The sequence below is a fragment of the Maylandia zebra genome, linkage group LG22 (assembly GCF_041146795.1).
Source record: "Maylandia zebra isolate NMK-2024a linkage group LG22, Mzebra_GT3a, whole genome shotgun sequence".
NCBI lineage: Eukaryota > Metazoa > Chordata > Actinopteri > Cichliformes > Cichlidae > Maylandia > Maylandia zebra.
The window spans coordinates 35,032,980-35,105,068 of record NC_135187.1 but is presented as its reverse complement, the minus strand read 5'-3'; the positions used below and the strand labels follow the sequence as shown (position 1 = coordinate 35,105,068).

The 72,089-nt window shown below is 40.4% G+C and overlaps 2 protein-coding genes and 3 long non-coding RNA genes across 7 annotated transcripts; 1 reads left to right on the top strand and 4 right to left on the bottom strand.

The window, feature by feature from the left end:
• Positions 1-9,211: 9,211 nt before the first annotated feature.
• Positions 9,212-12,323, bottom strand: LOC112432122 (uncharacterized). 3 transcript variants are annotated; one of them, XR_013095336.1, is made up of 5 exons: positions 12,287-12,323; positions 11,556-12,165; positions 11,029-11,181; positions 10,571-10,658; positions 9,212-9,991 (listed from the first exon to the last, which is right to left on the bottom strand). It is a non-coding gene; the product is annotated as an uncharacterized LOC112432122 (long non-coding RNA). The 3 variants fall into 3 exon arrangements; XR_013095337.1 differs by lacking the exon at positions 12,287-12,323 and having other exon boundaries at positions 11,556-11,619; positions 12,034-12,272; XR_003022827.2 differs by lacking the exon at positions 12,287-12,323 and having other exon boundaries at positions 11,556-12,272.
• An 18,068-nt stretch (positions 12,324-30,391) lies between these two features.
• Positions 30,392-31,007, bottom strand: LOC112430182 (uncharacterized). Its single transcript, XR_003021969.2, has 3 exons — positions 30,852-31,007; positions 30,608-30,778; positions 30,392-30,528 (listed from the first exon to the last, which is right to left on the bottom strand). It is a non-coding gene; the product is annotated as an uncharacterized LOC112430182 (long non-coding RNA).
• Positions 31,008-37,808: 6,801 nt separating this feature from the next.
• LOC112430181 (uncharacterized) lies at positions 37,809-39,161 on the bottom strand. Its single transcript, XR_003021968.2, has 4 exons — positions 38,955-39,161; positions 38,622-38,787; positions 38,405-38,500; positions 37,809-37,953 (listed from the first exon to the last, which is right to left on the bottom strand). It is a non-coding gene; the product is annotated as an uncharacterized LOC112430181 (long non-coding RNA).
• A 6,137-nt stretch (positions 39,162-45,298) lies between these two features.
• Positions 45,299-48,920, bottom strand: LOC143414515 (uncharacterized). The gene is made up of 8 exons (XM_076879057.1): positions 48,755-48,920; positions 48,439-48,518; positions 48,264-48,319; positions 48,125-48,152; positions 48,023-48,042; positions 47,820-47,909; positions 47,405-47,723; positions 45,299-45,475 (listed from the first exon to the last, which is right to left on the bottom strand). The coding sequence occupies exons 1-8, from the start codon at positions 48,918-48,920 to the stop codon at positions 45,299-45,301; spliced, it is 936 nt and encodes a 311-aa protein (XP_076735172.1).
• A 7,536-nt stretch (positions 48,921-56,456) lies between these two features.
• LOC143414754 (uncharacterized) lies at positions 56,457-62,883 on the top strand. Its single transcript, XM_076879591.1, has 5 exons — positions 56,457-56,605; positions 56,746-56,849; positions 56,944-57,088; positions 57,554-57,677; positions 62,792-62,883. The coding sequence occupies exons 2-5, from the start codon at positions 56,770-56,772 to the stop codon at positions 62,881-62,883; spliced, it is 441 nt and encodes a 146-aa protein (XP_076735706.1). The 5' UTR covers positions 56,457-56,605; positions 56,746-56,769.
• Positions 62,884-72,089: the final 9,206 nt, after the last annotated feature.

Sequence of the window (72,089 nt, the reverse complement as noted above, 5' to 3'; positions counted from 1 at the left end):
TGTTTGGCCAGGGATGTATGTCCAGGTTTCTGAGTTTTGCCGTTCCTGTGAAAATTGTCAGTTGACCTCAGGCAAAGGAGTAGCGCGAGCCCAGTTGCAACCACTGCCAATTATTGAAACGCCATTTGAGAGGCTAGGCATGGATATTGTGGGCACTTTAGAGAGGAGCTCCACAGGTCATCGCTACATATTAGTCATATGTGACTATGCAACACGGTTTCCTGAGGCCTTCCCACTCAGATCAATTAAAGCTCATCACATTGCTAATTGTCTTCTGCAGCTTTTCTCTAGGGTAGGCATACCAAGAGAAATTCTGACGGACTGTGGAACGAACTTTCTATCCAAGTTGTTGCAGCAGGTTTATAAGTTGTTAGGGATAAAGGGACTTAAGACCACCCCGTATCACCCCCAAACGGACGGGCTAGTGGAGAGATACAACCAGACTCTCAAAAGTATGCTGCGCAAGTTTGTCTCTGACACAGGTGCTGACTGGGATCAATGGCTGCCATACCTTCTGTTCGCCTACCGGGAGGTCCCGCAGGTTTCCACTGGCTTCTCGCCTTTTGAACTTTTATACGGTCGCCAAGTGAGAGGCCCCCTGGATCTGCTTAAGGACTGCTGGGAGGAATCCAAAGCAGAGGGTGAAAACATCGCAGCCTACGTCATCACCATGAGAGAGAGGTTGGAGAAAATGGCATCGTTGATGCAAGACAACATGAAAGCTGCACAAAAACATCAAAAGACATGGTATGATCAGAAGGCCAGGGATAGGGTCTTCCTTCCAGGTCAGAAAGTACTGTTATTGCTTCCCACCAGCGATAACAAGTTGCTGACAAAATGGCATGGACCATACGAGATCGTCAGACAAGTGAGTAAAGTCACTTATGAGCTGAATATGCCAGAAAGAGTTAAAAAAATATCAGACATTTCACGTGAACTTGTTGAAGGAATTCCACAGCCGACAAGAGCCGGTCTATCAGTTACTGGTGTGTTCAGTTAAGGATGAGGAGGTGACTGAGAAGTTCTTTCCAACTAACATTCAAGTTTGTGCTTCATTTGTCTCCAACTGAGCAGGCTAATATAAAACCACTCGTGGACTCACAGCTCTTTCGAGAAACACCAGGCTTCACATCACTGGTTCAGCACAAGATACGGGTGAAGGAGGATGCACCTGTTCGACAATAGAGCCACAGAATTCCAGAACAGTTGGTGCCAGTGCTGCAGAAAGAAATAAAACTGATGTTGGACCTGGGAATCATTGAGGTGTCAAGTAGTGAGTGGTGCAGCCCGATTGTTTTGGTACCAAAGAAAGATGACACCCTGAGATTCTGTATTGATTTCAGATATTTGAATGCAGTATCCAAGTTTGATCCCTACCCAATGCCCAGGGTGAATGACCTGCTGGAGAGAGTTGGATCAGCAAGGTACATTACAACACTCGATCTGTGTAAAGGATACTGGCAAGTGGCTTTGGCACCAGAAGCGAGAGAGCTGACAGCCTTCAAAACTCCTTTTGGTATGTACCAATTTAAAGTCATGCCATTTGGGCTTCAATGTGCACCAGCGACATTCCAACGATTAATGGACCATGTACTGAGAGATGTGTCAGCATTCTCTGCAGCATATCTGGATGACGTGGTGGTGTACAGCCAGTCCTGGGAAGAGCATGTCATTCACCTACAGAAGGTGCTACACTCCATTAGAATGGCTGGACTGACAATCAATCCCAAGAAATGCTCCATAGCCAAGAGAGAAGTGGAGTACTTGGGCTTTGTGGTTGGCTCTGGGAAGATAAAGCCGCAGGTTGGAAAGATTGCACAGAAGAAGTTTAAATATTTATTGACTATTTATTGGGAATTTTAAAATCAGTTGGTAGCCTTATTTCAGATCCTGCACAGCTGCTCCTCGTCAAGGAATGTGGTGGTTGTCTGTCAGGAGAGAAGAATGGTGATTGAGATTGTGATTAAGGCTGACCAGTAAGGAAAACTAATGCAAATTTGTGTGTGAAATCTAGGGATAAAAGTGGTGCAAATAAGTGTTTGTAAGTTAATGATTACTCACCTTTCTTGCCTGTGTCCTCTTCAAGGTGTTTGGGCAAATGTTTCCCCGGGGGTACAGACACCATTTAAAGGTTCCGGGAGAGACCATTGGTAAAGAGAGTGTGGTGAATCTTTTTGTGCTTGGGTTTCTGGGTTTTTATAATATTGGGTTTGGTGTAACATTAAGTGTGAAATATTTATTAATATGTAAATGTGAAGATGTATTTATGTATTTATTTATTCTAATTGATATATTGTATACTGTGGTGGAAGGTTGGGATTTAAGAATTTACCTGAGAGTAGAATAATGGTTAAGTCTGTGACAGCTGAACATATTTAAGGCTGCCGGTTGTCATTAGAGGATAGATTTTTGTGCTGTGAAGAAACTCGACAAACTAATTGTTGTAAAGAGGGCTGTATAGCAAATAAATACTTTGTTCCACTACACTTGCCTTGGTCTATCTCACTGTGTTTCCAGCCGCTAAGGGCCGCACTGTTACACACCCCCTGCAACCACAGTAGATCCGCCCCAGAACAATGTAGGGCAGTTTGCAGCCTGGATATTACTTTTATTTTTATTGCACAAAAGGACAAGAGTGTAATGGTAAAGCGCAAACTGCATCCAGAACAGCAACAACTGCATAATACTGCTAACACAACTTCAGCTCTTTGCAGGCACCTGCACAGACAGCATGCTAACACCAACCTAGCCAAAAACCCATAGTGACGCTAAAGCTGATTGAATGCCGATCCCAACCCAGCAGCGTGGTCAAGTTAGCCATCATTTGTGAACTGCAGTGAAGCAAGCCACTGTTGAACTTCATCAGGTAACAAACAGGTGAGCAGTCAGGCTGCAGCCTTTGTTTCTGCCTGCTCATCTTTCTACAGTAAAATCAATGTGATGATCACTTTGGCTTTGTGCTGGTTTTCATCTTTGTTTTGTACTGTTGGCTTTGTGCTCATACCTGAATAGTAAGAGAAAGATTATATGCGTGTCCTCATCAGGATAGGGATTTGTGTTGGTGTGTACGATTGTAGCCTAAGGTTTATATTGTTAAATGGTAATTATGAGACAATGTGTTTCAGGTCATTTTACAGACTGAGATGAAAGGTGTTATGAGCAGTGTTGGGACTAACGCGTTATTAAGTAACGCGTTACAGTAACTACGTTATTATTGTGGTAACGAGCACGGTAACTAGTTATTATGCCAAAATCAGGAACGCGTTAGTCGTTACTGGGATTTAGATAGGGTCGTTACTCGTTACTTCGTGTGGTGGCTATCGTGGAGCTTCCACAGATTCAAGACAAGGCAAGGCAAGTTTATTTGTATAGCACAATTTAACAACAAGGTGATTCAAAGTGCTTTACAGAGACATTAGAAACAAAAACAAATAAAAAGCATGATTTAAAATTGATTAAAACAAGCAAACAAACAAACTAATTAACAAACAAACAAAACTGTATATAAAATCAAAACAGATAAAATCAGAACAGTAGATAAAATCAGTAGTTAAATTCAGTAACATTAGCAAGTGGTGGAGGCCAGCAGGTGGATGAAGGAAAAGGGACGCAGAAGGAAAAGAGACCCGAGGCGGCCGCCGGTCCAAGTGTGAACTGAACTTCAGGTAAGAAGTTATGACCTGCAGTCTCTCTGGGTCAGATATAAACCAAGTTTAGGTGGAGTTTATTTTCGTTATTCTGACTTTTTCCGTACTGCGTGCTAGCTAGCATGACGGAGTTTCTATATAGCTGGGTGGGTGCTATGAAGTTAATGATGTTGAACTTTATTTTGTTCATAAGTTATTAGAGTTGCCAACCGTCCCGTCTGGTATTCAGAGAAAATATTACGCGTTTCTTATTGAGGTGAAAAGGAACAGTTTGTCCCGTAATTCAGCTACAATGAAAAAGGCACAAAGCTGGAGTTATTCTGTGTCTTTGCTGCACAGCTGCCTCTTCTTCTCTCATTCTCCCCCCCTCCCTCTCCCGTTTCTACTTCAGTCATGAAAACTGATCAATGATCAGCTGATCGGCTCTCTTGTTTATTTATCGCCCACTTTGCGCCAGAAAGAGGAAACCAGCGGATGTCGCGCTAGACAACAGCAGCATGTTTAAGCTTGATCAGCTGTTGTTAGAATTTATTTAATATTAATTTCTAGTATCAGCTGATGTTTGCTGGAGCCACAGCTGCAAAAAAGCTGCTGGTCATGATATGGTTTGGTTATCTGGTGAGAGGGAAACATGAAGATGAAACCAGGAGATGTCCTTACTGGATCATCAGAGCTGAACAGGTGATGGAGGAACAGGTTTACCTTTTAGGTGACATGAATGAGTTGAAGGGAAGTTATGAACTGCTTCTGAGAGACAAATAACCCCAGGATCCTTTTTTAGGTAGCTGACAGCTGATAGCTGTGCAGGGGTGGATCTAGCAAAGTGTTGCCAGGGGGGCATGTAGGGCATTAAAAGGGAAAGGGGGGCACAAAGAAATACTTTTCTTTCTTATTCTCATTTAAAATATCTAGCTTTTAAAAAATAATTATCTGAATCTTACAACAAACGATTGATAGATTGATGCATATATATGATCAAAACAGTGTACATCACTGTCACAACAGTGTTTATTTTCATTCAAAGGCTTTATGATTTTTCCTATAATGGTGGGCCAGTCTCTAGTCAAAATGCCCGGGCCAATTTTCTGTCCCAGTCCAGCCCTGTATGCAGCTCATCTGCAGTCTGGTGTTGCCTACATCTTCCTATTCAGAAGGCAGAATTTCCGAGTTCTGAGTACAGTCGAAAGCACCACGACTGCAGTTTTTGTGTTGGATGTAAAAGGCATGCATGACGCTGTGACGTAGGCTAGAATCATGGCAGCAGTCAATGACGGTCCAGGCGTGGGATTTCTCTCGTGGAAATATGCACATTATCTTTTCCTTTCTTTTGGTAGGTGGCACAGTGCACTTGTGGCAAGTAAGCAAGCTAGAAGACTGGCAAAGTTATGGAAGCAACACATTAACAAGAGAATTCTGTGTAAAACCAAAGTTACTTTTCTTAGTAACTAGTTACTTTGAAAGTAACGAGTAACTTGAAGTAACTGAGTTACTTTTGAGAGAAGTAACTAGTAATGTAACTAAGTTACTATTTTAAAGTAACTTACCCAACACTGGTTATGAGTAGTATGAGTTATTTTTTCCTTGGAGTAATAAAGTAATGTACTGCATTACTTTTAATAAAAGTGTTCTTTGTGATATGTGTAATACCTTTCTTTTTGAGTAATGACCCAACACTGATCACAACAAAGATAAAATACATCCAACATCCACAAACATTTGACCACAAATCATGCAATTAATTTGCAGAAATGTAATGTCTTCGATATGCTGCTTAGTGATGGTGGTAACTAGTGAGAACCCAATGAAAATCAATTAGAGATCTGATGATGAATCTAATTGATAAGTAATATCGATAATGGAATTGGAATTGATAAATTCTTATCAATTTCCATCCCTAATGTTCCCTTTAATCCATTTATTTACAGGGTTTATTTTAAGGCAGTCATAGAATACCACAGAGGACAACATGACATGCAGTATTTTTTGATACAGCCAATTAAAAATAATGATCTTGGAATAATATTTCAAGCCACTCTGGAAACACCCACGATGGTGAAAATGGAAAACCTTGATTAGGATTCACCCGTAGCCGTCACCTCATCTGGTCGGCAACATAACAAAAGTGTCACAGCAGGTTTCATTATGTGATTATTTCTGGGAGTACAGCAATTTTTTTCCATAGCTAAAGTTTTAGATTTTCCTGCTTATGGAGCTCAACCAACCTACTTCTTCAGCTCTGAATAACAGGAGCAAATAACAGGGAAACCGCCATGAACAGATACTAATAGAATTTTCACAGTGAGGTAAGAAAGATCTTACAAGAAATATTTACAGCAGTGTCTAAGTGAAAACTCATATCCTTATTCCAGGTCCTATCTGTGCTACAGACTTTCATGGCATGTTCTCATAGAATAAAATAGCTGAGATTTCATTGGCTGACTGACTGACTGACGTCAGGAACTCACTGGCTGGTGCCCAGCTCTGTCTGTTGATGGTGCTCAGCTAAAAGCTTTTCTTCAACCTAAGTTTAATGTACTGCAGTCATAACACACTCCACAGCTTGTAATTTGCTGTAAGTGGAGTCTATGGAGCCTCTGTATCGTGTATAAATAATGAAACTGTATCTTTAATTTGTAACTAACTGAAGGATTTATAGACCCTCTTGATAAAATTATAACAAATTATTTTTAAAGAAATCAATAAAATACATAAAAGATGGTATTTAAATTAATACACACCAATCAGGCAGAACATTATTCTAGCTATGACCCATCAAGGCATGGACTCCACTAGACCCCTGAAGGTGTGGTATCTGGCAACAAGATGTTGGCACCAGATCCCATAAGTTGTGCCATCCCACAGATGTTCGATTGGAGTGACATCTAGGGAATTTGGAGGCCAAGTCAACACTTCAATCTCATTATTAACTCCTCATTTAACTCCTTTTCCGCTGTAGTCAGAAGCTGTTCTAGGTTTTTACCTGAGCAGTACAGAGTGGTATCATCAGCAAACAATACACATTTTAACAGTTTGGAAATGCTACATATGTCATTTATATATAATATAAATAATTTAGGGCCCAGCACAGAGCCCTGAGGAACACCACAAGTTACCTTCAACTGCTTAGATTTTACATTATTGAATTCGACATATTGATATCTGTCATCCAGGTAACTTTTCATCCACTTGTATGCTATCCCTCTTATGCCATATCTCTCTAGTTTATTCATTAATATAGAATGATCAATTGTATCAAACGCCTTTTTTAAGTCTATAAAAACACCAACAGTATATTCCTTATTATCTATAGCATTAGATATCCCTTCAACAAGTTCCATCACTGCCATCGAAGTGGACCTTTTCACTCTAAAGCCATATTGGTTATCACTTAGGAGATTATGCGTCTCAATGTATTTATCAAGTCTATTAACAAATAACTTTTCTAAAATTTTTGAGAACTGTGGGAGTAGTGATATTGGCCTATAATTGGTAAACTGACATCTCTCTCCGTTTTTATGGATTGGAATAACTTTTGCTATTTTCATTTGTGAGGGAAACACACCAGTTTGAAAGGACAGATTACAAATGTGTGCGAAAGGTTGCACTATATATTCTATAATACTTTTAACTAACATCATGTCAATACCAAAACAGTCAGTGGACTTTTTATTTTTAAATGTCTTCACAATGTTAATTATTTCTCCATGAGTTGCAGCACCAATAAACATGGAGGACACATTCTGAGTAATATGTTTATTTAGATCGTTATTATTTCTTGACTCTGGAATTTCTTTTGCTAAATTAAAGCCAACATTTACAAAGAAATCATTAAATTCATTTGCAATGTCTTTAGTTTTATCAAGCACAATATCTTCATCTTTTTTAAAATAATCTGGATAATTCTTATTTTTTGAGCCCTTTTTGATTATACTGTTTAATATCCTCCATCTTTCTTGTGTGTTACTTCTACTTTGCTCCAATAATTTGTGCCAATATTCTTTCTTACTTGTTCTTATAATATTTACTAATCTATTTTTATATAACTTGTACTTTATTTCAGCATCTTTTGTCCTCTGTTTGATGAATCTCTTATATAGATTATTTTTCTTTTTACATGCATCTTCTATCCCCTTTGTGATCCATGGCTTATTTGATCTGTGATGCTTTCTAGTGATCTTCATTAAAGGACAATGTTTTTCATATAGTGAAATTACTGTTGATAAGAATGCATCATATGCACTATTTGAATCTTCATTTGCAAAAACCTCATTCCAATTGTGTTCCTTTAAGTCCACCTGGAGGGCAGCAATGGCTCTTGTTGTTCTATGTCGTATCTTTCCATATATACATATATTATATGTATATGTATATGTATATTACATATAATATAATATTCTAAGTATTATATTAAGTATTATAAATCTACTTTATGGATCTATTATAGTGTTTCTAATGGTAAAGTTTCTTTCTGTTAATCAGTATGGCTGCGATTCTTTTGAGTGTGGTCATGTTTAAACTAACTGGTACAGTTTTGGGTGTTCACTAAAGGTGTGCATGTGTGTGTCTGACATTTCTAGCTGTACTGTTTCTACAATTGTGGTCAAAAGTGTACATACACTCATCTTAGGCATGAATTTATTTCCATGATGGAATTAACATGAGCATGAATCTTTAATGACTCAAAAGAATTGGGTGCATAATTTACTTTATTTTGGATATTCTCTGATCCACACAGGGTTTACTGTAGCCCTACTGATTTCTCATTAGTGATCATGGTTTACTACAACTATCTTTGCCAGCACTACTCACTGAAAAAAATATGTTGTTGGATTTACTTAATTCAATGGTGGACATTTGTTGCACACAGATGTTTTGCTTTGGCAGCAACTTAAACAATTGAGTTAAATTAACACAATTTATTCATGTTCAATAAACCTGTGCAATTTGTGTTGATAAAATGTGACTTAAACATGTTTTGATGAAGTAATTTGAGCTCTTGGAATATTTTAATCCTTCACAATTTTTTCACTTTATCCCAACACCATTCAATAACTTTTACCCAATACTACTTGGTCACTTAAATACTACATGTTATCTTCAAATTACATTTTGCTATTATATTCTAGTATCAAATACACAATTTTCAAATGGAGGCCTTATAACAGATTGTATTGTTCTCTTCCAAGATGGTTGCTGGCATCCACCAGTAACCTTTAAAAACAAAATGTCTAATTTCACTGCATTGACAGTAGGTAAAGAATTAAACTGACATTACTCCTCCACTGAATCTATATAAATCAACAGTTAAATAATGTCAGTTCTTCCGTGTTCTCTGGAATCAATCACAGCAAAGAAATTAGACTGTTTCTTTTGAAAAATGTTACAGGACAATACAAAACATTCTATTTAAGGCCTCTGACATCAAGATTCAGTTAAACAACAATTATAACTAAACAATTTGAGGAAATGTTAGTTTCCATTAACATTAAATTAGGTTACTGAATTGGCAAACACCTTCCTATTAACATTACCCATTTTACCCCAATAACTAAAGAAATTAGCACTTGCAGGTCAAAAACTTTATTCAAGAGACGCAAAAATAACATTGATACAGTGACTGTCAAAAATTACAGCACTGATCATACTGTGACATCTTGGTTCAAAACAGCACACTTAGAAATATTCAACGTTCTTTACTTCAACTGAATGAAACTGAAAATACCATTTCACACGACCCATATGGGATATTTAGACTGTATAACTGTTCATGCTACATCTCTTCACTAGTAAAAGAAAGAAAAAATACAAACAGAAATTGAAAAATGCTGCCAAACAGACAAACAGAGAACTTGTACAGAGCAAAAGGAAAAACAAACAACAACAACAAAAACAGCTTGTCCTCATGGCAGTTGCAGAGTATATAAAAATGAACCCTGCGATCTGCTCCTGGAATTGAGCTTCAAAAATGCAGCAGAACAAGTGTGAGATTTAAATGTCCTCTCACCTAGAGCTGATCACCTTGCATGCATAACAGTGAGCTTTCCTTGCAGGAGCAGTTTTGTCTTAGTTGTGAGCTTTTCTTGAGAGCTGAGTTGCATCCAACTCCATTACCACCCATTGAATCACCTCAAAAGTGTAGCAGAGCTGTGATGGGTAACTCATGTTGAAGGAATAAAAAAGGTCCAAACAGCATGGCTACTGCAAAGGTCACATTATCCAGATCTTGAAGAACTACTATACCCTCGATGATGATGCCAACATCAGAAAAGTCATTGCCTGGCGCATCTCTGGAGACAGATGTTCATTGTGGTTTTCTCAATCTGTGCAGTGGCCTCAGTCAAGTCCTGGTTAAACACAAAACATTTTTTTAAGATTCCCTTTTAAACTCATCTCTTTTGAATCTACCAGTTCTAATGTTAGAGTAATTTAAACCATAGTAAATAGCTATAGCCAAAGAGTGGCCTGCCATGCTGCCATTCATGGTCTAACAGAGTTTCTAAGAGAGAGTGAAAAACATAATAATTTCAAATGCTTTACATTAGTTTTTGTTAGAAAGACACCGGCCCATCAGAAATCCAGGTTATGTCACTCAGAAGATGTTAGAATTTAGACTTTCAGCCCCACAATTTGGTTAGCTGTTGGTCTTTTTTTTTTTTCAAACAAAAGCTAATGTAAATATTGGGGGGATTTTTCTTTGTTCACTAGAATGACAAATTTAAAGTTTTTTCACACTGATGTGACCCCTAATACAGGGGTAGGGGTGGGGCCTCAAGGGCCGGCGGCCGAGTTCACTACTAGGCCTCATGTGAACTTCAAATTATTAAAGAGGACTACTGGTCCTAACCAGTCCAATGAGGATCAAGTGGATAACTAAATGCATTTTTAAATGTTGCAAAGCCACAATCTACTCATAAAACACTCACCATGAACTCCTGCACCAAGATGTTGCAATTGTCTTTCACACAGATGCGGAGCACTTTGATGAGACTCCCTTTGAGCATTAATGTCATCCTAAAGTATTATAACAAAGAAAACAGAGATTTGTGAACTTTTCAGTAGCACAGAAGAAAATGATCCCAGACAAAAACTTGACTTTTTAAACCAGTCAACATGCAACACCAGCATCTACAAAGCAATATCAAAAATTCCTGTTTGACATCAACTTTATGGATATATAGTTTCCAGAACATATATTTTTAAAAAAAGATGATTTTTTCTCAGTGGGCCAGTAAATGCATGACAAAAAAGAATGGCATCCTTTCAGTGGAATCAGTACTCACAGGTAATAGTTGACTGTTTCAATGGATGCAGCATAAAAATCTTTTACTGACCTAATGCAATACATATACACTTTGTAGTTAAAGAATTTTAAAGTTCTTACTGTCATCATGGCAGCTACATCCTTTAGCTTTGTGCACTGTTCCCCCGATCACTTTGCAAACACTTTCAGCAGACTGTCAGAGAGAAACTCAGCTCCGTCAGAAACCTTGACTGTAAAGGCATGGTTGGGATGCACTGGAATGCTGCATTTTATCTGAAATAACATTTTGAAATTTTGAAATAACAGCAGGCACTGTGCTTGGTTAATCAGTAATGTTTTGTTGAATAAAAACTGTGTTTCCAGATCTTATGGGATTAAAAAAAATCCAAAGATGTTTGTTTCTGATTTGCAACCCAAGAACCCACAAGTTACAACCTCATTTTAGTTCAAGTGTGCATTAATGTGAGTCCAGTAATCACCTTTCTGACAATACATACAGGTATAAGTTAAACCTATGGCAGATTTTGGATTTCTCAGTTGTTTTAATAGGGTGGTCTATTTGTGTATGCATGCACCTAATAATTATACAAAACCTATTATAATTAAGTTACAGAAACCTTAAGCGAAAATAGAATATACTTTCTTACCATAACACCTTGAACCCACAATCCATCAGCTGACTCCTGGTGAAATGCAGAATAGATGTGGTCTCTCAATGTGCAGCAAAAAAAACAAAAAGAAAAGGACAGCAGGTGAGGGCAGGAGGGGTAGGGATGTAAGCTAGCATAATGCCGCTAATGATATTAGCTAAAGCTGTTCAATGTCCAAAATCTCACTAACACCACGGTGCAGTAAATACACAATGTAACTGAAGAGTCAGTTGGCAAATCTATTCACACAGAAAACCAAATTATGTTATGAGTGCCTCATAATTAGGTTTAATGTGATATTACGGCTCTTGTGCCAAAGACAAATTCAAATGAAAAAGCGCCAATTCTTTGACAACAGATAAAACAGCAAATAAGCTAATGGCTCTTTTTTAGCATGTTACATGGCGACACTCTAGACGTTTAACTACATTTGGCTGAAATATGGTAAATATTAATTCAAAAAATCAAGACATACCAAAAACGTAGAGTTGGCTGCTCGACTTGACTGAGATGGATGCCTTTTTTGAACCACGATCCAAAGCCCGCGAGATGAAATCACGCGTGGTTTCACGAGATTTAACGTTGCTATCTTATTGACTTACTTCACCTGAACATGATATGAACAATTTAATACACCCTTTCTGCATATCATGTAGTTTTTACACTATATAGTTACATTTATCTTTAAAACATGAGGTAATTGTGTTAAATACATGCAAGATGCTTACATAAATCCAAGAGATGGCCAGTCCCTTTTTTTCAGTGCTGGCAGAAGGATGATGCACCATATCACGAAACTGTGATCATGTTAAACTGGGTTCTTAAACATCACAATGACTTTACTGAACTCCACCAACCTCCACATTCACCAGATCCTAAATCAAGGGCACCTTTGGGATGTGGTGGAACAGGAGATTTTAAATCATGGATTTACCACTGTTCAATCTGTTTGAGTGTGATACCACCTGCAAATCAGTGTGGAGCAGAATGCACCATAGAGATGTACAACTCTCCTGTTGAACACTTCAAGGCTGAAGGTACACCAGATATAGAAGGAGTAAAGTTTGAGTCAATTTTCAACTGTTTCAAATATTTTCACATCTGTCAGCCAGGTTTGCCATTTTGTTTAGGACACAACATTTTTAGGGCATTATGTCATATGATGTTGCTGTTTCTTAAATTTTTTGTGAAAAAAAAAGAATGGTTCACCTACTCCATTCTAATAATGGATTGTATTTATATAGTGCTTATCAAGACCCTCAAAGCGCTTTACAATTCCACTATTCATTCACTGGTGGAGGCAAGCTACAGTCATAGCCACAGCAGAAGCGAGGATGCCATATCGTGCCATCGGCCCCTCTGGCCATCACCAGTAGGTGAAGTGTCTTGCCCAAGAACACAACGACCGAGACGGTATGGCATGTGATGCACAGCAACAGAAGAAAAGGACCTTCTGCACATTTGAAAAATGGTCATCCAGCTGTGTGTTCTGTTTGTGTAAGTTTACCTTGGAGTCTTAGTTTTGTTACTTTTTTGGAGTTCGGCATTAAAGTTGTTTTTTGTCTGTTTCCGGAGTCTGCACTTTGGGTCCTTTTCCTGCCTCCACACAGCCGTTTCATAACACAGCTCTATTAAATGTAAGATCGTATATTTGCTTGATGCATGTTTATTTTTTTTTTGAAATGGGCAGTTTGCTTTATTGTGCTTTGTATTTGCTTTCAGACTGCAAGGAAAGAACACTAATCTACACCGAGCATCTGAACAACAACATGCAAGTCCTCAAACACATTGGATCCAAAACCTGCTTCAGTTCCTCAGACACCATCAGAGACTGTTTTGAAAGCTCTCTACTATCAAGTCTGGATAAAAAGAAACTTTGTCATCCACTGCAAGTATCAAGTGTTTTCAATTTTATTTGACTGTTTATTTTGTACTTATTTGTTTTTGGTTGTATTAAGTTTGATATTAATTAGATCAGTGCCTTTTTAGTCATTAATTTGATTATTTAATATTAACTATTTAATTTAATCGTTTGTCTCTACTGGTTTTTCATTAATGTTTCTAGCAAATTATAACAAAGTCATAGAGCTTAATTTTTTTAGATGACATTCTGGCTACAACAGCTGCCAGTAATTTACTGTAAATATGAACTATGAAATTAAAAAACATGTTTTGTATTATACAGCTCTTCTGTGCTTTGTCAATAGGAGACGGTAATCAAGCTTATTAAAATTGTATTTTAACAGGTTTACATTATATTAGTTTTTTATTTCAATGTAATTATTGTGCAAAAACCAAAATTCACTGTGATTTTTACATTTCTCAACAAAGTATACCATTATGTATTCTGCATTATCACTATATTTTCCACGGTAAAATTCTGGCAACTACAGCTGCCAGTATTTTACCGTAATATTCAACTTTTTAATATTTAATTTATACAGTTTCACTGTATTTAACAATCCAAAACTGTAATCAGGTTAATGGAATGTTTGTTCCATTAACCTGCCAGTAATTGCCAGTAATTTAACGTAATATTCAACTTTTTACTATGATACCGTATTATATAAACAGAAATAAAGCATTTAAGATGAGCTCATTCTTAAACACATATTAAGACTGTTAGAGGACATTTTTCTGCAGAATAATAATTTTCACACATTTTTTATGTACAATTGTCCAGTAATGCATGTGTACTGACTGTTTTCATTGTGTTTTATTGCTTCTTTTCCTAAAGGAATGATTTGAAAACTTCCTCCACTAGCTGTTATTTTCTTCTCACAATAAATAATTCTCTGTAATATGGTAGATATTTATTTAACTACAATGTAAACCCAAAGAAGTTAGCCGAGCTTAAAAAATATAAGGCAAACTATTGTCTTAATTTTTTAAGCTGATGAACTTAAACGTTGAAACTTATCAAAACTCCAGCTCAGCGGGGGAGCTGGCCCAAGGGAGGGGTCACTTGCCCCTCCCTTCCTTCCCTCCCCATCTCCAGCTGCCTCCCTCTTCCCGCTCCACCACAACCACCCACACATGCAGGACCTTGGAGTAGGGGTATGTCACCAGGGTGCAGAGGAGGCTACCCCCCCCCCCCCCTCTGTCCCCTTCTGGCTGCCTCTGCCTCAATTGTATCTCACAACTTAGACATTCACATTACTCACACTCTCATTACACATACATATAGGATCTTGGGGGTGGGCACGATACACGGAATCCAAAGTACCATCAGGGTGTACACCTCACCCCTGGCGTCGTTGCCCACCTCTCAATTTTAAATACACGTAGACATTGAGGGCTAGCAGGAGGGACCATGCGCTTACCTGCTGCTCTCTGGCAGGTAGCTCCATGCCCTCCTGGGTTTTAAATGCACCTTAGAACACATGCATCAACACTACAATGAGCGGGTGGAGGGAGGTTTGAAGTCTTCTCTCACCCCCATTCTCTGCGGCCTGCTAGAGCGGGGGGGGCTAGGAGGAGGAGTTGGCCGTCCGACTGCGGGCTGGAATGTGGGGCCTCCCTGCTGCTGCGGAGTCGGGGCGGTCTGCCTCCCCCCACCGCAGGGAAAAGGGTAACACCACCTGGGTCTGGGTGCAGTTCCCCCCTCCAGGGGCAAGGGTACCTAGACCCGGTTTGTAGAGTACGCTTGGGGAGTGTGATCGTGTGTACAACGTCTCTTTATGTCTGTCTCCACGTTGGTTGAGTGTGGAGTAAGTGCATATGAGAGCATGAGGGTGGGAATGGATGTTTGTATCTGTGTGTGCCTGTATGTCTGTGTCTATATGTCAGGTTGGGTGTCAGGGGCCACCTCTCTGGGGACATCTCAGGCCCTCCAAGGTTTGGAGGTCTATCTCCCCCTACCACCACTTCCCCTGCCAGTGGCGGACTCCCTCAGACATCGGTGCGTTGGTGGTTCTTTGTGTCCGGGGATGGGCGTCCAGGTACACACCGGCTCACTCCTTATCGGGGCCTGGAGCCTGGGGCTCGCTCGGGCCACTTCGGAGGTGGGGTGCCCCCGGCCTCTCGGCCTGGGGCTCGGTCACTCAGGCACGGCTGGCTGCCGGCGGAGCTCACGGGCGTGTCACTGCAACTCCCCCGGGCTTCTGCTCCGCGGCTGCTGAGTGTGTCCTCATCTGGGACTCTCCTCAGCTCTTTCTGGGACAGTGGTGCGGCTGCCCCTCTGTTGGTCTTCCTTGGTCTCTTGTTTTCTGGGGGCCTCTGGATGTCTGGAGTTTTGATCTCCTCCATACCTGCTTCTTGCCCTGGAGGACGGGGCTGTGCCCCCCCCCCACACCCTCTAGCGGATCATTACATGAAGGGACCTTTTAAAAAAAAACAAGCGCGTCCATGCTCACAGGTGTACACACGGGTGATCACACCCACAAACTACACCCTTTTTGGCTCCTACCTCAAAGCACACTGTGTTCTGTTGATCTTATGTGCTGCACAATAATGTTTAATATTTAGTATTTACTGTCATATTCCCATATATCATTGTGATGTTGTTTACTCTATTACTGTTGTTCTCTTCTGCTTGTTTTCTTTTTTCTTTCTCAGCAGGTGATCCAGGTGATTGATATATGCATTTTTTTGTCCTTTTTTTTTTTCTGCCCGTTCTGTTAGTTTTTGTCTTTTGCCCTTCTCCCCCGTCCCTCTTCTCAGCTGTTTCTCTTTCCCTCTTTCTTTCTCCCCTTCCTTCCCCCAGTCAAGTCTGTCCCGTATTCAGTAAGTGAAAATAAAATAAAGAATAAAAGGTGAATCAAATGGACCATTACGGCAAGGCTGGGATGGTCAATTTGGTAAAGTAAATCCGTTGGGCATCTTTCTTTACCTTTAGACAACAATTCTGATGGCAAAAGAGCCAAACGGGACAGGCCAAAAAAAAAAAAAAAAAAAAAAAAAAATATATATATATATATATATATAGTAACTTGAGGTTTTCATTTATGTCTCCTATGGGAATAAACTGACATAAAAGAAATGTCATTTATGTCTCCTATGGGAATAAACTGACATAAAAGAAATGAGTTCAACAGAGTCAGTTTTTCCATTTAGCAAAACTCAGTATCTATGATTCACTTTTGCCATCTATTCTAATTAAAAGTCAAACATCAACTCAAGAACATATTACACAATTGCACTGAGTAATTTAACAGCTTAAGTACATATCTTCAGTTTAACAGTCTTGACCTCCTCCAGTTATACACTGCACTGTCAATATTCAAGAAATACTTAAATGAATAATTGTAGGAATTTTAAATGCTAACGGAATCATGTACCTCTGAATATATCAGTAGCAGATTTGATTAATTATAGTGTAAACTGTCGAAACTAAAATTTTAAAATGTACATATACCACAGTCCTGGCTATGTTTTGTTTTTTGTTTTTTTTTAAATTGCAATTTATTGCAACAAAAAATGAAACTAGAAACTTTGCTCAGAGACTCAAGAGTCTGGATTACTGTATGAAAGTTGCGCTACAGTTTACCAGCTTCCAGACTACTGTACTCACTGAATAAATACAGTGTTGTTCAGTCCCATGGGATAATTGTAGTGGTCTAGAGAGTAGTGCATAGATCAATTCAAACATTACCAAGAAGTTAATCAGCAGTTCTTGGAAGACCTCTACAGACTCACTTTGAATGACCTTCAAAGACTTTAAAGGTTTAAACCACGCGGATTGGAGGCTTATTTGCCTGAAGAAGGCCAGCAGAAAGATGATTGGACTAGATCAGTGATGTCACAGTGAGCTTTACTGTGTGGGAAGGTGGAAGTGATGTAAAGCTTAGAATAGCCACCAAACACCTGGGAAGCAAGTTGATGTGTGACTACAAATCTTCCTTATTAAACTTACACATAAACTTAATCACAAATGATATGTGTTAATCTGATCTCTTCTGGAAAGAGATCTCAGATGTTCCTGGGATCACTGGAGCCACTTGCCTAGCTTGGGAGGTCACTGCACCTAGTGCTCTGATTACCACTGGAACCACTGTTGTCTTCACCCTCCACATCTTCTCAAGTTGTTTTCTCAGCCCTTTGTATTTCTTCTTCCTTCTCCAGCATGTCATCCACTTCCTCTGTCTGCTGGTGGTACATACCATACCGGAGCCTATCCTTCCACAGTGGTCCACACGGTTAGTTATGACCATCTTCCTGATGTACTCATGGATGTTTGTTGTCTGATCACGGACAGGGGCTCTGACAATCACCAGTCCTCAGCCTCTTTCCTTCCGCTTAGCGTACAGTCTCAGCGTGCTGAATTTAGGGTGAAACTCTTCATTTATGGTCAGGAACTTTTTTTTACTTGATGTCAGTGGCTTCTATCTCCTCCGTTGGCCAGCGTATTATCCCAGCAAGGTATCTGATAGGTAGCAGGGTGTAGGTGTTGTTAAGAAATCAGTTTTACCCCGGTTCTTTTTTATTCCTCGGGCATCCAGAGATGGCACCGGACTCAGTAGTCATTTTCACAAAAACCTTTATTCATCTTTATTTACGCATGCATCTTCTAGAAGGGAAGACCTGCAAAGGCCGGTGTCCCTCTGCAAAATCTTCACTCCTTTGTCTGTCAGCTTTATAGAACTGACCCCATCATAAAACCCCCATGGTGTGCTGCAAACTCTGTGTCTGTGTGTATGGACGAGCATGTGAGTGCCTGTGTGTGCGTGTACCCGTATGTCTATATGAGTGCACGTGAGTGAATGTATGCGCGTACCAACGATTATGTTGTCACGGTGAAGCTCAGATATCCGAGTGTAAGTGAATACAGCATCGGCTTCTGCGCTATCACGTTAGCAAAGGTAGGAGAGCCAAGCACGAAAGACGGCACTGCAGGAAACAATTTTTCGGTAAAAGAAAATGAGGACAGAATAAATGTCCCGGTAAGTAATATTAAGTTTGTTGAGTTTAGTAAACTTCGGTGAAATTAGAATACCAAGGAAAAAATAACACTTAAAGAATTATTGCAGCCGTGGAATATATCAGACAGTATGCTACTGAGGGCAGCTAACATAAGAGTTATGAGTTATAAGATATAATCTAAGTCGTAACATTGCTGTATGGAGCTGCAGATTTGGTTGCAGGTTAACATAGCTGGACTGGCCATCGGGCATACCGGGCATATGCCCGGTGACTTATTTTTAATTTTTTTTGTAATGGCATGAACAATGAGAGGTGGTGGATTGGCCAGATGCAGGTCGATGTGTAAAAATAACTCAGTTGTTTGGTGGTGGCTATGGCGGGGCTTCCACAGAGGCCAGCAGGTGGATGAGGGAAGGGGAGGCAGGAGGAGAGACCCGAGGCAGCCACCAGTCCGAGTGTCAGGTGAACTGAACTTCAGGTAAGAAGTTATGACCTGCAGTCTATCTGGGTCAGATTTAAACCAAGTTTAGGTGGAGTTTATTTTCGTTGTGCTGACTTTTTACCGTCAGTTACAATAACTCATACTGCGTTCTAGCCAGCTTGACGGAGTTTTTATACAGTACAGCTGGGTGGGTGCTATGATGTTACTGATAGTGAACTTTATTTTATTCATAAGGTTAGTTAGTAGAGTTGCCAATGGCTCCTTAAAAAATGGAATGGTCCCTCATTCAGAGAAAATATTACGCGTTTCGTATTGAGCTGAGAAGAGATGCAGTTTGTCCCGGACTTTAGCTATAATGAAAAAAAGACACAAAGCTGGATTTATTCTGTCGTTACGCTGCACAGCTGCCTCTTCTTCTCTCATTCTCTCCCCCTCCCTCTCCTGTTGCTACTTCAATCATGAAACTGATCAATGATCAGCTGATCGGCTCTCTTGTTTATTTATCGCCCACTTTGCGCCAGAAAGAGGAAACCAGCGGATGTCTATGGAACGCCAGGACTGCCATAATGAATTAATTAAATACACCATTAAATAATTAAATGTGTCAATAATTAATTAAAATTGGAATTAATTAATTAAATAAATAGTTATGACACATGTAATTAATTAATTATTGACACATTTAATTAATTATTTATGTATTTCACATTTTAATTAATTATTGACACATTTAATTAATTAATTATTGACACATTTAATTAATTATTGACACATTTAATTAATTATTTATGTATTTCACACTTTAATTAATTATTGACACATTTAATTAATTAATTATTGACACATTTAATTAATTATTGACACATTTAATTAATTATTTAATGATATATTTATTTATTTCATTTTGGCAGTCCTGGCGCCTGGCTCTCATCATGAAATAATTTTATCTGTCAGCCTCACCCATCAAACTCAGGGGGCGGGGTTAACGCTGCCCATGCAGCTTCTCTAACATTTGATTGGTTGCCGTGCAAAGTAAGTCAAAACAGGTCGATCCTAGATAATCGATTGCTTGTGTAGACTTGGGGCAGCCAGGTATCCCAGAATGCAGATCAAATCACAGGCAGCAATGGTGGTGGTGTAGTTTTAAAATACCCCGTTTTTCTGTCACCAGCTACACTTTTAACAGTGTTTTAGCCGCGAATGTCGCGCCGTATGTCTGGTCAGGTTGTCAACATAGAACATGTTTGCAAAAGTGCTCAGATGTTTTCAGAGATTTCACTAGCTCTGCTAACAATTAGCATGCAGAGTGCACCCAGGGGGTTACGTTAACCAGTTTGTTTACATATTCCACTCTCCGTGTTCCACATGTTGCATTCGCAGATTCTCATTTTCACCGAACGATCGTCTCTTTCCGCCTGGTCTTGTGTCTCTGTGCTTCTGTAACATAAAGAACGAGCTGACATTTTTCTCACGAAACCAGCGATCAGCTCAACAGACCCTCAGTTTACCTGCATGCATCCTCCTCCTCATCTGTCAGCTGTTTAACACCTGCTGCTAATTCAAGAAACACGCCTACGTTACCTGGTGATAGTCACAGTTTAACTGGGCAGCCGGTGCTCAATATAACGCAATGTCAGCGCATTTTTCTGCACAAGATAAGTAAATATAGTGTTTTCCCCGAGCGCAGAGCTGCTGGAGCTTGTTTCCTTACAGAGCACTTTATAGGCGAACAGCTTCATCAGCGGCTGATGTCCAATCACCGGCACACAGCTTTGAAACCTCAGCTGAGTTTTAGCTCTCAGTGGTTAAACGCTGGACTTCATTCACTCAGGTTCTGTCTGTCGGGTCACGTTTACTTCGCTGTTTTATTTACAACTGAGCAAATCGGTTTGGCTGAGGTTAAAGTTATGTTTCATAACTGCATAGTTTCACAGACGTTTAATGGTTCACTGGCACATGTGTTAGACTGAACTATCATCTAAATATCATCTGTTTTTTAATAGTTATTCAACTGTATTCTAAGCACCAGCTGTCTGTTAGAATGTGATTTTTTTCTCTCTCTGTTGGCAGAGGTATAAAAATGCGCAGGAAAATCTGACGTGCATGGCAAACTTCACCGACGATATTTAGGGAGGAATAAACACACATCAAACATAAATGAACCATTTGCCTGTCTCCATAATTGAGAGCATTTTCTCTTCTTATGTCAACACTCTTTCTCTCTTTTTTTTTTTTTTTTTGGCTTTTTCGGTCATGTTATGTTTACCTGTCAAAGGCTTGTTACAAACTGTGAAACACATCGTGCAGACTTCTGGATGTTAGAAGAAAACTAATACTGCTCATGAAGGAGACTAAAGGCAGGAAGGTGTCCTTTAAAACTAAACATGTTAATAGGACCTCCCTATTTATATCATAGTTTATGATATAGCACGTGTGTCACGGTTTGCAAGCCGTGTGGAGTAGTAGAAAGGACCCAAAAGGCGGCAGCTCTGGTGCAGGTGAATATTTATTTACAAGGGTGGGTACAAACAGCAATGGTGGGAAAACATGAAACCGGAAACCTAAACTGGGTAAACTAACAACACAAACCAGAAATGAAGATGCAGGGAGGTCCGGGGAAATACATACGGAGAGACGCAGGGAGACCGAGGGGAAACAACACAGACGAACCAGCCACTACCATGACAGAAGATACAACTAAAATACACTCAGAGAACACAGGGAGATTACACACAGGTGGGGAACACAGCTGGGAGTGATTACGTGACGAGACTAGGGAGGCAAACTGAAAACACTCACATAAGACGCAGACCTTCACAATAAAACAGGAAACACATACACACAATGACATAACACACCAACTTAACACAGACTGGGGGACACAGAACATAGGAACATGAACCATGAAACAGAAGAGTACAAACACCCAAGGTAACCAAAACCACAGAATACTAATAAACTAAACATAAACACGGAGTCGCAGACTCCAGACCATGACAACGTGTATTTCAGTAATAGCCTACTGATTTCAGTGTAGTGGTGAACAGTCACACAGCTCACGTAGGCGTTATCTGTGATACTCCTTAACTATAATTTATCCAAGTTAACTTCAGTTAACCATTCAGACGGTTCTTTTGCAATGAAAAACATAAACACCCATGCTGCTGGTAGGTTTTCTCAGTGCCAGCTGTTAACATTATAGCTGCTTATGCAGTAACCATGGTAACCACGGACTCTGAGCGGCTGGATCGACGGAGGTCAGACAACAATTTTACATGTATGATCTTAAAACAGGACACAGCCACTATACGTGCTGGCCTCATATCAAATGTGAAGGCAGACTGAGTCTATGTTTGACGTTTGTTTATATCTAATCTTCCTTTTCAAACATTTAAACAGCAGCGAGTCTGCAGCTGAGGGAACACAAACTCAAACTGTTCGAACAGGTTTGTTAATTTGGTGATTTATTAAATGTATAACTGTTATTCTAATCTGCTGCTGAGTCTCTTACACTTTTCTTTATGCTGTATATTTTCATGTCTCTGGAATAGTTGGCAGTTAGTCAGCTGGGAAACTCTGTGTTAACTCATGGAGCTGAGGATATCGTGGATATGCTGACCTCGCTCCGTGGTGTACAGGGCCGTTTACCCTCATGATTAATATTCACAATAAAAATATTAGCCGAACATCATGAAGTCTATATGTGTTTCATAGTGTCGAACAACCTTTGTACAGTTAAAGCCAGCAGTTACTACATGACAGAAACACCAACGTTATCTCTTTTATGCGTTTATACACAGGTCACGCTGATTACTGAACAAAAACCCAAAGATCAGATGTTAAACAGATTTATTTGCTCTCTCTCCTCCTTAAACATGTTTTAATGTTAGTTATAATTCAGAATTGGCGACTGAAACACGTAGGACACATAAGAACATCAGGAAATAAAACACCGATAAATATAACCTCAGTAAAAGAAGTCAGCGGGGGTTACTACAGCTGTGTACCAGGGCCTGCGCTTTGTCGGTGGGATTGCTTGCGAGGCGAGCGGGTCTATCCCACGCTTTGCCGTGAGACTGGGCAGACATCTCCGAAATCATCGAAGCACTTTTGCAAAGAGGCTGTATCTTGACAAACCGACCAGACACATGAAGATTAAACCACTACATTCTCGGCTAAAAAAATATTAAAACGGTATTTGGTGACACACAAACAGGGTTTTTCAAAGCTCAGTTCTGTTAGCTTCCACATGCCGGTTGTTGTGTGCTAGAAACAATGGCCACCAGGCCAAAGCAATGGTTTTGACTCGATCAGCGTTAACCCCGCCCCCTGAGTTTGATGGGTGAGGCTGACAGATAAAATTATTTCATGATGAGAGCCAGGCGCCAGGACTGCCAAAATGAAATAAATAAATATATCATTAAATAATTAATTAAATGTGTCAATAATTAATTAAATGTGTCAATAATTAATTAAAATGTGGAATACATAAATAATTAATTAAATGTGTCAATAATTAATTAATTACATGTGTCATAACTATTTATTTAATTAATTAATTCCAATTTTAATTAATTATTGACACATTTAATTAATTATTTAATGGTGTATTTAATTAATTCATTATGGCAGTCCTGGCGTTCCATAGATGTCGCGCTAAACAACAGCTGCACGTTTAAGCTTGATCAGCTGTTGTTAGAATTTATTTAATATTACTTTCTAGTATCAGCTGATGTTGGCTGGATCCACAGCTGTAAAGCTGCTGGTCATGATGTCGGTTTGGATATGTGGTGAGAGGGAAACATGAGGATGAAACCAGGAGATGTCCTTACTGAATCATCAGAGCTGAACAGGTGATGGAGAAACAGGTTTACCTTTTAGTTCACATGAATGAGTTGAAGGGAAGTTATGAACTGTTTCTGAGAGACTAATAACACCAGGATCCTTTTCTAAGCAGCCTACAGCTGGTAACTGTGCAGGGGCGGGTCTAGCAAAGTTTTGCCAGGGGAGCAGGTAGGGCATTAACAGGGAGAGGGGGACACAAAGAAATACTTTTCTTTCTTATTCTCATTTAAAAAATCTCGCTTTTATTAAATAATTATCTAAATTTTACAACCAAAGTTTTTATCTGACGTAAAATGTATAGAAATCATACATATACCAACGAGACTGTACATCACTGTCAAAACAGGGTTTGTTTTCAGTCAAAGTCTTTATGGCTTTAATACCTGGTGGGCCGGTCTCTAGTCAAACTGCCCGATTTTCTGTCCCAGTCCAGCCCTGCAGGTTAATACTGGCAGTGTCACCATGCCAGCTGACTGTATTTCATCATCAGCCAGTGTTGTTCTTTATACATCAATATTACCAAAGTTTACCATAAGGCAGCATAGAAAGTATTTACTTGCTTTCAGGTTTTATTCAAATGTTAGTCTTTTCAGTTGTTTCCCCACTTTTTTCCTGTTTCGAAATCAAACACCAGTTTGTGAGAAGATTATCTTCTTTTTTTAATAGGCAGATAAAGTTTTACATTGGCATTGGATAATTTGTCAATTGTTTGTTACAAATGTTCGTATTTTAATATTCAAAAATGTTTTTGCCCAAAACATATGTGCACTACATGTCAATAAAAATACTATGCAAATATTGATGTCCTTGACTGCTGAATAAACACTGACTGATTGTATCTCTTGTACTTTATCAGCGCAGTATCTAAAAACTTTGCACCGTAGTGGTTAAAATCTCATTCTAATAAGAGTTAAAAGTGCATTCGGTTGTTAGGTTTATAGGGTTATTGAATTATGGTTAACGGTTAGTAGAATTTTTTTAAAACATTATCTGCCAATTACATCTGCCACCCTTCTCCAAATCTGTGCCCCTACCTGGCCCCCCAACAAAAATTTTCTAGACACGCCACTGAGCACTGTATGTGTGTGTGTCTCTGAGTACGTGACTTCCTGCCGATCATAAAAGTAATCTCCTCACCCAAGCTACACCAAATTCCTCTACACAACAGAGAAAACAGAGTTAACATATTACAAACACTGAGACCCCCACCCAGGTCTCCCCTGGGGAATTTCCACTCAACATTAACTTCTCTTTGTCTTACTTTCACAGTTCAAAGTGGGGGAGGGCCTCCTAGAAATCTACTCCTAAATTCATGACACACTCAGGCCTTTATTGCATCCAGGGCAGTGTCAGTGTCTCTACAATAATTCTACATTCTACCTAACACATTTTAACCCTTTAAGACCTACCATAGAACAAGTCCGCCAGACCTTATGTTTACATTTTTACATACTGTTGTCACGGCTCAACGGCACGAGGGAACAGGGATGGACACAGGCGCAGAAACCAACCCGGAAGCGAGGTGACAGAAAACAAATGATTTATTTCCGCCCACAGGTAAACAAAGGTGAAACACAAAGCGACGCCACCACACTAGTGGCGCGTAGGATTCGTCGGTGATAATGAGGGCGACCTAGACACCTCTAGGAGACGGCTGAACAGCGGGGACAGCGGGGAGGTAGAAACAGGACTAGGTAGGGGCCGGGGGCACTGGAACAAGAGGAGATCACGATCAGAGGGATCCAGCAGACAACCAATAATCCTCCGCAGTTGAATTGAATTGCCTTACTTGGTTTCAGATGGAGGGGACAGGTGGAGCGGAAAACCCGGAAGCGGTCGAGGCGTGGGGAGGCAGGCAGGTGAGCGGTGGGCCGGCAGGCCACGTTGTGTAAGCAGCTGGCGGCCCAGGTCCAGGAGGACGGGAGCGAGGGGAACAAGATCTCCACTCCGGGTGCTATCGCTGAGGACAAGAAAAGACAGGTCAGTCATCACACGGCATTAAGACAAGGTTTAGGATGCTCCACTGAACTAACATGGGAATAGCAGATACTCAGGCAATGAGTGGTTGAGAGCGCAGGTCTGATATACCGCTGGCACGATTGCTCACAGGTGGTCAGCCAGGGAGGGGCAACCGGACTCCGCCTAAAGGAGGAGGAGCCGCTGTCTGAGACCTGCAGGTGCCCAACCAGACCATGACACCACCCCCCCCTCAAGGGTCGCCTCTCGGCGACCGGCCTCTGTAGAATGCCGAAAGCAAGGCGGGGTCGAGAATCCGGGACCGGGGAACCCAGGACCTCTCCTCCGGCCCGTACCCCTCCCAGTCGACCAGGAACTGCCTGCCCCTCCCCCGGCGGCGTACATCCAGGATGCGGCGGACCGTGAAGGCAGGATGCCCACCGATGAGCCGGGCGGGCGGCGGGGCAGCAGGAGGTGGGCACAACGGACTCACCACAACCGGCTTGACTTGGGAGACGTGGAAGGTCGGGTGGACCCGTAACGAGGAGGGCAACTTTAGCCTGGCCGCGGAGCGGCCAACCACCCGCTCCACCTCAAAAGGACCGATGAAGCGTGGGGCCAACTTGCGGGAGTCCGTCCTGAGGGGAATGTCTCTGGCGGATAGCCACACCTTCTGTCCCCGGGCGTAGGCAGGTGCCGCCTTGCGGCGGCGATCCGCGTAGTGGCGCTGGCGGGCGACGGACAGGCCCAAGGCCCGGCGGGTGCGCAACCACACCCGTCGGCAGCGTTGCAGATGGTGCTGGACGGAGGGGACCTCAAGGTCGGTCTCGCGCTCCGGAAAAAGGGGTGGCTGGTAGCCGAGAGAGGCCTCAAAAGGCGAGAGACCCGTCGCTGACGAGGTGAGGGAGTTGTGTGCGTACTCCGCCCACGGCAATAACGATGACCAGGAAGCCGGGTTGGAGGCAGCGACGCAGCGGAGAGTGGCCTCCAATTCCTGGTTGAGGCGTTCAGTCTGACCATTAGTCTGAGGGTGGTGTCCAGAGCTCAAACATGGCTTCGCTCCCAGGGATGTACAGAACGCCCTCCAGACCTGCGATGTAAATTGCGGTCCCCTGCCTGAGACGACCTCCGAGGGTATCCCGTGCAGCCTAAACACATGGTCGACTAGCAGATTAGCGGTTTCAGTGGATGTGGGGAGTCTCTCGAGGGCGACAAAGTGAGCTGCTTTGGAAAACCTGTCGACCACAGTGAGGATCGCGGTCTTGCCAGAAGAAACAGGTAGACCAGTAACGAAATCCAAAGAAATATGCGACCAGGGGCGCCGTGGAATAGAGAGAGGCTGCAGCAACCCAGCCGGGCGTTGCGTGTTAGATTTGCCCCTAGCACAAACACAGCAGGCGGCCACATACTCCTTGACATCTTTATCAATAGACCCCCACCAGAAATACCTTTTAATGAGGGCACTCGTCCGCGCGCCTCCTGGATGGCAGGAGAATCTCCCCTTGTGGACCCAGTCGATCACTTTGGAGCGGGCCGCCTTAGGGACAAAGCGGCGGTCAGGGGGCCCTGTGCCGGGGTCCGGCTCGGTCTCCAGTGCCCGACGGATGTCCTCCTCCACCTCCCACGTGAGGGAACCAACCTTGACGCTCGCAGGGAGGATGGTGGGCACGGCGGACGACTCCCCCGCGGCGTCAAACTGCCGGGAAAGGGCATCCGGTTTCACGTTGCGGGACCCTGGGCGGTAAGAGATTGAAAAGTTAAAGCGACTGAAAAACATGGACCAGCGTGCCTGACGTGAGTTCAGTCTCTTGGCTGCACGAATGTACGTCAAGTTCTTGTGATCTGTCCACACTATGAATGGGTGCTCCGCCCCCTCGAGATAGTGCCGCCACTCCTCCAAGGCCAGCTTCACAGCCAACAGTTCCCTATCCCCCACGTCGTAATTCCGCTCAGCAGGTGATAAACGACGGGAGAAAAAGGCGCACGGATGGAGCTTGGACGCCGTGCCGGAGCGCTGGGATAACACCGCCCCCAACCCGATGTCAGATGCATCCACCTCGAGAATAAACGGTCTCCCAGGGTCGGGGTGAACCAAAACCGGCGCCGAGGTAAACAGTGCCTTTAACTTGGTAAACGCTGCTCCGGCCTCCTGGCTCCAAATAAAAGGGAGCTTCGGTGACGTCAGCCGGGTCAGCGGCGCTGCTACCTGGCTGTAGTTCCTGACGAAGCGCCGGTAGAAGTTTGCGAAGCCCAAGAAGCGCTGCAGATGCCGCCGGGACGCAGGTACGGGCCACTGCACGACTGCCGTAACCTTAGCCGGGTCAGTCTTCACCTGCCCCCCCGCGAGGACGTAGCCCAGGAAGGAGACGGAAGGTGAGTGGAACACGCATTTCTCCGCCTTGACGTACAATTTGTTTTCCAGCAACCGCTGCAGCACGGCTCTGACGTGCGCCCGATGTTCCACCACGTCTTTGGAAAAAATCAGAATATCGTCGAGATAAACGAAGACAAAGCGGTCCAGGAAATCTCGCAGGACATCGTTCACCAGGTTTTGAAAGACCGCCGGGGCGTTTGTGAGACTGAAGGGCATCACTAAATATTCGAAGTGCCCCAAGTGAGTGTTAAAAGCGGTTTTCCACTCGTCGCCCTCCCTGATTCTGACGAGGTGATATGCATTCCTGAGGTCTAACTTGGTAAAAATGGTGGCACCGTGAAGCGGCTCAAAGGCGGAACTGATCAGCGGCAATGGGTATTTGTTTTTTACTGTTATGTCATTAAGCCTCCTGTAATCAATACAGGGACGGAGCGAGCCGTCCTTCTTACCGACAAAGAAGAATCCGGCCCCGACAGGCGAAGAGGAGGGTCTGATGATGCCGGCCGCCAGGGAGTCCTTTATGTACTTTTCCATGGTTGCCTTCTCAGGATGAGACAGATTGTAAAGGCGGCTCGTGGGTAGGGGGGAGCCCGGTAACAATGTAATGGAACAGTCATATGGCCTGTGCGGGGGCAGTGCTTGGGCTTTGTCCTTGTTAAATACCTCCCTCAAATCGTGGTACACTGACGGTACGACAGAAAGGTCCACGGCAGCACTCGCGTCACGTGCGGGCTCGGCAACGGCTGACGGCGGGGCTGAGACGAGACAATTGGCATGGCAAAACGGGCTCCAACTTATTACTTTTTGCCCAGCCCAATCCAGATGTGGGTTATGTAGCTTTAGCCAGGTGAAACCAAGGACGATGGGGATGCTGGAGGAATGGAACGTCAGGAAGGGGAGCCTTTCCCTATGGTTGCCTGAGGCGACTACAGTAACAGGAGCGGTACGGTGAGTGATGTGGGAGAAAACTTGGTTATCCAGTGCTTTAACTGGGAGGCTAGACTCCAACTCGAACAGGGGAATATTCAGTTGCTTGGCTAGTTTCATATCAATGAGACTCTGCTCAGCGCCCGAATCGATTAACGCCCGGGACGTGTGGGTTGCGGAGCCGAGCAAGAGCGTAACCGGCAACAGGAAGCGGGGCTTAGAATCACTATAGGTACCGCCCACCCGTATCCCCGGACTTACCGGCGGGCGTCCCCTTTTCCCTTCTCCGGACAGGCGGCAATGAAATGCTCCGCGGAACCGCAGTAAAAACACGAACGAGCGCGGCGACGTCTCTCTCTCTCTTGCGGAGACAACCGGGATCGCCCGAGCTGCATGGGTTCCGGTTCCGGGTCAGCCCTCTCCCCAGCGATTGGGGCTGATGGCTGAACCGGAAGCGGCGACGGGGGAATGTAAACAGGTGACGCACGCCGCACTGGCCGACGGGTACTGGAGTTCCTCTCCCGCTCTCGCTCCCGCAGTCTGTTGTCAATGCGAAGCGAGAGCGTGGCTAACTCCTCGAAGGTAACCGGTTCGTCACGGGACGCTAGCTGATCCTTCATGTCCTCGTTAAGCGACTGCGAGTAGACTCCCTGAAGGGCTTTATCGGGCCAGCCGACTGCCGCTGCGGTGGTGCGGAAGTCGATCAAGTAGTCCGCGATGCTACGGCGGCCCTGGCGGAGATTTAACAGCCGGTGAACCGCACTGCCCACCGAGACGGGGTGGGCAAAAGTCCTTTTGAATTCGCCGAGAAAAGCATCGTAGCTACAGGACGGCAACGGGTGTGTGCTCAGGTAAGCCTCGGCCCAATTCAGGGCTCGGTCGCGCAGTTTCCCGATTATATAAGAAACTCGAACCGTGTCCGAAACGAAAGAGCGGGGCGAACGTCCGAACGCCAGCTCGCACTGTAACAGAAAACCGCTACAGGCCCCTGGGTCACCCGCATACGACTCCGGCTCCGGGGAGGCCGCGTCGCGAAACAGGTGACCCCGCTGGGGCTCGGGATCCGCCGCGGGCTGAGGCAACGGCGCGGTCGGGGCGGGCAGCGCTGAGCTACCGGCGGCGGGTTCCGACTCCGCCGAGGGTTGAAGGGACTGAATGTCGGATTGCATTTTAGCCTGCTCGTCTGTGAGTGTGTGCACTTGAGCCAGTAGGTACTGCAGCGTCTGTTCGTGGCTACCGATAATAGCCCCCTGCTTACTGATCGCTACGCGGGCTGGGTCCGCTGTGTCCATATAACTGGCCTGAGTATACTGTCACGGCTCAACGGCACGAGGGAACAGGGATGGACACAGGCGCAGAAACCAACCCGGAAGCGAGGTGACAGAAAACAAATGATTTATTTCCGCCCACAGGTAAACAAAGGTGAAACACAAAGCGACGCCACCACACTAGTGGCGCGTAGGATTCGTCGGTGATAATGAGGGCGACCTAGACACCTCTAGGAGACGGCTGAACAGCGGGGACAGCGGGGAGGTAGAAACAGGACTAGGTAGGGGCCGGGGGCACTGGAACAAGAGGAGATCACGATCAGAGGGATCCAGCAGACAACCAATAATCCTCCGCAGTTGAATTGAATTGCCTTACTTGGTTTCAGATGGAGGGGACAGGTGGAGCGGAAAACCCGGAAGCGGTCGAGGCGTGGGGAGGCAGGCAGGTGAGCGGTGGGCCGGCAGGCCACGTTGTGTAAGCAGCTGGCGGCCCAGGTCCAGGAGGACGGGAGCGAGGGGAACAAGATCTCCACTCCGGGTGCTATCGCTGAGGACAAGAAAAGACAGGTCAGTCATCACACGGCATTAAGACAAGGTTTAGGATGCTCCACTGAACTAACATGGGAATAGCAGATACTCAGGCAATGAGTGGTTGAGAGCGCAGGTCTGATATACCGCTGGCACGATTGCTCACAGGTGGTCAGCCAGGGAGGGGCAACCGGACTCCGCCTAAAGGAGGAGGAGCCGCTGTCTGAGACCTGCAGGTGCCCAACCAGACCATGACACCTGTAGGCCCATTTTTTTGAGTATTTTAACTTACTATACATCAATACAACCCTTATATCCCACATTTTAATAATATGTGTGTAACAAATCCATAGTAACTATAGAAATTGCTAAAAAAAAAGTGCAATAAACCACGAAAAAATTTAAAAACGTTTTTTGTTTTTCACATATTTTTGTTGATACAAAAATATCAAACCTATATAGCTCAAAATTGTAAATGAAAAAAAGTTGCACAAAGTCCTTTCAAACTACACAAAATTTATTTGGAGTTTTTTCATCAATTCATTTTTGAGATATAATCATTTTTATAAACAGTAGTAAAAAACGAAAATCAATAAAATGCATATTGGGCACAATTTAACAACATGACAATAAAAATACAACATCAAAATGAACTATTTATAATAGTACAATACAATAATAGTACTTATAAGTGTCACAGGAATTTATATACAGAAAGGCACAGTCAAATATTGCTTTTCAGTAGCCCCGGTGGAGCATAACCAATAAATAAATAAATTAATATTTTGCACAATTTGGCAACATGACAATAATTTAAAAAAAAGTTTACAATAGTGCAGTAAAAGTTCTTAGTGTCACATTACTTTTAGAGAGAGAAAAAAGTCAAATATCATTCTTCAGCAGCAGTAGTGGAGGTGTGATAGGCCCTGTGACAGTTCCTGTCCACAATGACGCACAGAGCCACTTTGCATGCCTCACACTTGAAGGGTGTGCACTTCCCACACAGCCTGCACTTCCGGCGCCCCTTTGTGGCTTTGTTTTGACCAGATGCCCCTTCAACAATGGCAACTGGGATGTGTTGGTAGCTCTTCGCTCCTGATTGTGAGGACACCCCACAGAGTTCAGCGACCAACTGCTCCTGGAAATCCTGGTGCGTCATTGGCTGCTGCTCCAGTCTGCCACAGAGCTCCTTGCTGACCAAGTAGCTGTTTGTGACAGCAATGTCTATAAAGTGGTGCAGAACTGTCACATACCACTTCCTGCTCTTTCTCCATGAAGAATAGGAGCCAATCAGCTGGTCTGACAGATCAACTCCTCCCATAAAGCGGTTGTAGTCCTTTACAGCTGATGGCACTGGCACCTCAATTGCTCTGTGTTGTCCTTCAGCCTTGCACATCCTTTTCACGGTGTCTCCTGAGAAGGCACTGTGCAGAGTTGAGCACACACTCACCTCCCTTGTGTCCATCCACTTGATAAAAATGAGAGGGCCCTCTCTGATCCACCTGATTGTCCCTCGTGGGACAATCAGGTGGATTGTCTGTCGTGGAGATTTTTTTTGTTAAGTTTGGTTTTTGGAGATTTTTTTGTTAAGTTTGGTTTTTGGGACTCCAACTCTAGTGTCCCGAAATGTCCCACATGCTCCAAACCCCAGATCATAAAGGTGGTGAAAAAGTGCTGGGCTTGTATAAAAGTTATCACAATAAATGTGATATCCTGTTCCCAGGTAGTTTTTGTTTATAAGTGCCATCACAGCATCAAATGACAGCCCCTTCCCAGTTACCAGAGTTGACCTCCCTGTATAAATGTTAAAATCCACTGTGTAGCCTGTGTTGTCAGATAGCACAAAAAGTTTTATCCCCCACTTTGTTGGCTTGCTTTTTATGTATTGCTTCAGGAAAACTCTGGCTTTAGTGGAAACCATGCGCTCATCCACAGAGAGGTTTTGCTGTGGGTGGTATACAGCTTTGCAGGATACACGTAAACTGTCATACAGGGGACGTAGTCTGTGCAGGCAGTCATAATCTGTAGTTCCTTTTTTTCTGTCATTGAGAGTGTCTTCCGCAGGTCACTCATATGAATATTCCAAGTGATGGTGAGGAACCGGTCTCTGGTCATGACCTCAGACGGATATTGCACATGAAAAATCGAATTCACGCGCCAAAAATCTCTCATTTTAGGCAGCTTTAGAACCCCCATGTAGAGTGTTATGCCAATGTAATGGTACAGTTCAGCCTCTGTGAGATCAGTCCATGTGAATTTTTTGCCTGCAGCAATATTTTTAGCTGCATTATTGTTTGTGTTGACACACAGTGTTCTTATAGCAGCATGGTCAAAGTATATCTTGAATAGTTCAGATGGCGATGGACTGTCCACACATTCTGAAAATGGCAGCTGCACACCTGGCTTTCTTTTTGGACAGAAATTCGGTAGAGAATGAGGCAAGCTGTCAGGGTCCTTTTCACTCATCCAGGCAGCTGCATCACCGGGAAGTGACCTGGAGCGCTTGCCTCTTTTTGCCGGAGGACAAGTCATCCGACTCCTTCCCCTCCCTCTGCTTCCCTCCGGAGTAGGGGCTGCTTCAGTTGAGCAGGAGACTTCAGTTCCCTCCTCTTCAACATTATCAACACTATACACAAAAGAAATTATACCATCTGTTCAATTTGTAAAGCACGAGAGTTATATAACGGTGTGTAATTTGGGCAAAATTGTGTCGCGGTGCGAAATTCCTCTTTTGCACTGCAAACGTAATTTTTGCTACGTTTCTCTTCCATAAAAAACATTATTTTATTTCAAACAATATACATACTTGTCTTGGCAAGGGTCAATCCCTTCAACGAAGTCGGCCTCATCCTCACTGTCGGCAGAATCAGGATCCGACAAATGGCCAGAAGCTCCGTATTCAGGAGGGGCGGTAATCAGATCCAAAGCTTCGCGCAATGTGAAGTATTTGGTGTGTCTGGATTGTTCCTGTATAATAATGTAATGGGTGGATGTGTTTGAGTGTGTAAAAAGTGTGTGTTCTGTGTTTTGTACGTGTATGTTTCTAGAAAAAGCGACAATATACACGAGCGAGAGAAATAACTAAATTTCTCGGGTGAAATGACGTCACTTCCTGTTGTTGTTGTACAGGTCCACGTGATAGGTCACGGTGACAACGTGACGAGGCATAATCAAAGTAGGAAGTGATGTGTACGGCTGATCAGATCGATAAAGAGTCTGGCTGAGGATTATGGTTTTTTTTTTATTTGTTCGCTTTTTACATGATTTCTGCAAACATATTAGAGGAAGGAAACATCTCTCTGGGAAAAGCTGCATGTGCGATATGTAAGTACAAGTTCTCCAGTTTCATATGCAAAAAAAATTATTGCGCTAGCTTACGTGGTTGCAGTTCTACTGGGATTTAAAAATAGTTAGGCAAATCGGAGCGGGACCGCTCTGCTCGGTTCTAAAGGGTTAAATAAGCTACGCATATCTTCAGTGTTGATTTCCCAGATCGTGTTCTTCCCATTCAGCTGACTCCTCAGGACTTGCCTGACCCTCTGCTTGGTACTTGGTACCAAGCAGCCTCTTCGTGGTTCCCATTTGCCTGTGATGACTGACCCGCCGGAGGATGTTCTGTCTGGCCCGTCGGTCCAGCCTCCTATAAAGCCCTCTCACTTCACTGCATATCCGCATCTTGGTTCCTTTGTTAAATTTTACAAGGCTTGCCACATGACAGCACGTGGGTGGCTTGGTGCTAATCGAGAGACAGGCTGGAACTTTGGATGGTTAGAGGTCAATCAGTGATGTAGGCGACGCAGCATGGTGTTGGTGTGCTCCCCACAACATGAATTTGATAAGCGCCACCTACAACCCTGAATTAGATAAGCGGGAGACCATGGATGGCATGTTATTTTTGTGTACTGGACATTTTAAATGTGTTCCATGACCACTTTTATTCCTATTTGAAATATGTTTATCACATTATGTATTGTCCCTCTGCTTGTCCCTGATATAAAAATATCCTGTAAAAGCCAGTCCTCTACACATGTTTTATTCTTTTAAACATTTCAAAAACTATTTTAAATAGGGTTACACTACTGGTCAAAAGTTTTAGAACTCCCCATTTTTTCCAGATATTTAGTGCAATTTAAGTTGCTCAAGGCTAATGAATAGCTTGAAATGCTACAACAGTAAGTTGTGAACTGCCAGTGGGTACCAAATGGCACTCAGACAGGAAGAGGTCTGGCAGACCCAAAGCCACAACTGAATCAGAGGACAAGTTTCTGAGAGTTAACAGTTTGTGTGATAGGTGGCTCACAGGAGAACAGCTTCAAGCACAGCTTAATAGTGGTTGTGTTAGCAAGTCTCAGTTTCCACTGTTAAGAGAAGACTTCGAGCTGCAGGTTTGACAGGGCAAGTTGCGGGAAGAAAGCCATTCCTAATATTTCAGAATAAGACAAAGAGGCTTGCCTGGGCCATGAAACACAGTCACTGGACTACTGAAGACTGGAAGAATGTATTATGGACTGATGAATCAAAATTTGAAATCTTTGGTTCATCACACAGAATCTTTGTACACCATCGAGTAGGCGAAAGGATGGTTCCACAGTGTGTGGCATCAACTGCCAAACATGGAGGAGGAAGTGTGATAGTTTAGGGCTGTTTTACTGGATCCCGGGTAGGTGAGTTGTACAGAGTGAGAGGTACCCTGGACTAAAATGGCTATCACAGCATTCTGCAGCACCATGCAGTATACTTTGTTATGCACCTTGTTGGTTAGGGGTCCTACAGCAAGATAATTACCCAAAACACAACTCCAAGCTATGCCAGAACTACCTCAGGAAAACAGAACAAGATGGTAAGATGGTAGTTTGGGATGTACTGGACAAAAGAGTGAAAGCAAAGTGATGTACAAGTGCGATACATTTCTGAACAATATTTGATATTTTTCTATTGTAGAAAGAATGCCACGGGTGTGTTTAGCTGTTATATCTGCCAAAGGTGGCTGCTTTGATGAGTCAAAAGTTTAGAATACATTTCGGTCTATAAATTGATTCCATGATTTCTTTTTTAACTCCAATTGCTTTTTGTACCAAGAGTTTCTTTTTAATTCCGGATTTCCTAATGCTTGTTTTAATCATTACCGTGGTAATACATTTCTGCTTATTACACAGAAACTGGTCTTTCCAGGTAGACATCACTATTGTTTACGTTTGTTTTAAAAGGTTATTAAAATGGTTATCACGATGTTATTAAATAGAAACAGGCGGTTTGGCTTTTTGCAGCTCTGTTTCCTGCACTGTAAAACCCAATAAGTTAATTTTACTCAAAACTTTTGGTGAAACTGATTACATAAAATATTTTAAGTAACTAAAACTTAAAAATAAAAGTTAAATAAACACACTTTATTTATTAGCTTTAGATAAATATTTTTAAGTACCATTGATAAATGTTTTTATGTTATATCCACATTTTTGGTTTAGTACTCTCTACTTGATATTTTGAGTTTCAAGTACAAATCTAGCTCAAGTAACTTTAAGGAATTAATTTTTAGTTTCAAAATGTTATCCATTTTAAGCTAATACAACTCAAAAATTTTAAATACAAATGCTCGTAATATCCAAATCTACTGTGTTTTGAATTTGATATAAAAAAAAAGTGCCCAAAATAATTACACTTGTAAAAACATAAGACAGAAAATATAAATTCAAGTTACAAATTTATTGAGTTACTTTGACACATAGCCTTTCTAACAAAAAGCCCAAAGACATAAATCCACCACATTTTATAGGGAATAATGTCAGAAATTTTGGCACAAGGTTACAATATTAGAAATAAAGAATTTCACAACATGTTTTAAGAGTATTCAAATTTGATTAGGCAAGGCAAGGCAAGGCAAATTTATTTGTATAGCACAATTCAACAACAAGGTGATTCAAAGTGCTTTACAGAGACATTAGAAACAAAAACAAATAAAAAGCATGATTTAAAATTAATTAAAACAAGCAAACAAACAAACTAACTAAACACACACATTTCACACCTGTTCGCGCGATCTGAACCCTTATCGTAAGGGGAGCTACTAGTCCTTCTGTGGACGAGCTACTTTCTATTTTAAATTCCCTGAATTTAAAATACTCTCTAGACCCAGTCTAGACCCAGTTGGGGAGCTACCCAGAGCTCCAATTCCACACCTGTTCGCGTGATCTGAACCCTTATCCTAAGGGGAGCTACCAGTCCTTCTGTGGACTAACACATGAGTATGGCCTTTTTATTAAAAAACAAACAAAAGGAAAAGAAAATCCTGCATTATTAGGAGGGAAAACCGAATGAAAGTAATAGTATAGTATAGTGCAGCTAATACACTGAAATATAATTGGTAACCTTTTTAATATGCCAATACTGTGGTTATGCTAAATGCACATTTGTAGAGTGCAATCACAGTCTCAACAACAAAGCAATAAAACTTTAAATAGAAAAATACTTCTTTAGAGACATAAACAAAGTGTTATAAACCTCCTTAGCGCCTTATGTCAGTTATGAGTAGTTCAGGAGGAACGTTCCTTAAGTGACATTCAAGATCCCACCTAGAAGCCAGAAATGTAGTGAGATTGTCCTTCATTTTCTCTATAGATTTGCAGTTATCTGACTAAAAACACAATCAAAATCAACTAAAACACAAGTGATAATGGGGGAAAAAAATAAATAAATAAAATAAAATCACCCCTTTTACTTTGGATGTGGCTTTTAGATAATGAAGTATGAAACAGAGTCTGCAAAGATTTCTTTATTCTATTCTCTCTTTTTATAAAAAACTTATCCAGACTTGGAAACATGATAAACTGAATTACTTGCTTTAACAGGCACTTGAGGGCTGTGTAGGAATCCTGGACATTATTCTGCTGCCAAAAGATCATTTTTAAGACTCAGCACTTTGGGCTTCAACTTCCCACCCTCCAGACCCATCAAAACTTTCTGAATAAAGTCAAAAATGTTGGCCAAACATTTTGGGTAGCTTAGGTGCAGGACGTCGGTCAGTCCAAATATTACTAGAAATGCATCAGCCAGGGTGGTGAAAACAACGATCATGTTACCCTCGACCAAAACTGCAGTCTTCTCAGGGCAGAAGAATGTTGCATCGCTGGAATTGGCTCTGATCAGGAGGAGTCCAAGTGGCACTTCACTAATATCTGGTCTATCAGAATGCATCATCTACAGAAAACAAAATTACTACATGTTAGTACATTCCTATTTCTCTTAGTTTCATCTATACAAGTCACATTTCTGGATTATTACTAGCTCAGATATCAATTGTTTGAACAACAAAAAAGCCACATCACACCAAAGATTTGAGAAAACAAACTGACAAAAATAGTACTTTTAGTAAAGCAAAGTCATACCTCTTCGTAGCAATAACAACAGAAAGTCAATAGGAGTTATATATTTTTTTCATTTGTACAGTGATGTATGGTTGGGCTAGGAACATTATAGAAGGTCTACACACATTAAAAACATGTAGTGTTTCCATTATGTGACATGGACACTGTTGTAGACAGATCCAAGCATGGAGATGCTTCTCAAACTGTCAAAGTGTCATAATGTTTTGAGAAATCTAAACAAGGATGCTACTAAGATATTGTTCACAACTTTGTCCAAAACTTACATCCCATGTTTTGATGAAGGTAGAGGTGTCTTCGTACAAATAGGCAGAGAGGGCATGAAGCACACCAGCACTTTGGGCATGGATATCAGCTTGTTCCTACATCACAAGAAAATTTTTATTTTAAATTATTGGCTAACCTAGTCAAGAATGGTAATTAAAATTGGAAAAATTGATCAAATTAAATAAAGCTCAAAAAACAAGACAAAAACCCACTAACCTGGAGATTATAGCTTCTGAAGAGCTGAGACAGGACATCAGACACGTTCCCTGTGCAAACAGCTTTCTTTCTGAATAAGCTCTGGAGCCGGGGAGCATGTTGGTCCAACAGCATAAAAGTGGTTCTTCAGGTGGAGGTTTGTAATCCTGTGGAATTCTGCACAGATCTGAACACACAGGATACATTTGTGTTTACAAGTTTCAATTAGTCTATAATTCTTTGCAAAATACATCAAAATCCTTACACTCCAAAGGCATAATTTGTTCAGACAGGCCAGATAACAGGAGTTGATATAAAATACATCTTGTTAGATACATCTATATACATTCTTACCTGGGACTGGGATTTCAGAGTAGGCCAGCAATCCAGGATCTGACCTACTGGTAGGTCATCATTGATGATCTCTTTGCATTGCAAGGCCAAAGTTGTGAGCATCAGCTTTGTAATCAGGATTCTTTTCACTTTTCTCGACTTCATCTACAATCTGTAGTCTTAGCTGGTCAAGGTAAACAGCATCTTCACCCCTGAAAATTTACTTCTGCCCTGACATGGACATAACAGTAAAACACAGAAGACAAGACAGACTACACAGAGAACAGAAAAGACACACAACCAAGGAGACACAGATGAAACATAACCAGCCCAGAACTCAACTAAACCTTAACTAATAATAACAACAATACAAGAACTTCACCTCATTTCAATATAACATAAGAAAGCAAAAATACAAAATAAACTCAAAATTCTGTGTCACAGACCCAGCCCCTGACAGATAAAAAAAACTAAGTCTTTCACTAATGAACACTGGGCATCAGAATAAAATAAAACGAAAAATTAACTGTTTGGTAAATATATTATTGATGGATTCACCCTTAAGCTAACCTAAAATAGACCAGGCACAACAATTTTACAGTTCAGAAGATTCTACATTTCAATTTAGTATACATAACTATTTGCAATGTAAACCAAGTTCTACCGCGTAATTATGTAATGATTATTCACTGCTTTTGTAAATATGTCCTGTGCCTACAATTTTGCTGCCCCAGTTTTAATATGTACAACTCCAGAGAACTAAATGTAAGTTTCAAGTTCCACCAGTTAGCAAATGGGCTAGCTAATATCAATATCCACGTATGCGCTAAGTGTGAAGCAGCGCAGCAGTGCATATTGATTCAACAATTTAACCACAAGGCAGTTTATAATCTGCAAATCCAGAAATGCCTTCTAAAGACTTCTTTTAAAATAGTAAGAGATTAGAAAAGTTATTCTAAAAGTTATTAACACATTATTAGTCCCAGCAGAGGCTGGGACTAATAATGTGTTATACAACTCTTGAGCCATGATGGGGCGATCGTGGCTCAAGAGTTGGGAGGTCGCCTTGTAATCGGAAGGTTGCTGTTTCGAGCCCCGGCTTGGACAGTCTCGGTCGTTGTGTCCTTGGGCAAGACACTTCACCCGTTGCCTACTGGTGGTGGTCAGAGGGCCCGGTGGCGCCAGTGTCCGGCAGCCTCGCCTCTGTCAGTGCGCCCCAGGGTGGCTGTGGCTACAATGTAGCTTGCCATCACCAGTGTGTGAATGTGTGTGTGAATGGGTGGATGACTGGATATGTAAAGCGCTTTGGGGTCCTTAGGGACTAGTAAAGCACTATATAAATACAGGCCATTTACAGGCCATACTAAATATGAGCTTATTAGCATAATTCATGCAAAACACTTTGGGGCCAAGCCGACATGGATAAAACGACACATGCATGTAATTCTTAAATGCCTGCTAGAGTTGTACATTTATGACGATAAAAACCCATATTACAACGGAGAACTACAGTTTCAGAAAAAATAAAACTTACCACAAAAGCGCTCCTGAAGATGCTGCAAAGGCGGTAAATGCAGCTAGCCAAGTGCAGAGCGTTAGCTGTTCCAGTTCAAAAGTCCGTAACATACCATAGCATGCCCTCCTTTATCCAGCGTCAAAGGCAATGCCTTGACAAATGTTTTTATTCCTGTTCGGATATTAACGTTCCACAAGTTTCTTTCGGAGTAATGAGCGGGCATTCACACTCGAAGCGAGGAATCCAAGATGGTTGCCAGCACTTCATAAAGAAACAGGTGGCGCACGTAGGTATGTACGTAGGCACGTAAGTGACGTCAGTGTTAAAACTCAAATTATTTGAGGGCAATGCCAGAAACTAATCAATATATTCAAGTACTGATAACTTGAAAAAACAAACTTGTTCAAACTACTCAAAAAAATAAAGGTGTATGAACTTATAACAGGTTTTTAAGTAGTTGGAACTCATTTCATTTATCAAACTATTACTATTCGGTCTTACAGTGTGTTTATTACATAGAAAACACAGGTATTTCCATTTAATAATCCAGGGTATACACTTTTAAGCAAAGCAGGAAACTAAGGATTATAATATAGTAATACTATCCAAATATGATAAAACATCGGCCAATATTACCTTATTATTATGAGGTAAGTCTAAAAAGATGTGAAAATTCAAACACAGACATAACCTGCTAGCAATAAGAAGGTTATCATATTGTTACCAAGGTATTATATAAATCAGGTGATTCAGCAGAGCTTTGGATGAAGCATGTGAAAGCAATAGTATGTAAAGGTTTGCAATTAAATGTGTTACACACAATAATAACCACTGGTAATGTGAAAACACCACTGTGCATATCACCAGGAATAGGAAGTGTTACAATACTGCTGTGATCCAGTAGCATCAAATGTGGTAAGATGATACCTGAGAGAAGATGTAAAAGCTAAGGCAACTTTTCCATTATACTGATATGTATTTCTTTACCTGTTAATGAATTTGGGAGTATGTTTCTCCAGTAGTGAATTTAGATCTCATTCTATAGTTTGTTCTATTCTCTGTAAGACTCTTCGCTGGGAAGCGACAGGCACTGGTAATGCAAAATAATCTACCAATCTACACTGTAATTACACAGCTGGAATGAGGTCTTTACTGCTTGCCTCAAATAAGGCTTAAGTTCCCCCGAGTCACAGTGAGAGATGTGCATCAAGGTGCAATGAGAGTCACTACAGAGGAAACCTGGATTTAAATCATTGCAAAACCTGTAATATGTTCCTGAAAGTGTTTGTGCCCACTTTATTTCTGTTCAAAAGTTAAGAGATACTTATTCCATTAACAATCATTATTAAAAGCGATAACCCAAACATTTGTCCCCTTTTCCTCCCCAAGAAGTGTTGTAAAGCTGTTAAATGTAAATCTGCACACTATTCGGCCCAATCCTATGTTCTGATATTACATCGGTAAACAAAAGTTGGGTGACTCATTATTGCCTCAGAAGGACTCTGCATGTTTATATCAAATGCATGCTTTTGGCACCACATTACCTGAAGCTCAAACCCATTGGGTTATTGCAGCAGAACAATGATCCAAAACACAACAGAAACCCCACTAGACCACTCCAAAACCATTCTTTAGCCTTTCAAAGTCCTGAGCTAAATCCAGTTGAGATGCTTTGTCATGACTTTAAACGAGCCATCCATGCTCCAAAACCCACCAATGTGTTTGAATAAAAGCTATTCTTAAGTATTATAACTATTCCACAAAGAGTGAGCCAAAATTATTTCACAGACTTCTCACAGCTTTATTGGAGTTCCTTCTGCCAGGAAAGGCACAACCAGTAATTAGGTTTAGGTGGAAGTTGTTTTTTTCACATAGTTCCAGGTAGGTTTTAAATTAAATTTTATTTCCCCTTAATCAGTGAAGTCATCATGTAAAAACTACATTGTATATTTACCTGGGTTATCTAAATATGCAAAACAAAAATTGAAGAAGAGGGCAAATACCTTTTCACAACACTATAATCATGTAAATTCCAGTGCCAAAGTGTCAGTAGCTTTGTTCAGATGAATATTAACGTCAATAATTACAGGAGCTCTGACATAATGATGGTAGGGATAGTGCATTTCACCAAATACATTATATTGAAAAAAGTTGCACATACCAAAAACCAAGTGTCAATTTTACACTTAGAGAGTTGATTTTAATTCCGTTTCAGATAACATTTGGTCCCACTCAAAATTAGAGTAAAATTGACTCTATGGCCAGTGTTAACTTTCCAGTGTTAATTTTATTCCATTTAGTGTCAAAATTAACAATAAAATGTGTAAAAATATTAAAAACCAAGGGTTATTCACACTGCTCAGAGTAATATGATTACACTTTATAGAGCTATTTATACTCCAAATTTAGTTTTAAAATAATGATCTAATGTGTAATAATATTTCATTTTTATTTGTCTGTAGTGTTACTTTTTTCATATTCATTAGTGATGTGTCGGTTGCGAACGAAATGGCTCTTAGAGCCAGATCTTTGACGTGAACGACGCGAGCCGGCTCCTTATCGCGAGCCATGGGGTTTGTTTTTCTTTTTCTCACCCTCTCTCTCGCACTTTTTTCCCGCTTCACTCCGCATGCGAGCCTTGTGCTTGTGCTGAGAAGAGGGGGGAGGGGCGGTAGTTACAGTTGCAGTAGCACAGCAACAGAGCAGGAGGGAGAGACAGAGGAAGAGAGCCAGGGACAAAAGCGTCACATTAAAAAGGTATAGTAATCATCCACAACTATTTTCAGTTGCGGATGATAAAGGATTCAGAAAGTTTATTCATGCAGGCCCATATGACAGAGAATGACAGAGAATCTTCTTTTTGTTTTCATATTTTAATTTATATTTAATTGTGTTGCGGTTTGCAGTCTTTTGTGTTGTTTCGCTTTAAATTTGTTTAAAAGGAAAAAGCTAAAAGTTGAAATGTGAATAGTTGGTTTTTGTATTATATGATTTATTTATTACATTTTATGTGGAGTGAATAAATAAAAGTACAGGGTGGGCCATTTATATGGATACACCGTAATAAAATGGGAATGGTTGGTGATGTTAAAGTCCTGTTTGTGGCACATTAGTATATGTGAGGGGGTAAACTCCTCAAGATGGGTGGTGACCATGGTGGCCATTTAGAAGTCGGCCATCTTGGATACAACTTTTGTTTTTTCAATCCGATTATTAAGTGATGATGTGACGAATCCTACTTCCGGGCCTAAAGTAGTCTGTGTTTAATATGGCTTTTGTGTTGTTAACGTGTTTAATGCTTTGTATTTTCTTCTATTTAATCTCAAAAAGCTCCTAAAAAAAGTCAGTGATCACCATTGACCTCCCTCGGCTTTTATTACCGCTAATCATTTATTTAAGCTCAGTTTTTAAAACCTTGCGATGTAACTACAGCACAGCCCATGCAGCAGTATATGAATGACTAACCTCGTATTGTGGATAGATTATCTCAGTTGTTCTCCTGGCTGAAGTTTGGTCCTTTTACAGCATCCTGCCATGCGATTACATTTGTTCCTGACCACTGAGAACCCTCACGTTAACTTTTATCCAGTGGAAAAAAAGTTAGCTTGTTTATATTATGCTAACATAGCTGTGTCGCTAGCGGTCACGTAGCACATCATTATATACCAGCTAGCCAAACTTCAGTAACCCTACAAACGTCACTGCTGTTTAGTTTTCTGTCTTCATTTATGTTGGAAGTGATAACAGAGCTGTACGTTTGAATTTGTTTCCAAAACCCCGCAGTCAGGACATGCTATATTGTATTTAGATGGAAGCTAGCGATCTAACTTCCTGCTAACTTCTAACTCCGTTAAATGTCATAAATTCCGTTTTCATGGATGCCTGGATGTTAAACTCAGTTGTTACACCTGGTAGAGCAGAACGCTGATAATTTTATTAAAGATGAAAGACTTAAGAATGTGTTTTAACTCTCAGTAATGCCACAGTGATCATTTGATATATGGACCTGCAGCAGAGTATAGGAAGAGGGCCATTTGACACATCAAACTTATTGGTAATGTCACAAGAAAAACAATGGTGTGCTTGGTTTCAAGGTAACTTTATTCATTCATGAGTTATTTACAAGTTTCTGACTTACACTCTGACACTTATAAAATGTGCTCAATGTGCTGCCCATTGTGTTGGATTATCAATGCAACCCTCTTCTCCCACTCTTCACACACTGATTGTCATGGTTGGCTGTGTGGCAGGCAGGCAGGAGTGGTGGACCCAATATGCAGGACTCTTGGAGACAGGACTTAAACTAAAAACGCAGCTTTATTGCTGGAAAAACTCCTCAAACTATGACTCTCAAAAAACAGTGGTGCTGGAAAACTGGAACATGACAAACACACAGCATGGAGAAGGTAAGAGGATGAACAGACGTTAACGATGCAACACCAAGTAGGGGAAGACACAGACACTAAATACAAGAGGTGAACGGAGCGAAGAGGAAAAAGCTGGGAGACACGGCTGACGCTGATTACACTGACGAGACAGGGAGAGCACAAAGCTGAACGCACTGACATAGGACACAGACCTACAAAATAAAACAGGTAGCACACGACAGACAGAGACACAGACGCAGACTCATAAGCAGGCATACCGAATATAACACATAGAACTCAAACAATAATAATCATCATCAACAAAACACCAGAGAAACAAAACGTTCATTCAAAAATAGACCAGAACTCAGAATGCTGGGTCAATACTGACCCAGAACCATGACACTGATAGCAACACCGCAGGAGCAATGCCAGCACAGGCATCCAGTATCTGTAGTTTCAGGTGCTGCACATCACGCACATCACATCAGGAGGCAAGCGTTTGTCACACTTCCGCAGTCCTCCAGAATTTCTGTCCCCTCAATGATGACCGATACGTTCACAGGATCTTGGTTTTCCCGTGCCACATTGGGATGGATTACGATGATCTTCATCATGTGATTACTGCAGTCCTCTTTCAATGCTTCTTGGCTGACGTCCTGTGAAAACAAACAAACCACAATTAGAAATAACTAGAATAGATTCCAAGTAAAAGAAAAGGTTAAGAGAAAAAAATGTAAAAATAAAAAAGAGGTATACTCAATTTAGTATACTCAAATAAAACAATATTCATATGGCACTTTTCATACGTAAAGTTACAGAACGTGCTTCACAGAGGCTGACCCTGAGACAAAGAAAATCACTTTTGGGGGCCATCCAGCCTGGAGCTGTCCATGGGACGGCACACGTGTTGGTAGACCAGAACCATTAAATAATTAAAATAGGTTATAAAGGTATAATCAAATTAAATACGCTTTTGCTCATAAAATAAAGTTAATAAGTGATCGTTAAATAGTCAGAAAAAAATCAGACAAAAGGCATCTTCTGCCCTCAGCTGAATGTCTCTATCCAGCTTATGCAGAAAGCTAAACATTAAATGGCTTCAGTAAACACTCAGGTACGGTGGCCCCTAGAGACAAAGCACGTACAAACTCCAAAACACATGCAAAATACAAAACACATGCAAAATACAAAACACATGCAAAATACAAAACACATGCAAAATACAAAGCACATGCAAAATACAAAACACATGCAAAATACAAAACACATGCAAAATACAAAACACACGCAAAATACAAAACACACGCAAAATACAAAACACACGCAAAATACAAAGCACATGCAAAATACAAAACACATGCAAAATACAAAACACACGCAAAATACAAAACACACGCAAAATACAAAGCACAACGGAAGTGCTCCAGGACGCTAGGGGCAGTGTTGAGTTTTTGTTACCTAGTGGCTACATAAGCCATGACGTTTCTAATGACCGGATTTGGTGTGTGGCAGTAAAAGGTAAATGAACCTTCTTTTTTTTTTTAATTATTTGAATATATATTAGTGTTTGTGTATAAATCAACAACTAATACACATATGCTCTCAATTGTGTAATTTAAGTTATCTAGGTAGTTGTGTTTTGGAAGTTCTGTTTTACGCTAGCAACATAGCTGTTGTGTTGGAAATGCGTTTGTGTATATACACTTTAGCTTAGGTCTGCCCTTTGCCGTTTTAATACTCTATTTTAAAAGAAAAATGCTGTTTGTTTCAGGATAAGAATGTTTTGTCCATATTGTGGCCATAACGTGGGAGAAGTCAAGTTCTGCGGTTCATGTGGCAAACATATTGAGTTTTTGGCGTTTGTCGACAACAGTAAGTATTTCACAAATAACATTTAAAAAAAAGGTTGTCTCAACCAGTTCACAAAGCTGCCATTTGGCTGTTTACAGTTTATTTACATTTGAATGCAGTCCTTATGTACTATATTATTTTTATGTTATATAAATTGCATACACGTTATTTTGCAATCATTTAAACCATTAAGGTATATATCTGTGAAGATTCTTAGTCGTCCAGGTTAGGGTTATAGTTGTAGACTTTATTTGTCTTGAATTTACTGAGGCCCAAAGAAGCAACATATTAATTTAGTTTAATAATGAGACAATACATTGGTTTTAAAATGTCATTGTTATTTAAAACTGCACATTTCTTGTCTGATGATCTATTTTACCATTTCCCATCTTTTTTTTTTCTGTTTATAAGGATCAATTCCAGAAAACCATTGGTATCACAATGGTGTTTGCACATGTTTTCCCAATTGGGAAACGTGATGCATCACCAAACAGCAATCTTGGTCTTGGTTCCATTCCAGCTGGTGGAATGCTGTTTAGGCCCGTGGCAAACATCAGTATGTCTTGTAGGGAGACATACTGATGTCTCCCTACAAGACAAGCATAATCAAAGCATTATTTGATTATGCTAAAATAATGCTTTAAATTATATGCCTTTTTATTTTAATAAACAATTAATCATCCAAGCTTAACTTCAGAATGTATTAATTTAATTTTATAGTCAGATGGTATAACTTTCTCACCAGCGCTGTCAAATGTAAGAAATTTGCTGTCCTCAAGTCCATCAAAGATTCGTCGTGATCTAAGGCATTTCATTAATAATGTCAAAAATTCATGTTTAGGACCACCATTATCCATTCCATCTTCACGCTGTCCTGCATCATCGCTGAACTTCACTAGTATATCATCAGTTGGGTTGTAAGACACACGTCTAAAGCCCCGAGCTGCTCCATCCCAAACATTTGCTCTGTTTATATTAAATCTGCTGATAGATGTTTTTATTGTCTTAGATGCCAGCTCTTCAAGTACTTCTGCAGCAGTCAGGCCATTTGTACTAGAACATAAAAAAATTATTTAATATCACATAAAATGAGGATGTTATTACTCACTTTTAGCATATTTACATTCTCACATTTAAATGTATACTTACCTTTGTGTTTCACTCTCATCCTTTTCGATGAGAACTTCTTTGTCTGAGTCACTATCAATTACAATCGGTGCATAAACACTTGTGTATGTGCTGCAATGAAAAACATTTAGTGGGCAAAGTAGAACATTTCTTAAAATCTAAAGTTAACTAAGATTTTATTGGTCTAGTGTCTCAATACACAAATTTCTGTGTCCAAAACATACCTGTAGCAGGGACCTTGAGTCTAAATATCAAAAATATATGAACAGTTAATATAATTTATGTTTGTAGCCTGTATGATAATTAGACATTTTTCAGAGTCTTACTTCAGAAGAAGTTTGCAAGTTTGACCCCCTGTAAAGAATTTAAATAATTTCAGAATTTACAATATAATACATAATAATGTGTTTTGGCTCCTCCCTATTCAGGGTCGCCGCACTGTATCCTCCACAATACAAAACTTACCTATTTCTTGAAGGTGCTCTTTCCGGTGTGCTGTGATTATCTGGAAAATCCCATACCTGATAAGTAGTAAAATAAGCTTAACAGCACTTTTTAAAACTTTAAAATTTTCTTGATTATATTGGTGTATACAAACACAGACACACACACAAAACAATGGTAAAGAAAAAAGACTAACCACAGTGTCCGACAGTGGGCTTTCTACTGCTTTTACTTGAACTTCATTGTCCTCTTCAGATTCACACTCTGTGTTGCAATCTGCAAATATTCAATGATTCAAAACATACATATATTTAAATTAGACTGTATGTATTGAAAGCTATATCTAACAATTAGCAAACATATAGAACACTTTGGCTATGCAGCACAAATTAAATATATTTGAAATCTGTGGCAAAATCATGTCACTCTCTGATTAACATTTTTTTGAAAATCTTGAATTATTTTTAATATCTAAAATTTATGATTGTCACTGCATTATCAGAATCACTTACCAGTATTTAAGAAGTCATCATGGTTACAAATGTAGAGAGTTATTCTTTGATAGGCCTTCCCTATGGCATCCTTGTATTTTTGGATGTTGAAAGGGGTGTTGGTTCCAGGAATTGTGTTAACTTCCCTTGCATCAGGGTATAGCAGTACATAGGGTCCATCGGCCATGTCCTGGTTAAAGTCCTTATGTTTTTTTCACGCTGGCAGACAAGATTTGCTCAGTTGACCAGTGAGAATGAACATCAACTGGAAGTGACTTTCCTCGAACAGGTCTTATACCATCACTGGTCCTTCTCATGATGCCAATCTGTATCTAGGAATGAGATTAACAATAACATGTTTTTACATCTTTGCTCCTACATGATCTTCCCTGTCTTCCATTTTATTTCTGATCTGTAGTTGTGCTCCAGCTGTGCTGTGACTCAAAAGACAACATTAGCGACTAAATCTAGTTTTAACAGGGGGCATATATTATTGAAGGAATGTTGACCAAAGGCTGACAATTAAGAAATTCTGATCAGGTTAAAAATTGTAAGCCCTGTATCAGTGGTGAACTACAATCCCCAAGAGCGGCAACTAGATCGTTTCTAGTTTCTTCAACGTTCCCCGAGCAACACTAATGTCCAAGGTTGTGATTAGCTGAACACACCATATGCAGGTAATAAACAGCAATCAGCCTCAAAGTAAATTAAACAGAGATAGTACGGGGGGAGGGGGGAGGGGGGGGGGGTCCATAGCTGTAGAGGACATAGTTGGCCACCCTTGCAATATATACAGTTCCTTTCATATGCATATGGAAATTTACAGCGATGCCTTGGCAGTGCTACAGGTAATTTGGATTTTGTATTAGCAACAAAAGTGGTCAACGTCCACGTTCAAGTTTATGACATACCTTCATTGGTTTCTGTTCCTGGTGTTTCTTTGAAAAAAATGCCTTTCTTTCCCTTTCTTTCACATCCCTAAATTTTATAAATGACTCCACTAATGATTTCCCAGCTATAAACAGAAAAAAAAAATTATCATTTTAGGGAAGGGACAGTTAAGAAGATTTATTTAATACAAATATGTTTTTTACCCTGTGTAGACTGTATAGTTGTGCCAGTCAGGATGCTGGAACTGGTAGATGGAAGAGCTGCTGCCTCTTCACCAAGGGCAGGATTTCTCGACACAGTGCTGGTGATGTCCTTTAAAAACTTGATGTTTTTACCACATAGACTACAAAAGGCAGGACTGTCTGCCAAGAGGTGTCCACAGAAGGGACAGTACATCTGTAAAAATGACCCCATCAAATGTTTTACAAAATTAAGATTCACTACAACCCACAGAAAATACAAGTATTTCACATCTTACATTAAGACTCCTGAACCAAAAACATTACACTTAGATTTGTATAACCTCACTTGCAAATACTTGTTTTACCATGAGAATGTTTTTCAATCAATTACTCAGAGCAAAATATTAAAATAAGATTACATATTTTATCTTAACTTTCATTCTATATATGTATATAAACGGCACAGCATGCTACTTTTTATGTTTAGCAAAGGACAGAAATCGCTAAAACATGACGTTTTCATACTTTTATCCATTTTTTTAAACCAGTTCTCCATGAGCAAAGCATAAACCAAGCGTTCATAGTAATAAAAAAACAACAACAATCAAACTAACAACAGTTTGCACATTACATTTATTATGAGGCGTGGTTGGTCTATCCTTGCTGGTGTTTTCCGCTGGTATCCATCTCCGTGTGTTTGCAACAAACTTGCCGTTTATTTTGCAAATCGAGCTCAACACTGCCCCTAGCGTCCTTGAGCACTTCCGTTGTGCTTTGTATTTTGCGTGTGTTTTGTATTTTGCGTGTGTTTTGTATTTTGCATATGTTTTGTATTTTGCATGTGCTTTGTATTTTGCATGTGTTTTGTATTTTGCATGTGTTTTGTATTTTGCATGTGTTTTGTATTTTGCGTGTGCTTTGTATTTTGCGTGTGTTTTGTATTTTGCATGTGTTTTGTATTTTGCATGTGTTTTGTATTTTGCATGTGTTTTGTATTTTGCATGTGTTTTGGAGTTTGTACGTGCTTTGTCTCTAGGGACCACCGTACTCAGGAGACCGCATGGCATTCTTCGGAGCTTTACTGATCCTTATTATTTTTTTTTGTAAAACTGTAATAACAGAAACAGAATACAGTGTATTCACTCTCCATTCAAATACACAAAGATTACATTAAATATTGTTGACTTATGTAAACAATCACTACACAATCTCAGTATCAACACATGTCAAAAGATATAGCCAACACCACATGCTGGTATACTTCATGTTAGCAGGCTAAACAAAGGGCTAACAGCTAGCTTGTGCTAGTAATGTAACAAACTCGCTAAACACACAAGAAACTCATTACTTTGCTGAACAAGGTACTAATAAGTGGGAATAATAAACCGTTTTGCCACACTTACAGATTATGCCTTTTCAAGGGCGTCAGATGCAGGAAATTACAGAGACACAGAGAAATGGACCTTCTCTGTCGAGCGCTGGGAGAAAACCACTGCTTGCGCTCTAACATGGCGCGACCCTGTCAACCCACTAGATGGCAGGCTTTGCCCAGACAAGATCAGGAATAAACATATTTTCTGACACGTTGCAACAGTTAATTACAGAACGAATGATTATGACCCGCCATATAACAAACTTATAAAAAACACACCTTAGAAATAACAGGAGGGGCAGAATAAGGCAAGTTCAAGTTTAAGGCAGATAAGATAAAGATTAAATATGATTTAAAAGATAAAGGGTAAGAGCATAAAGATTTAAGAAATTAGTTAAAAGCCTGATTAAAAATATTAATCTTGAGTCTTTTTTTAAAAACATCACGAGTGTAGAGAATCTTTGACCTTCAACATATCATCACAAGTGAAGACCAGATTATAAGGTTAGACAATAATTTTAATACAGTCATTATGATCATCAGATACCTGATGGTCTTTGATCAGCTCCTCTCCACTCTCTCCAAGATACTCAACTAAGCAACGAATGATAATGTCCCTTCTGCCATCGACATGATGCTATTAAACCCAAAAAGAAAATTTATTGCAGAAAATACACAACATAACATATGTAACATACATACATAACAGCACATACAGATGTAAACAGAAAGTTACCCATGGAGAATGTAAGCCTGCAGCTACATTCTAACGTTGTGAAGTGCGCAACTTAACATGAATTTCTCAACGATATGTGTTAAGACAAGAGTCCAGTGCATGTCATAATCTGTGGGTCCAGAAACTGTCTCTGCCCAGTGAGGAAAGTTTTCTGCCTCATCACTGGACATGCAAATGAATTTTTCGCAACATATCAGTACCTCCTATCACAATATTCACCAGTCAAGGACAGGAATTCCCACACGCAAGAGTAATATTTTGGGAAATAATTGTATTGGAGTCTATGGGCAACAGGAAGGGATCTCGCTGCACTCAGAGGGTCACCTTGAAAATTCTGTAAATTTCTCTGCTTTTGAGCGCATATTAAGGGAGAGATGACAGGTATGGGCAGAAATCTGTGCCATCAGAAACTGAAATTGAATAAGTTAAATTTGAATTTGAATTGCTCAGATTGAATCTGAATTGTAACTTGAATAAATGCTTTTGAAAACGGAATTTGAATTAGTCTAATTTGAAATTGAATTTATGGTTTGAAAATGATCATCACTAAATTGAAATTGAATTTTATATTTTGAAAATGAATTTGTTTGCTTTGAAACTGCATTTTATCCTTTAAAAATTCAGCTCTCGAATAATTTCAGTTTCACTTCTCACCATTCAGTTTCAGTTCTACAATTCAATTTCAGTTCCAAAATTCAGTTTTTTGGAACTTACATCCGGTTCCGGTTCTTGCGTAATCGAACTTCGTTTTACTAGCGGACCGCAAGTGGCAATCTACGACATCTTGAGCTGGAGCTGGAGCTGGAGTAATTCTCCTGAAGACATTCGTGATGTCAAATGACCAGTTGAGAAACGCTCAGGTTGGTAATAAATGTATTACATGTATAAGAACAAGCGTCATGTTAACAAATAATACCCGTACAGTAACGTTTATGCGTGTTGTAGCTGTTAGCTAAAAACGCTAATTTAGCGTAGATTGCCCTGGGTTCAGCGTTGACAAACAAATATGAAAGACAGCTTTCAATAGAATCCCAAAGTTGTCATCTTGTAGCCCTCCGGAGTCCTCCACACTTGCAGAGGCCCCTACAGTAGGAAAACGTGCAAAAGAATGTCAAAACCATTGCCATTTGGGTTTACTTATGTCTCACACAGCATCCCAAGTCTTTAGCTTACTTAAAACCCTTAGCTACAGTGTATATTTAGTCCAACACTCATCAGTGTCTGGATCATTACTGATCACTTCGGTGTGATATGATATATAACTTTTCTGTTACATAGTGTATGATTAAATACACAGTACTCTTAACGTACTCCTCAATTCTTGTGTTTGACAGGCAGACAGTTCAGAAATCAGCAAGACACCTGCTAAATTTACTAACTTCTACCACTGTTCGGCCCAGTGTTCAGACTCACCAAGAGCCTCCCAGGTTTTGTGAAGCTAGACACAAACAACACATGCACAGATTACCAAATGACTTTTGAATCATTTGACATGTGTTTTATTGTTGTACTATATTAATTAGTTAGCATAAAATTATGTGATGCATCTTCTGAATATTGTGTCATTCTAGCAGACAGGAAACGAGTCAGGAGAGAGGGAGAGATGGCCGACCAAGTGTCCACACAGAAATGACTAGGTTCCTTGTTGTATTTGTTCCTTTGTCAGACTTGTTGTTCCTTATACTTACTCATTTAAGTTCTCAATACCCATAACTTGTTCAGATGTACAATTGTATTATTTTATATCAACTTATAACATGTCTTCACAGGTCTTTTCCTGCTCTTTATGGAAACAAAGCAAAGCGCCGGTGCTTTCGAGGGCCTGCCAACCAATTCACACCAGTTAAAGAGATACAACTTAATTTTTATCTCTTACCCAAGCTTGTTCAGTCTACTCCAAAAGGCAGTGAAGAATTTGTCCATCTGCAAGCTGGTTTGGGACGTAGGTCTACACTGATACCTGACAGCTACAGTCATGATGAGGTAAGGTACTGCTCCACATTGACAGGAAAATATATTTGTTGTAAGTTAACGATCAAAAAGTGTTTTTCTTTATTCAGAGTCAATTAATTTGGTGGCCGATGGTTTATTTCAAAGGTATGTTCAAGACTCAAAGATCTGTATCCAAAACTGGAAAGTGTTTCTGGGGGCTGGCTGATTTACAAGGGAGCAGGTAGAAAAAACCTCTTAATGGCCATTCCAACTTTTGAATTGATAGTTATAGAAGAATTTTGATGATATCATGACCATGAATGCACTGCAATGTGTACTGCCACATTTTGAATAGTACTGAGTCACTCACTTTTCTCGACAGGTGGATGGGGTTCTCGGAAACTAAATATGGTGCCTCCTGAGGACAGTGGATATACTGGGTCACTGCTAAAAAATGCAAGTGCTGGGGGAAAGACCATCCTTTACATTGCTCCAATCCAGGAAGAGCTAGACACTCAGCCGCTGCCTCCTGACTCTAGCTCCTTCTCCAATATGCCAAAAGCGATGTGCCACTCATGTCAAACCAGCTACCCACTTCAACTCTTAGCACTGCATGTTGAAACATGTCAGCCTTCAGATACTAATGCACAGGAGGTGTGTACAGTCCCGTTGCATGGATGAGTCTGGGAGATCACATTACACGTAGCTTTGTCCTATAAAACTACGTAATGACTGAAACGTGTTTTGAAAATGTTTTTATCAGTCAGGAGCTTCATGTTCAATGTTGTGGATGTCACTACACTTGCTTGTGTTTCTGTAGGTAATTTATTAAGTTTGTACTTGCTATTCTCCTTTATCAGACTTGTAATGAAGACATAGAGGACGCACCACATCCCATACCACATACAGAAGACGATCAACTTAACTCACATCTAAAGGTGAAGTTTTGTACCCCTTTAACCTTTATCTATTTGACTGTGCATGACAAAGACAGGAACATAAATATGATGCCTTACATTGAATGGGGAGAAAGTTGAGTTTGATTAAAGTGTCCTACAATAGCCAAGTTGAAGAGGTTCATTATTAGAGGTTGGATTTATTCCTTATATTTAAAGTGGGTAGCCCATGTAAGCTGTATTTGTAATGAAAGTTGACAGATAAGCAACAATCAGATGTATGGAATCACATCACAATTCCATTCTTTTAAAGTTGCTGGTTTTTTCCCCTTTCTTTGCTTGTCTTGACAGGATGTGGAGGAAGATGTCATTATTTTGTCCTCAACTGCAAAGGTAATGTTGAGTGCAACGTGTTTAATGTCTGTCTTTGAGGCATTATTGATTCTATCGTTGATATTGTTTCCTGTTACAGATTGTGTGCCCTGTCTGCGGTGAGACATTTCCTCAGAATGAGGTGGAGGCACATGCAAGCGAGTGTTGTGAGAGGTAATGCAGTCTTTTAATATGGCTTCCAACGTATGTTTGAGAATTTCCCTACAAGCCTTTTGCTTTCCACCTATTAATTTATATTTTGATAGACAGCATTTTATGCTTTGTTAGTGATTGTGCCATGTATGTTATACTTTGGTTTTGATCCTTATAATTTATTTTTTTTTTTTGCATTAGGTTTTGTCATTCTTGCCATAACATTTTTAATTGTTTAAGTCTTACAGAAGTTATTACAACACGGTTGAAGAAGTTCTCTTTTAAGTTTTTAAGTTGTAAAGGTATTGTTTTATTTGTTGCTTTTGTACAGTACATGTTTGAGGTCAAGTGATGTTGTTTTTACTCTGGCATTTTTTCATTACAGCAATGCAAACCTACCTTCACAACAAAGGATGGGCATTTCTAGGTTTGTACACATCAGTAGTCTTTCTTCAATGCTCTGTACAGTGGTTTTCAAACAATTTCTGCCAAGTACCCTTTGTGTAAAGGAATCCAGCTACCTAAAGGCTTAGCCTGTCCACTGCATTTTCTTCTTCTGTTAGGTCAAAGTCACATACTGCTAGTGGTGACACAATTCAGTTTGAAAACCTAAAAGACATTAACGAATACACATGAATACACACAACATGGTTTCCAGTATCATGTTTGTAATTGCGAGTTTTTCTCCATTAGCCTGGATGAAATCCTGCAGGCCATAAGTACTGCTGTGAATACAGAGGAAGAATTCCGTATCACTGTCTCAAGATCCAATATGGTGGAGCGGGGACTTGCACAGTGGAAGAGGCAAAAAAAGGCATTGCCTACAAATCAGCTGAGGGTCACATTCATCGGAGAGGCAGGAATTGATACAGGGGCATTACGGAAAGAATTCCTCACAGGTACTCGTATTTAAAATGTGATCTAAATTGATAGGAGTGAAAATGGCTACTTAACCGGACTAACTATTTGTGTTAAAAGAAATGGTTGCAGGCTTGGAGCAACGGCTATTTGAGGGTGACCAGACTGGGAAGGCTCCCAAATATTCATTGCTGTATCTCGATCTAGGAAACTTCCGGTAGGCCTTTCTCACATGCATTGGGGTCCGCAGTTGTGTGTACACACACACGCATTGGAAATTACCTGATTGATGTTATTTATCTCTTCTCCTCTCACAGTAGTGCTGGTGAAATTTGGGCAGTTAGTCTGGCGCAAGGTGGGCCACCACCCTGCTGCCTCAAAGACTGGTGTTACCAGTACTTGTGTAGTGGACAGCTGCAGATTGAGAACATTAGGAAAGAGGATGTCTGTGATGATCATTACACTTCTGTTATCTCCCAGGTATGAAGTCTTAAAGGTTTCACTGCTCTACAGTGTTTTGAATTACATGTTTAGCACAGATTTTACCATCCCTTATGTTATTTGCAAATTATAGGACTCTGGAATTGGTCATGTTAATGTGTATGTTTGTGTCCTTTAAGGTTGATTCGGCAACAGAAGATAAAATGACAGAACTCACTGATGAAATTTTGAGTTGTGGCTATCATGGACCTGTTAATGTCGAAAAGAAAGAAGAAATTGTTCGGTAAAACTGTTTTACTGTTTCCCCCCCAAAAAAACTTTTTTTTTTATTTTTTCATTTAGCAGCATGCGACTTTTTCTTCCTTTCTGCATTTCAGTGCTGTTGTTCTTCACGCCACACTTCGGTTGGTGCCTCTCCTCTCCCAGCTACGTGATGGGCTCAACCTTTATGGTCTTACTGATCTACTGAAGCAGTACCAAAACATGTGCCAATCGCTGTTTGTCCCAGGGGTGGAAGTTAAGGTGAGTAAATGTTGACTTTAGTAGGGATAACACTTGTAATTGTGAATAGCAGTTCAAAGTGCTCTTTATCTTTACTTTACAGTATATACTTCAAGTCCTATAGTAGAAAATGTAATTAATGGTGGCACTGGAAAAAGAATATTCAAAATTGTCTTAAGTTGCTTAATATTCCTGAACCGTTTAGAGCAAACACAAGGCATCAGGAGCAATGAAAAAATCCCTTTTAACAAGGATTATTTACATGTAACCTACAGAGTTATAAAGAGACTTGATCTATACAAAGTTATAAGATTAAATGAGAAGAACTAGCAAGCAGCATGAGACAGACGTTTTATGTCCCTGTCTTTATGCGTGACAAAAGAATACAATTACTTAGAATAAAGACAAAATAATAGGTCCTTGATCTCAATTACAATTAAGTCTTGATTCAGATAAAGTCACAATTTTCTTTGTCTTTCTTACCAGGCTGATGCTGACTTTGTTTTTGCAACATGCCATCCTGAGTTCAGCGAGAAGGGCTCCAACAAAGAACAGGTGGAAATGAGGATTATGAACCATCTACAGGACTTCTTGCAAGCGCTGGAATCACGTAAGTGCACATGTAGTTTACTGTCAATGTATTTTGTCTTTCTGTGTTAAACTTGGAATCATGATTTTATGTAAGGAATGGCTAAACTTTTAGAGAATGGCCAGTCTTGGTTTTCATGGAGTTTGCTGCTTTAGTGTTTTTAGATCTTTTTGTCCGACGTTTCTGGAGTACACTTCAGAAAACGTTTTACAAAAAGATATTAAAAAACAAAAGCAGCAAAATGTGTGAAAACAATTCTTATTCTGTAAACCTTTGGCCACAGCTGTAGATTACACTATGAGTGCTTGTTCACTCTTTGTCAGTAATTAAGTTTTTAAGTTGTGTTTGTGAAGTTACAGGTAAACAGTATCTAATATTTTATCTAAATGACTGCTTTGTCTTTTTTTAAAAAAGGTGAAGAGCCTGAGACCAGTGACCGTCCAGTCATCCTTTCCCCAAGTTCATTCTTGCAGTGGCTCACAGGACAAGGCCACATTCCTGTCCTGCCAGATGAGAAGATGAACTTCAAAGTCTCTGTGCAGTTCAGCCACTCATGCCATATTCAGTATGGCGCTCATGAAGTTTGCTACCCAACCGTGACAGCATGTAGTAATACAGTCAAGCTACCTGTTCAGCATATGCAAACTTATGAAGAGTTCAAGCATGTGATGACAAACGCGTTCCACTATGGTCAGGCATTTCTTCATATTTAGGAGCATAATCAGCCAGCCAGACATCTTGATTGTTCCATGAAATGTTAGTAAAACAAAGAAATCGTTGCGTGTTGCTTGATGTTTTTTTTTATTATTGTTTTACAGTTTAAGCATTCTGTTTATTGCCATTGAAATTATTATTAAAAAAAAGTTTTTGTCAATATAGTCCTTGCTGATCTCATTCCCTCCTCCATTTGACTGTGTCAGCTTGTGAGTATCTATTTGGGTTCATGAGTGTAACAGAAAGTAAGAAAATGAAAATTACCATTAAAACAAGGAGAGGTTCTTATTCTTCTTAGAAAAAGGGATTATTTAAAAGAAAAACTATCACTAGCAGTTTGTAAAATAACATGTTCTTATAATTTTACTCTGATGGGCCAAGCTGCAACTTTCATGGATGGTGATGTAGGTGAAGAGCATGTGAGAGTGTGGTCAGGTAAATGTCTCTTCCAAAACTACATGAAGGCACAAGAGGATCTATGGAAAGGCGTAGAGATTCAATATCTTCAGCATTCAGTGGACATTCAATTTCTGGCACCAAAACACCTGGGTTGTTATGATGGGATAGCCCTGCACTCTCCCAATCAATGCTCTCAATTTGGATTTCCTGAAATAAAGCAGCGCATATGTAAATGATTTTAAAAATCTACATATAGCACTCAATAAAACCAAAACATTGCCATTAATACTCAACTGCCAAATTTTCTTCTCTGTGGCTCTCTGATGGGGTGCTGCAGCATCCCAAGTTCCCACAGCTGGTTTGGTGAAAGGCTATGCTCTGTCCTGATGGAATGATCATTCCAGCCAGCAGAAAACTTGGCCAAATCTCCCTTGAGTCTTGGGAGGAAGGTATAATGGGCACAGAAGAGATGAAGACTATCTGAGATGTTAAGAAATCCATCTTCCTCCAAGCTGTGTAGTACATCATAATAAATGTGTGTCACCCCTGTCCAAACGTCCCTCCATAGGCGCTCAATTCTACATTTGAAAAAAAATACAGAAAAGGTCTGAAAGGTCAATCAAAAACTAACAAAGGACAGCCAAACAGCAATTCAGCTGGAGTCAATCATGATGAAATAACAATGTTATGCCATTTAAGATCTTACAAGCATTACCTCTGGTTGTGCACGCTTTTTCCACTTATGAAGCTTCCACATCCTGTGCCTCTCACAGTGAACATCATTTCAGCAATCTTGACATTTTCAACTCCTTGGTCAGCTCTCACTCTGTACCATATAAGATTTTAAAAATAAGTATTGAAACAACAAAATACACTAAAAAATTATTCAAATACATGATTGACACACTTGCAAATTTATATACAGCACTGAAATCCTGATCATTTCATGGTTAAACATGGCAAACACAAATCATGAGACAAACTCCAGAATAAATTTAACGAAGAATTACTCACTTGTAAGGCCATCCAAATCTTCTAACTCCGTCCAGAAAAAAATCAAGTGCAGTGCTGGCTGTGTTGTTACATGCAGCATTAAGGTACATAATCTAAACCGGGGGAAAATTGATTAACACCACCACATTAAAAATTCATACATATATACAAAATGTTTATAGGAGGACATGTGACAAGAGTGTGCAAACTGTCATAATACACAATATGATCAAAATATGTGAGCTGTATAATTACATAAGCGGAGAGAGAAAAGATAACAAGATGTGAGAAAGTCTTTGTGGATTTAATAATATGTGCTGTATTTGGGTATTCAACTTACCTTCCTAGAGTAGCCATCTATGCCGCCAAATATCACTATGTTGTATCTGGTGAAGAAAAGACAAGCAAAGCATAAAGCATCTGATGGATAAAATTATTCAGAATTATGTTAGTCATTTAATTTTCTATGCCAAAACAAACCTAATTAATTTATGATTGGTGTCAATGTGCTGTAGGAAATGTGGGCCTTGAACAGAGTACTTTCGCCGAACCACACAGCCCAAAGTTGACATTCTTGTTAAGATGCCCTCTGTATCAACTCTGTGCATTGATGCCTTTAGTCTGTTCCACTGTACACGGTGGCCCGCAGCTTGAAGGTAACCCTTGACAATCTGATATCCAGCATGAGGTAGTCTGGATTTAATGTCTCTCACTTTGGCATCAAGAGCGTCATTAGATAGGGTAGAGTAAAGACTCCTAACTGACATGTTGTACTCCTGCATTCTCCTGTACATGGTACGTCTTGAGACACCAAGAAGGTCTGCTACACATGTGGCAGGTAGACCAAGCTGAAGAAGACTTTGGAGGTGATTCTCTGTGACCTGAAGCCTAAAACGCCCATAAGGACCAATAATCTGTACCACAGAGTTGAAGGGGGGAGGGTTGTTTCGCTGGTGTAACAAGCTGCTCACTTCTTCTATAGCTTCGCAGACATCAGCAGGAAGGTCAGCATTCTCCAGTGCATTCATGAAAGTCCTCTCTTGGGTCACAATGTACTCCAGAAAATCAAGGTCAAGAGGGTCGTTGTTGAGGACATACTCCAGCCTTTGCCTAAATCTGGACAAGCACTCCTGCACGAATATATTCTGAAAAAGGAAATGCAATACAACGTCATTTAGTATTAAGATAACTGTTAATAATAAGTGTCACTTAAGGCCATTACAAACCATCAACGTTGCCTTCACATTTTAAATCCACAAGAATTTAACAATAATAAGCACAGTTTCATGGATTTCAAGCACTTTAATTAATTAATAGTGCTTTTCAGGAAACCTGCAACTTCCTCACACCTGAAACTAGCCTGTAAATTTTCCTTCATCCTACTGTAGGGGCCTCTGCAAGTGTGGAGGACTCCGGAGGGCTACAAGATGACAACTTTGGGATTCTATTGAAAGCTGTCTTTCATATTTGTTTGTCAACGCTGAACCCAGGGCAATCTACGCTAAATTAGCGTTTTTAGCTAACAGCTACAACACACATAAACGTTACTGTACGGGTATTATTTGTTAACATGACGCTTGTTCTTATACATGTAATACATTTATTACCAACCTGAGCGTTTCTCAACTGGTCATTTGACATCACGAATGTCTTCAGGAGAATTACTCCAGCTCCAGCTCCAGCTCAAGATGTCGTAGATTGCCACTTGCGGTCCGCTAGTAAAACGAAGTTCGATTACTCTGCGCGCGATTACGCAAGAACCGGAACCGGATGTAAGTTCCAAAAAACTGAATTTTGGAACTGAAATTGAATTGTAGAACTGAAACTGAATGGTGAGAAGTGAAACTGAAATTATTCGAGAGCTGAATTTTTAAAGGATAAAATGCAGTTTCAAAGCAAACGAATTCATTTTCAAAATATAAAATTCAATTTCAATTTAGTGATGATCATTTTCAAACCATAAATTCAATTTCAAATTAGACTAATTCAAATTCCGTTTTCAAAAGCATTTATTCAAGTTACAATTCAGATTCAATCTGAGCAATTCAAATTCAAATTTAACTTATTCAATTTCAGTTTCTGATGGCACAGATTTCTGCCCATAGACAGGTTTGTATACACTTGTAGAGACAATCATGTGCATAAATTGTTAATTGTGGCCACAGTGTCAGGATCAAGAGAACAGTTTCAGCCAACACAGACACTGATCAGATTAAAGGACAAGTTCAGTATTTTACACTTAAAGCCCTGTTTTCAGTTTATGATGAAATCGAATGATTTTGATTGAAATTTGGACACATGCTGCTGGCCCGAGCTTTTTTGGTTTCTGTGGTAGCACACCCCCACCTCCACAATGGCTTCATAGGTGCACTGGAACAATCCTTCTTAAAACGCATAAAACTGTCATTTACAAAGACGTGAATCTCACCGAGTGGTCAGGAGTGTTCACTGATATGTTCACACAAAAAATCGCTGCAAAAGATACTTTCCAACTGGTTTTTATTGTAGTTTTTGTCTAACTCCATTGACTTGTATTAGATGTGCTGTGATGTACGGTATTAGTCCGCCGCTATTCTATTCTATTATTCAAGCTCTCGGCGGAAGAATGTACAGGTGTGAGGCGTTTGAAAAAAAAGGTCCACAGTTTTACAACAAATGGTAAAACACCTGTTGGAAAGCATTTTTGCAGCGATTTGTGTGTGAACATATCAGTGAACACCCCTGACCACTCAGTGAGTTTCACGTCTTTGTATGAAGCCATTGTGGAGGTGGGGGTGTGCTACCACAGAAACCAAAAAAGCTCGGGCCAGCAGCATGTGTCCAAATTTCAATCAAAATCGTTCGATTTCATCATAAACAATCTGAAAACAAAGCTTTAAGTTTAAAATAACAAACTTGTCCTTTAAATAAGAGTGATACATTCTCAGTGTGTATGACCTCATCTTTTCCATTAGATTATGTAATAAAAATAATTTAAAATTTTACCTTATTCAGTGAGTCCAACATTGGTTTTATTTTGGTCCCTGCAGTCCCGCCCTTCCTTCGAAATATCTCCAGGAGTTTGGTGGTGTACCCGTCCAATCTGGACAACAACGTTCGCTGTGTGCCATCATTTTCATAAGCTTGCTTTCCTGCTTCCAGTGCAAGGTCTATATCATAAGAGAAGTATTTCAAACTTAAATGGCCATGGCTTAAACCTGTAGGATGGTCCACTCTCATCTGGGGAGGACAACAGGATTGTGTCGCATACAGATTAGGAGGAGCTTGCTCCGGTAGATAGTGGAACTGGAGATTCGACTTCTGACATGTCCACAGTAGTGAGACTCAAGATTACTGATTCAGTTTTTACTACTTTGAGGTTAGCTTTATCTTGTACTTCCTCAATCGAGGTCAAAGTGAAGAACTGACCGTCGAAATCCATGTCCTGGTACATAATAGTGAATGGTCCTGTAATATCAAATGTCTCTTGAAGAACATCATTGAGGTCCTGAAGTGTGCTTGGGATGCCTGCAGGTAAAAGTAGTTTGTGGACATCATCCTCCCCAAAAATTATCCGCAGTTTCGCTGAGGGTGCCATATCAACAGGAAGAAGCTGCAACAACAGAGAAGAGAAATACACAGACATTTATTCACAAGCTTCTCTCCTCACATTTCAAAAGTATAGGCAAATGTGGTGCTTTAAAGTTGTCAGGCGTCTTCCTGCAAGGGTGTATGAAGCCAAAGGATAAAAATCTTTAAGGTCTCTTTGCTCAAGTAACGGCACACTCCCTGTGTTCTCCAGCTCATAACTCCTCAGGTGTTCATTGTACCATGTATTTTGTTGTCTCACGAAAAAAGTCAGTTTGTTACAAATCACCATTATCTGTAACACTTCAGAAAAGTCAGGCAGTCCTGCAGTGGAACCACAACACAACAACATTCCCACTGCATAGTTGGTGCCTAAACTGCACACATTATTGGCAACATACACAGCTGTAACAGCAGGGAATCTGCATTTCACCAGGTCTTTTAGATCATCCTTAAGCACATCTAAAGAGACCTCTGTTGTTTTTGTGACTGCAAGTGATGGTTTGACAGAATGTGATTGATGATATGCAACCATGAGCTGGTGCTTATTTGCAAGGGACAGCAAAATATTCCTGAAACAACCAGTGTGTCTGACCACCTTCTTGAAAAAACTGTGTTTGGCCTCGAATCTCATTGTCCAGAGGGCAGCTAGGGGGCCAAATTCCCGAATGAGCTGAGGATAGTGCTCAAGGAAATGGTGCTTGGGAATGAGCTTATGTTGGGGGAAAACATCAAGGAATCTGCTTCGGTGTTCTGAAATGATGCTGTCAAGATAGCAAATGCTTTCTTCAGTGTGGGCTCGAAACATGACAAGGTCCACAATGTCTTTCAGTGTCATCAGCATCTGCCATACAGGCTCTTGTTGGGGTACTTTTAAACCTATAATCAGAGGCAAAAGACGTAATAAGCACCAATTTTCATGTGCGTTGCCCCCTACTGATTTTTGAGTCGAAAAGTTAGCAGGAATGAGAATTACACAGAATTGCAAGATAGATTGATGTCAATGTGGAACGTAACTGCACCGGAATGTTTCCCAACACCCAATAGACAGCTGTGACTTTGTGCTTTTTTCGAGATGTCCCAATAGGATTACATACCTCAAAGTCATCAACGTACAGGATGAGACTCACTCTGTTCTCCTCTACAGAGAAAAACTTGTTGTTTTGATAGTGAGATCCATCACGAAATGTCTGGTACTTAAAGTCATATTCAGTTTTTTTTTTCACCTTCAAATGTGTTTTCTTGAAAAGACTTACTTAGGACCTGCACCAAGGAGGGCAATATTGGGACATACTGGAAGGTTTTGCCCTTTTTTTTAATTATCAAGTATGTGTTCTTCTTCCAAGGCAGTACTTATAGGGTGTGTCTCACAAAGATTTTTCACTAAATCTGAGATAATGGCTGGATCCAGATCACAATTATGGCTTTTCAAGGTGGACACCACCACATCTCTTAAAAGTGGACCAGATGCAGAGGTGGATATAAACTGAAGCTCATCTACTATTTCATCAATGCATTTGTTTGGGACATTGAACATGCTTTCTAACTTTAAAAATAGATGGCCAAATTTCTCTTTTATATCTTGAGACAACTCCTGTGGTTCCCCATCCCAAAGCTCTAAGCTCTCTTCCACACAGGTCTCATCCTGAGCAAACATGGGTTCATTGGGTTTGCTTTTTAATACTTCAGTTTTAAAATCCTCAAGGGTGTGTGACTGGTGTTTTCTGTGTCTATGTGTAGCAAAGGTGGAATAAATATTTGTACTGAAGTTGCAGTTTTTGAAGACACATGCAACTACTTCAAACTTCCTTAAGTGGTTGTTAAGATGCTCAAAATACTGCTTCTCTGAATTAAAAAAAAACAGAGCAGCAAAGTAGACAAGTAAATGAAAGAGGTCCACTTTGTGTGACCATCTTCACATGGTGTCAAGACAAATGGGTCTTAAGGGCATTAAATGTTTTAAACGAGCAAGGGCAATCAGTGTGAAGACAAGGGACTGACTGGCTGCGACCACCATTTCCATGCTTTAGTCTGTAGTGTTTTAACAATCCCAACCTCTTCTCTGACTCAAAGCTACATATCTTACACATCCATCTCATGTTGTGGCACCTTAAACAGACAAATTGACCATCTCAAAATTAAACCAAACTGCCACACAAAGAAATTATGTGACAAGTTAAACCTAATCGTTACTAATTTGATCTTACCTTGTGGAGTTCAAATTAGCAGTCAGAAGGTCCTATGTTCTGTAAAAAAAAAAAAAAAAAAGGTTATTTATATGCTTTTCAACTAATTTCTACTAACTCAAGGATGCACAATGATATTAATTTATTTTTATTTTTTTTACATATGTCAGCTCGGTGTCAAATTTAAAACAGGTCAATATGAAGACTTGAGTGAAATCGAGTGAAATTTTTTTTTCAAAATACACCTCATGGCAGCGGTGCAGCAACCGTGGTCGTTTTATTCATAAAGACGTTAGTTAAGGCAGCAGGCGTGTGTTGTTTGGGTGGCCATCTAAGCTGTAAAGTGCTGTGGGAAATTATGGACATACCTCCTGCCAGGAAAGTTAGTCAGCAAGTCTAGCAGGAAAATACACTATTTGCTAGTGCAGCTGCTTTCAGTGCGGAGAAACTGACTTAAGTAGGTGAGCCAACAGGAACGTACAAAGTTTGTTCCGCTTATTACATTCATGGTTCCACTTCTTCCCGTTTCCGTCAAGTCTGCCAACCGTCGAAATGTGGACCATGGTATGTCTGAAGAAAGACCGCTCAAATGTGGGGAGGGGCTTTGACGTCATGCTCTGAATGCAGAGAAGGTGGCCATATTCACTGATGTCACTCCATTACATTTTACTTGGAAATGTCAACTAATTAAGCCAATTGGTTTAGTGAATATTACTTGGATCGAATGATTCAATTTACATACAAAACTGAGGACACATAATTACAAACAATCCTCAAGTAATGCACTACAAGAAAAACTGCTATTTTAAAGTAATAGCACTGAATTTGTATTTTTTTGTAAAATTTATATAGCTAATTGAAATAATAATTACAGGGCCAAAAAAACATTTTTTTCAGTGTGGGTAGAAGTCCATGGCTTTCCTTTACAACCTTTGCTTTGAAATCGATGGGCCACCTCTCCAAGCATTTGTTGGCAGTGACCTCACCAAACAGGAGTCTGAAATCTTGTTCTATCTGTAATGCAAAAATACAATACATAGAGGGGAGTGATGAGTGACACTGCAGGCTGCATGATATATTTCAGTCATTCAACAAATTAGGATGACTTACTAGTCCTGGTGTGTCCACAAACTGTGGGAAGACTAAGACATTTGCTGCATTCTTTTCATCACTGACCACTGAATGACGATAAATTAAGGTAGCTTTCATGTTCCCACAGATAGTGTCTTATTTTGAGTCTCTCAAAACAGCAATAGCTGCTTTCACATCCTCCTCTGATAACGCTGCATCTGGGGTGAGGGGTCTGGATCGACCATGCCCTAGCCCAACAACTTAAGAAAAAACAATTTTTTGACTCCTGCCTACAAATTACATCAGTCTAAATCTGGGGTCGGCTACCTTTCTAAAATTTCCTCAGAGGTCAGTGTGCCATATGATTGCATTAGCAATAAATTTAATAATGCTCTATATTAACAGTTACACACTATATAGAACCACTTTATAGAATTATATTTGTTCGCAGATGTTGGCAGCTATCAGCGAATAGTTATCAGCTTTATTTGAAACAAAAAAAAGACACTTTTATCCATAACAGCAAATGAACTGTACAACATAAAATGCAAATGTCTATTTATGGTCTCCTCACAACAATGATAAGAAAAATAAACTGGGCCAATATGGCATGTTTGTTAATTCAGAGATACACATGTTAATGTGATCTCTGGTCTCCCACTGAGACACACAGGTCTCCCAGTGTCCAGCATTCAGACGGCTACCTGAGGACTCATGTGAGAGAAAATCTGCTCACACAGATATGTAGAGCCAAATACTGTCAATAAGGTCTCTGCAATGTTCTGAAGACAGTTAAACTTGTCAGGTAGTGATGTCCAGCAGGTGAAAATGCAGCTCCATGAACACGCACAGCTGTGGATTCCAGCTGCTTCGATGTTGCATTAACTGGCATTAACTCAGCCAGTTAATGCGAGACAAATCCAGCTGCTCATTAAAGATTTCTGGTTTGATCAGAAGATAAAACATTGGTCCAAACACCTGAAAGTCCCAAAAATGCATTGTGTCTCGAGTCTACAGATGTATCCGTGTATCTCCGTGGTGCTGATGCTGTGTTGAGCAGACAGCTCCTGAAGCTTTTGAAGTGTCGGAATGTGGAAAGCTAACAACATCCCTCTTACCAGTAGGCTAAGTTATTTTTAGCCAATTACAAGTTGAATCTGGTAGTTGGGGTTGTTAGTTAAGATACCGTCATTAAGAAGAGGCACAACTAATGTGTCTGATTTGCGATGTGCACCGCTGGCGCGGCCATTTATTTTTTGATGCACCTTCTCAGATTAATTCACTGCATGTCGTGCCCAGGGCTGGACTGGGACAAAAAAATCGACCCGGGCATTTTGACTAAACCGGCCCACCAGGTATTAAAGCCATATAGCCTTTGAATGAAAACAAAAGCTGTTGTGACAGTGATGTACAGTCTTGTTGGTATATGTATGATTTCTATTCATTTTACATCAGATAAAAACTTTGGTTGTAAGCTTCAGATAATTATTTAATAACAGCCAGACATTTTAAATGAAAATAAAGTATTTCTTTGTGCCCCCCTTTCCATGTTAATGCCCTACCTGCCCACCTGGCAAAACTTTGCTAGAGCCGCCCCTTCACAGTTACCAGCTGTCAGCTACTTAGAAAATGATATTGGTGTTATTTGTCTCTCAGTAACAGTTGATAACTTCCCTTCAACTCATTCATGTCACCTAAAGGGTAAACCTGTTTCTCCATCACCTGTTCAGCTCTGATGATTTAGTAAGGACATCTCCTGGTTTCATCTTCATGTTTCCCTCTCACCACATATCCAAACCGATATCGTGACCAGTAGGTTTACAGCTGAGGCTCCAGCAAACATCAGTTGATACTAGAAATTAATATTAAATAAATTCTAACAACAGCTGATAAAGCTTCAAAGTGCTGCTGTTGTTTAGCGCGACATCCGGCGGTTTTCTCTTTCTGGTGCAAAGTGGGCGATAAACAAACAAGAGAGAAAACTACACCTAAACTTGGTTTATATCTGACCCAGCCAGACTGCAGGTCATAACTTCTTACCTGAAGTTCAGTTCACCTGACACTCGGACCGGCGGCCGCCTCAGGTCTCTCCTCGTCCTGCCTCCGATCTCCCTCCTCCACCTGCTGGCCTCCACCACTTGTTCATTTTACTGAATCTGTGGAAGCTCCGCGATGCCACCACCAAACAACTGAGTTATTTTTACACACTGGCCAGCATCTGGCCAATCCAACACCTTTCATTGTTTATACCATTACAAAAAAAAAAAAAAAAGAAAATCATCAGGGCCACTGAGCAAATGGCCGATGGCCAGTCCAGCTATGGCCGTGCCATCAGTTAACCCTTCGCAAGGTATCCTAGACCCCTCTCTGGATCATAGTTATGTTCCTATATAATTAAATACCAGCAGACTGACGATGCTATCAACATTTCTGTGGGCAATTATGTGTTGCAAGGACCCCTTTACTTACATATCCATGTTGTGAATATGGGTCTTCCAGATATGGAAACAGAGCAACAATGCCCTGTGCATACATCACTCTTACTGTTTTAGGGAAAGATGTCCTAATGTATAAATTCAATGAGGACCGTTACGCAATTGGCATTGGACATCACAATTAAAAATAATAGTTCAGATTTTTGGCTGTGTTTTAAGTAATTTGCAGTCCCTTCCATTAAATATGTTGTGAAATTGTAGTTACAGATGCAGCTGTAGGTTGAAGTTCACCTATGACTAATTACCGGCATAGTTTTCTTACTGAAGAAGTTCATCCTAACCATGTGACCACTTTCATGAATAATTGTTGCAGTTTTAACTAACTATAACAATTAAATTGCAGTAAAAACATATTCAACGGATTTAGTTTTAACTAAATGATTTTGAGATACCAAGCAAGTGCTTTGTTTGCTTGTATAGTTGTAATCTGAATGTTTTAGCAAAGAAGGAGAGTATTTGAGAACTTTGAACAGTGTTGGCTTTCAAGTATCAGAATCAGAATCAGAATACTTTATTGATCCCTGGGGGAAATTATTTTTTGTTACAGTGCTCCATTTTAAACCAACATTAAGACAAGACAGACAATACGCTAACTAAGAATAGTACAATATATACATATATATACATACATACATACATAAGTCACTTATAAATAAATATTTGGAAAAGAAACATGTGTAGTTGTAGCAGCAAACAGTGTGTTAAGTGGATGCGTTGTACAGGGAGATGGCCACAGGCAGGAATGATTTCCTGTGTCGTTCAGTGGTGCTTTTCGGTAATCTCAGTCTCTCACTGAACGAGCTCCTGTGACTGACCAACATGTCATGGAGTGGGTGGGAGGTGTTATCCAACATTGTCTTTATCTTGGACAGCATCCGCCTCTCCGACACCACCTTGAGGGAGTCCAGCTCCATCCCCACAACATTGCTGGCCTTACGGATCAGTTTATTAAGTCTGTTGGCATCTGCGACCCTCAGCCTGCTCCCCCAGCATGCAACAGCATAGAGGATCGCACTGGCCACCACAGACTCATAGAAAATCCTCAGCATTTTCTGGCAGATGTTGAAGGACCTCAGTCGCCTCAAAAAATAGAGACGACTCTGGCCCTTCCTGTAAAGTGCTGTGGTGTTTTTAGCCCAGTCCAGTTTATTGTCAATGTGTACTCCAAGGTATTTATAGTCCTCCACAATGTCAACACTGACCCCCTGGATTGAAACAGGGGTCAAGTGTTTCCTGGTCTTCCTGAAGTCCACGATCAGTTCCTTGGTCTTTGCAACAGGTGTCACTGTTGGTTTGACACCTGTTGCAAGAATCGTATGTGCAGGTCACGACTGTGTGACTTGGAATGTTCCAAAGGATTCATTGTTCTCTGATGTCCTTCCAGGGCTTCCTCATCCAGTGGGCACTCAACCTCAGGAACCACAACTGGGCTGTTAGATTAATCTTGCAGTAGAGCACACTCCCAGTCAATGCCTTGATCCTGAAGCTCCTTCAAATCCACAAACGCATAATATTCATTAATCCAGAAAAGGTACTTGTTGGAGTAATGTTCCTTTGTGTAAGCATTCTAAATACATATACATTACATTGAACCATTAAAAGAGGTGACCTTTGTTTTAATTTTATTCTTACAGTAATTTAGATTAGTAGTAATTAAAAAGCAAGAATGAATAAAATCACCAGCAACATCTACCAGATGTGCTAAAATGCATTAGGGATTGCACGGAAAAAGAATTAACAGCTGCAACCACCCTGGAATCATAACAAACTCATCAACTCAAATTTTAAACCGTATAACAAAAAAAATTCTTGAAAAAAATATGTGTGGGCTTTCTGTACCATAATCTGAATGCAAGTATTTAATTTGTTAATGTCAGAAGACAACAGTTACCTGCTCACTAATATTTTCAAATTCAACACTTAAATAATTTTTTAAAAAATAATCTTTTTATGATCTGGTAACTCAAGTGTCTTGCCTTCGTCCACCTCTTGTAGACCACCAGAGATGTTCAGGTGTGAGACCTCCTTTTGTCCTGAGGTGATTAATATTTTTTTTCTACAAAGGTTTTCAAGATCTGCCTGGGGTCGAGGGACAAAGATGTAGTGGACACTCTAAAGAGATGAATGGCAACAGTCAAGCAGGTCATCCCTATCCAATCAGTGAAGAATATCATGGTACTTGCTAGTGACTGCAATCCAGACATCATGCCAAAGTCATTCTATGTTGTAAATACATTTAAATTTAAAGACATTTTAAATTTTACTGTAACTTTAATTAAAGTTGTGGCTACCATAACAGTTTTAAATCAGGGCAAAATACCTTGATGGCAAGCCATGAAGCATAGCTGATCTCAGGAAAAATTATTAAATTCAATTCAGTTTTATTTATTCAGTGCCAAATCACAACATCAGTCATCTTAAGATGGTTTATATGGTAAGGTAGACCCTACAATAATACATACAGTAGAAAAAACCCAACAATCATATGACCCCCCTATGAGCACTTTGGCGACAGTGGCAAGGAAAAACTCGCTTTTAACAGAAGAAATCTCCGGCAGAACCAGGCTCAGGGAGGGGCGGGGCCATCTGCCGAGACCAGTTGGGGTGAGAGAAGGAAGACAGGATAAATGCATGCTGTGGAAGAGAGACAGAGATTCATAACAAGTTTTATTGAATTCAGAGAGGTCTATTAACACATAGTGAGTGAGAAAGTTGACTAAAGAAGAAACACCCAATGCATCATGGGAATCCCCCAGCAGCCTACACCTATTGCAGCATAACTAAGGGAGGATTCAGGGTCACCTGATCCAGCCCTAACTATATGCTTTAGTAAAAATGAAAATTTTATGCCTAATCTTAAAAGTAGAGATAGTGTCTGTTTCCTGAATCCAAACTGGAAGCTGGTTCAACAGAAGAGGGGCCTGAAAACTGAAGGCTCTGCCTCCCATTCTACTTTTAAATACTCTAGGAACAACAAGTAGGCCTGCAGTGTGAGAGTGAAGTGCTCT

What these genes read in the sequence shown, in the direction of transcription:
- LOC143414754 (XM_076879591.1), top strand. Translation starts at nt 56,770, where the DNA reads ATGACAGAACTCACTGATGAAATTTTGAGTTGTGGCTATCATGGACCT. An exon ending in AAGAAAGAAGAAATTGTTCG is followed by an intron (nt 56,850 to 56,943) that starts GTAAAACTGTTT and finishes TCTGCATTTCAG; the next exon opens with TGCTGTTGTTCTTCACGCCA. An exon ending in CTTGCAAGCGCTGGAATCAC is followed by an intron (nt 57,678 to 62,791) that starts GTAAGTGCACAT and finishes TGGTCCCTGCAG; the next exon opens with TCCCGCCCTTCCTTCGAAAT.
- LOC143414515 (XM_076879057.1), bottom strand. Translation starts at nt 48,920, where the DNA reads ATGGCCGATGGACCCTATGTACTGCTATACCCTGATGCAAGGGAAGTT. An exon ending in AGAGCACCTTCAAGAAATAG is followed by an intron (nt 48,153 to 48,263) that starts GTAAGTTTTGTA and finishes AATTCTTTACAG; the next exon opens with GGGGTCAAACTTGCAAACTT. An exon ending in ACTCAAGGTCCCTGCTACAG is followed by an intron (nt 47,910 to 48,022) that starts GTATGTTTTGGA and finishes TTTTCATTGCAG; the next exon opens with CACATACACAAGTGTTTATG.